General features: G+C 38.8%; 1 protein-coding gene across 2 annotated transcripts; it reads left to right on the forward strand.

Moving 5' to 3' along the window:
* Positions 1 to 14,162: 14,162 nt before the first annotated feature.
* On the forward strand, positions 14,163 to 46,483 carry EMP1 (epithelial membrane protein 1). Of its 2 annotated transcripts, none has more exons than XM_026697564.2 (5): positions 14,163 to 14,722; positions 34,925 to 35,037; positions 43,137 to 43,242; positions 43,346 to 43,486; positions 44,553 to 46,483. In XM_026697564.2, exons 2-5 carry the CDS (start codon positions 34,960 to 34,962, stop codon positions 44,705 to 44,707), a joined length of 480 nt encoding a protein of 159 aa, XP_026553349.1. In that variant the 5' UTR covers positions 14,163 to 14,722; positions 34,925 to 34,959; the 3' UTR covers positions 44,708 to 46,483. The 2 variants fall into 2 exon arrangements, with proteins under 2 accessions (XP_026553349.1, XP_087790814.1); XM_087934688.1 differs by lacking the exon at positions 14,163 to 14,722 and adding an exon at positions 33,728 to 33,939.
* Positions 46,484 to 72,089: the final 25,606 nt, after the last annotated feature.

A 72,089-nucleotide genomic window follows, 5' to 3' on the forward strand; every position in this document is an offset into this window, starting at 1 on the left:
TCACTGTTCAAGCAACTTTGTTTGGAAATTTGCAAAAATCTAATTCTTTCAAGTTTGCCAGTAAATATCCAGCTTAAGTCAATATGTTCATTGTGGAGTGGACTTTCTGCGTGGGGAAGTCTGCAACTGTTGTGTAATTCCAATGATCAGAATCAATTCCTGGACATTGTCTTTTTTCAATTCCAAGTTCATATCTTTTTCACCAATTCTAGTTGATAAATCTCAGGGTTTTAGGTAAAAACAAAGAACATTCTTTGTGTTCAAAGTCTGCTTGAATGATCTACATTAATTAGCAACATGCAGGACTTTAGACAGGCATTGTCAGGCTTTGACAAGTTAGCACCTAGGATCTTCTGGGCTTACAAAGTGTGATATAGAGCCACCACCATTTATTTGAGCAATACAGCAAAATAAAAACAATTTTCTTTTATTTGTATCTTGCTTGTGAAAAAAAAATGAAATACAGCCCTCCCTCCTCTTACCCAGCAATGAATGACATCAACGATACTGGTCTACTTGTCATGTCTATTTTCAATGAATGAAGAAAGAGTGGTAGAATCAGCATCTTTCTAAAATGCATGTCTTTTTAAATTTTCAAAAGAAATTTTATTTGCTCAGAGTGTAATGGTTGATAAAATGTTAACCCCTTTTTTATATAATGTAGAGATTAGATGTCTAAATTATGAGAAAAATTGATACCCTTGAAGATTCTTTTTAATTATTAAGAAAATATTAGGTATTAAAATAAGAGTTGGGATGACCAATAGTGAAAGGTGAACATTTAGCAGATCAGACTTTAAAAGTGCTTCTTCTAAAAGTAAAGCATTGTAAGTTTTGAATGAATTCCTCCTGAATCTGCAAGTAAACTATTCCATTTTTCTAACTATAGTGGATGATAATTATGGGTTTTGTGTTCAGGTTAGTAAAATAGGTAAATAAATAATAAGTTAGAACTGTGTATCAATTACTTTTAATTAATGTTTTAGAAGTATCTGGGAAAGGGATTAGAATGATATTGTTATTAACAACAGGAAAAGATTATATGTTGTCTCTGAATCTCTTTTTCTTGCATGGGAAACATTTTAATATTTTTTTTTACCTTCCCGTAGATGAGAATGGGTGGCATTCAGGTATGGATCTGCAGAAAAGCACGTGGCTAATATTTTTAGAGGGCTATATGTGAAATAGTAACAACGACATTCTAGAAAACAGAAGAATGTAGGCTTTTTTGTGCATTCAGGTGACATCTCTTTAAAGTGATAAATTCAGGTACTACGAAGTTGGGCCTTAACATTGCCTATTGCAGTGGTGTCAAACTCACAGCATCACAGCAATGTCACGAGACGTATAAGGACTTTTTCCCCCATCACAAAACTGGGCGTGGGTGTGGCCAGCGCATGATGCATCTGGCCCACAGGCTGCGAGTTTGACAGCCCTGGTCTATAGCATCAGGACTAAGATCCGTGTGAGGGGGCTTAGTTCCTTCAGATATATAGATCGAAGTACTTCACTATCAACAATGGGAGGCTTTATGTGTGACTTTACGTGTGTATTAGAATTGACTATAAAGAAAACTATCTCCTATGAACAGAGCAAGTTCCTTACAGAGTGTTTGGCTGAAAGGAAAGTTCAGTTCCATCCTTTCCTGCGATCTTTACAGATAAAGGGAGCTGGCTCCAACTTTGGCATGGACTTGATGTGCATAAGTTCTTTAGGTCAGCATTTGGTTTTTAATGGTATCCAGACAAGGTGATCTAACAATAGTGAACATCTATAAACCACCTCTGACAGCATGGCCTGAACATCAAACTGCACCCAACATGTAGATGATTTCAGTAGCCAGCATCTTAATTGGAAATACTGTTCCATTGATGACAACACCGAGCTATTGTCCAACTGAGCATCAGCAAAGAAGTCCAACTGATTTTCAATGCCAAAGACAAGGGCACATTTCGATTGGTGGCATGGAACTTCAAAACTAATCCAGACTTGTGCTTTGTCACAGAAGGCCCAAATTTGCAGCCCAACCCTATAAACAGGAAAGTAATGGATATATTCCTGCATAGCTAACACAGTTCTATCTTGCTAGAAGTTAGAATCCAAATTCCCCTAATTTGTTCCACCCCTAGACCCAGATGGAACTGTCAGGGCTGCCATTCAGCTATGTTATGCATCGCCTGCTGCTGACAGCCTGCCATAGCAACCTGTCTGGGTAGGGGAGGGAGCTATGGGGTGAGATAAGAGGGAGGGTTACAATGAGGAATCGAAACTAAGCATTGCACAGTTCTGTGAGAATTGCTGGTCATTCCAAGATCAAACAAAGGAAGGCAGCCAGCTGCAAAGACAGGGACTGTTACCCAAACAATTTGTTAGTCCCTAATTGGACACTTTTTGATAACCAGGGAGGTGGAAGGGAGCAAGGAAAAGTTAACCATATGCTGTGGCTGTTATGTCCTGAGGACTCAAGGAGTTCTCACTCAGGTCCACTCACTTTGTGTGGGCGTTATTCCCCCATTCTCCCATTGGTCGGTTCTCCCCAGCAGCCAGCTATAAAAGCAGGCTGCGGGTCCAACTGGCTGCTGATTGCTGCGAGCCAGTTCCAGGCTTGGCAAGCACGGTCAGCCCTTTATTTGTAAAATAAAGTACTGTTGCACTCATGCTCTGGTTCAGCCTCTCATTGCTCAAACTTAACACTGGCGACGAGGATGGGATGGCTACCAGAAGCACCTTGCAACCGCTGAGTCACTAGCCACCGATCTACAGCCCAGAGAGAGCGATCGGCTGGCGACAGGAAACGCTGATCCGCAGCCAGAGAGAGCGGTCAGCTAGCGAAACGAGCGATCAAAAAGAGCAAACGAGATCCGCAGCCAGAGAAAGCGGTCTGAGTCAAATAGTTAGAAGCGCCTGTAGCCGCTTGTTAGCCTCGCCACGGGGAAAGTGGCGCGCTGCGAGCCGCAGCCGCTCTGCATTTTGCGCGAAATTCAACGGGTGTCATTTGAATTTCGAGCCAGTAGAATCACAGCACAGCTGTAGAGAGTCACTAACGCCCACTTTTTTGGCGCGAATCAAGACACTCCAACGGCTAGCAGCCAACGTGGTAACCCAGAGAGAGAGAAAGAGAGGGTAGCAAAAACCTCTCCAGAGCTGATATCACTAGTAACTCACGAGCGCGTCGTAGTCCCAGAGAGATTTTTCCGCAGGTAGCCCAGCCGTCCAGCACCATGAGTTCCAATCCAGTATTCCCGGCGTTTAAACCAGACGAAGAGAAGTGGGAATCGTATAAGAACCGTTTCAATCATTACATCGATGCGGTCTGCCTGTCGGATGCGGGAGAGCATCGGAAAAATCCTATTCCTAATCTACTGTGGAGCCACCGTTTACGATACCGCTGCAGCACTCGTGGCGCCGAGAGAATTAAAAACGTTCCGTGGTCCGAGTTGCTTGAGATCCTCACAAACCACTACGCTCCCAGGCCTTCACAAATCGCCAGGAGGTTCACGTTCCGAATGAGGAAGCAATCAAGTAAGGAGACCATCAACCAATATATGGCCGCCCTCAGAACAGCAGCCCTGCACTGCGGGTTTGGAACATACCTGGAGGACATGCTCCTCGATCAATTGGTTTGTGGGGTCAAGGATCTCAACCTACAGAGGCGACTGCTAGCTAAAAAGACCTCAACCTCGCGTAAGCGGTAGAGGAGGCCCTAGCAGCCGAGCTAGCAACGAACTCAGCCTCCGAAATTCAGGGCCCAAGCGCCAAGCTAGCAGCGTTCCCAGTCCATTCGAAGAGGTGGAAGCGGAGGAAGGCCACAACGATGAGAACGATGTCCATCGCCTCACCAATGACAGACGGTCGCAGGTAGGGGCCAAACAAGAATACACCGGTCCACCCAAGCACATCACCCTGTGCCTAGCCTGTGGGGATCACATCAAAGGGCCACCTGCAAGTTTAAAGGAGCCGTTTGCAACAACTGCCATAAGAGGGGACACATTGCGAGAGTCTGCCAAGCCCCCAAAGCGCTGCACAAAGACCCCCATCCTCGCACTCGGGACCACAGAGGCAAGTATTAAACTGTCGCACGCACCGCCTTGCCAGGCGTACTTGCCACTCTGTCAGTAAAATTTCTCTCTCCGTTTCCCTAGAAGGTAAACCGTGCCACATGGAGGTTGACACAGGGTCAGCGCTCTCAATAATCTCGTGGAACACCCTCAAGAGACTCCACCCCAGCCTATCTACTACCCGGCTTCAGAGATGCCAGTTCGGTCTGAAGGACTACCAGGGAAGGCCATTCCCGTGATCGGCAGAGGCAAGTTCTTTGTCAGTTTTAGAGCTTTTAAAGGCCACCTACCTCTAGTGGTAGTTAACGGCAATCTACCAACCTTATTGGGGCTCGATTGGTTTCCCCACCTCGGCCTAGGGTTAACAGGAGTCCATGCTGTCTCAACCTCAGACACTGACTCCTTATTCGCTGACTACGCAGATGTGTTCAGCGAGGAGCTGGGGTGTTATAATGGAACCCCATCTCGTTCACCGTTGACCCCCAGGCAGTCCCAATCAGATTAAAACCACGTAGAGTTCCATTTGCTATTCGACCAAAACTAGACGCTGAATTGGATAAACTACTAAAACAAGGGGTCATTGAGCCAACAGATTTCGCCAAGTGGGAGACGCCCATTGTCACACCCCTCAAAAAGATGGTAGCCTGAGAATTTGCTCGGACTACAAGACAACAATCAATAAATATTTACAAGTTAGCGCCTACCCGTGCCCGTCATTCAGCACTTATTGCACACATTCGAACCGGGCAGTATTTTTGCTAAATTGGACATGTCTCAAGCATATCAACAGTTCCCTGTTGATAACCAAACAGCGGAACTTCAGACCATCGTCACTCACAGGGTGCCTTCCGATGCAAGCGTCTCCAATTTGGCGTAGTGTTGCCCGGGTATTTTTCAATCCCTCATGGAGCGGATTTTACAGGGCCTCCTGGTGTAGTACCCTACTTCGACGACATCTTGGTCTCGCCAGGTACAGACCCCAACTCTTCCAGAGAGTGCGAGCAGTGTTAGAGAGGTTCAGACAGCATGGCCTCAAGTTAAAAAAAGAAAAAATGCGCCATTGCCACTAGACAGGGTGGACTTTCTGGGTTATAAAATTGACGCCTCTGGCATTCACCCCTGGAGTCCAAGGTCAGGGCGATCCACGAAGCTCCCACACCGACCTCCAAAACGGAGCTACAAGCTTTCTTGGGACTCCTAAACTTTTATGCATCCTTTTTGCCCCATAAAGCCTCAGTAGCCGAACCCTACACAGATTACTAGACAAAAAGTCACCGTGGCACTGGGGGCACAAAGAAGACCAGGCGTTTAACGCCGTCAAATCACTACTTACGTCAGAGGCAGTGCTCATCCAATTCGACCCCAACCTTCCTTTAGTACTGGCAGCAGACGCATCCCCTTTTGGAATTGGGGCGGTCCTTAGTCACCGACTCGCCAATGGCGCCGAGGCCCCCATCGCTTTTTCTCCAGGACGCTCTCAGCCACGGAGCGAAATTACAGCCAAATAGACAAGGAAGCCCTAGCAGCTGTTGCAGCCGTGAAAAAGTTTCACGAATTCCTTTTTGGCCACTTCTTGAACTGGTCACCGACCATAAGCCCCTCCTGGGCCTACTGGCCGGCGACAAACAGACACCTCAAGTCCTCTCCCCTCGGATGACAAGGTGGACACTTTTCCTAGCGGCCTACTCATACAAACTTATCCACCGCCCGGGCAAAACTCTATCCCACGCTGACGCGCGCTCAGTCGCTGCCCCTTACCCGCTCCGGCTGAAGACCCAGCTCCTGTCAATGCCATTTTTGAAATCACCCAGTTGGACCTGCCCATCACCGCCCTTGACATTGCCGCCAAAACCAAGGCAGACCAAACGCCGCCCAGGTGCTCGACTGGGTGAGGAGGGGTGGCCGGGAGGCAATGTTGATAACAAATTCGCACCCTTTAAGACTCGCATGCAGGAGCTGTCCAGTTTTCAGGGTTGTCTACTGTGGGGCACTGAGTGGTCATCCCGACCTCGCTGCGTACCCGAGTCCTGGAAGCGTTGCCACGAGGGACACCCGGCATTGTGAGAATGAAGGCGTTGGCACGCAGCTACGTGTGGTGGCCGGGTCTAGACGAGGACATTGTCAATTGGGTAAGTTCCTGCAGCATTTGCCAGGAATCCCGTCCTGCTCCCCCATCGCCACCCCTACCAGATGGGAGAGCGCCAGCGCCCTTGGTCTAGAATCCATATCGATCTGGCCGGCCCGTGCATGGAAAGATGTTCCTAGTGGTCGTGGACGCTTATTCCAAGTGGATAGACGTGGCGCAGCTATCCACGACCACCACACTAGCAATCACCAACGTGTTAACGCGCCTGTTCGTTACCCATGGACTACCCGACTCCTTGGTCTCCGATAATGGCCCACAGTTCGCATCAGTAGAATTCAGCCGTTTTGCAGCCAACCTAGGCATTCGCCACATTTTCACAGCCCCATTTCACCCTGCGAGTAATGGGTTGGCTGAAAGGGCCGTCAGGACCACCAAAGAGGCCCTCGCTAGGTTTGGCAGAGATGACTGGCACCACAAACTCTCACGGTTCCTGATGAGCCAGCACTCAACCCCCTGTGCAGTCACCAATAAGTCCCCAGCGGAACTTCTGATGGGCCGGCGCCTGAGGACTGTATTGGATAGACTGCACCCACAATACTGCCCTGACTCTCCCTCGCTTCCACTTCAGGTTAGACATTTTATGTTACAGGAGCCGATATTCGCAAGGAATTTCGCTGGGGACCCACTTTGGATTCCGGGCGAGGTCATCGCCGTCACCGGGCCGAGATCATATAGAGTCAGGCTGGAGGATGGTCGCGTCTGGAGGAGACACATAGACCAACTCAGAAGGCGCCTCAGCAACCTCGCAAACAAGAATCCAGAGTCTCCAGTCGAAGGGGAACCGTCCCATCCGCCACACAGCCACACCGCACCCAGTGACCAGTCTGCGCCAGCGGTCGCTCCGTCAGCCCAAACTCGGACAACAGCGCCCAGAGAGTTGACCAACCAGATCCAACCCACGAGAGTTTGACTCCAGAAACCAACCCGGTGGTTTCCGAGGATGCCCAGTCCAGAGAGAGTGTTGGCGACACTATGCCAGCTCAACCGTCACAGACTGATACCGAACAGTCAGACAATGTTCCCGAGTTGCGCCGCTCCGGGCGCCAACACAAACCCCCATCTACCTCAAGGACTATGCGTGTTCGCATCTGGGGGAAGGGTGTTATGTCCTGAGGACTCAAGGAGTTCTCACTCAGGTCCACTCACTTTGTGTGGGCGTTATTCCCCCATTCCCATTGGTCGGTTCTCCCCAGCAGCCAGCTATAAAAGCAGGCTGCGGGGTCCAACTGGCTGCTGATTGCTGCGAGCCAGTTCCAGGCTTGGCAAGCACGGTCAGCCCTTTATTTGTAAAATAAAGTACTGTTGCACTCATGCTCTGGTTCAGCCTCTCATTGCTCAAACTTAACAGTGGCTGTGAAAACCTGAGATCCAACTTCACTTCTTCTTTTACTTGGCTCAAGTAAAGTATACCTTTGGCTAACCATGGACCTGAGAGTCTTTCTTTTCTAACTGAACAAGTTGAGTCAGCTGACAGAAACTTTCAAAAAAGCCAGATGTCCCAAATTTGCCAAAAATCTTGATAAAACTATATAGTGGATTCCACCAAGTAGTCAGCACTATCATAGATTCAGGAAAGCAATAATCTCTTCAGCAAAAAGACACCTATCTCAAGGATTTAGAAGAAAGTACACCCCAGGATGGAACGAAAAGACTGAAGGACTCTACCAGACCTCCCTACAGAGCGGTGATCTGGCGATCACTGATGATCTCTTATACAGCTTGAATGCAGCTCAACATCAGAAGTGGGAAAAATACACAGAATCACTAAATTTTAGTAAATCTAGCAGAAAAGTTTGGTGCCTATTAAGGAAACTGGATAGAGCTAGACAGCTCACATGACAAACACCCAGTGAAACCCCTGATCAAATAGCCTCTTGAGTCATATCTCTCTTCAAAGTCCAAAAGTAAAAGGACACTTCACTCTCATCAAGAAAGTGCTTTCAGCTTTTCAGCTGAATGCTTTCTGGATACTTTTGTCCCTTCTCTAGAAAGGAAATTGACACTGGCATTGGTAGTCTGAAATGTGGTAAATCACCAGACTTGATGGCATTCATCCAGAATTCCTCCAGAAGTTGCACATGGAATTGAATTGGTAAATTCCTCTCAGATATAGTTTCCAATGGCTGCCTCCCATAAGCATTTAAAAAAAGCTAAAATAAGATCACTTCTAAAATTTGGCAAACCATTAGACAGAATTGTAAGCTACCGCCCAATGGCCCTTTTCAGCTCCTGCTACAAACTCCTGGAAAGATTAATTATAAGCAAGATAGGTCCCATAATAGATGAACATCTACCCGTGAAACAAGCTGGCTTCTGACAAGAGCAGAACTGTGTAGACCACGTGCTAAGTCTAACAGGCTATATCGAAGCAGAAGGAATGTGTAGAGATCCACATTGGGAGGGTGGAGCTCTCGCCTCACAATCAGGAGGCTGTGAGTTCGATGCTAGGTAAAGGTTAATATTTGGAATAGACTCTTATGCTCGAGCGGGGGGTTGGACTAGATGACCTCCAAGGTCCCTTCCAACTCTGTTATTCTATGAAATTCTAGTCCTGAAGTATACAGATAGTCCTTGGCTTCCAACAATTTTTTTAGTGACTGAAGTTACAACAGCACTGAAAAAAAAGAGATTTATGACCATATTTCACATTTACGACCATTGCAACATCCCCATGATCATGTGATCAAAATTCAGAAGCTTGGCAACAGACTCATATCTATGACAATTGCAGTGTCCCAGGGTCATGTGATCACCTTTTGTGAATTTCTGACAAGCAAGTTCAATGGGGAAGCCAGATTCACTTAACAACTGTTACTAACTGAACAACTGCAGTCATTCACTTAATTGTGGCAAGGAAGCATATAAAATGGGGCAAAATCCACTTACAAATTGTTTTGCTTAGCAGTGGAAATGTTGGGTTCAATTGTTTTGTAAATTGAGGACTACCTGTAACTAGGTATTGCATAGGTGCATAGAAAACCCAGGGGCATTACCTCTGAATTGAATCAAATTTGTCATAGAGTAGATGGAGATGTCTGATAGCCCACTAATTTCAAATGATCTACATATATGACTAAATATAAGTTTGATCAGCCAGAGTAATCTGGTGGTTGGCTGACCTAGAAATATGGCAAGAAATTTAATTTGCAATTTAATTAAATTTAACATTTAATTTAATTTATTAATGTAACAACTATTAAATTAAATTTACATTAAATGTTATACATATGCATGTAACTAATAAGCTTGGCTCCCAAGCATGTTTCTATTTATTTTTGTTGCATGCTTAAAGGTGCCTTAGTTACTTCTTTTGCTATTTGTGTACTTTACTGATTCCAATTTCTCTTACCTATTTCCAAGGGTCACAAATAGTAATGTCTGCCCTTTTTGAATATTTAAATTTAGGTTGCATTAACAGAGGGATAGAATCAAGATCATGTGAAGTGTTAATACCACTTAATAATGCCTTGGTAAGACCACACTTGGAATTCTGCATCCAGTTTTGGTCACCATGATGTAAAAAAGATGTTGAGACCCTAGAAAGAGTGCGGAGAAGAGCAACAAAGATGATAAAACATATAAAAAATGGTTGCAGAAACTGGACATGTCTGGTTTAATGAAAAGAAGGACTAGGAGTGACATGATGGCAGTGTTCCAATATCTCAGCCAAAGCGAAATGGGAGTCAAACTATTCTCCAAAGCACCTGAGGGCAGGACAAGAAGCAATGGGTGGAAACTAATCAAGGAGAGGAGCAACCTACAATTAAGGAGAAATTTCCTGACAGAACAATTAATCAGTGGAACAACTTGCCTCCAGAGGTTGTGAATGCTCCAACACTGGAAGTTTGTAAGAAGAGTTTGGATAACCGTTTGTCAGAAGTGGTGTAGGGTTTCCTGCCTAAGCAGGGAGTTGGACTAGAAGACCTCCAAGGTCCCTTCCAACTCTGTTATTCTGTCTCTTTTGTTAATATGGTATGAACAATTGTTTTGCCTCAAAAATGGGTTGTTTTAATAACTTTGAAAATATTTTGAGCATGAAATTGAAACATCTCATTTTGAGCGTGAAGCAAGGGTTTTTCATTTGAAATTCCCCATCCCGAGTGTAAATTAACTATTTTACACTCAAACCGGGGCACTTCAAATTTAAAACAATTCATATTTTAACTGGCAATTCAAGGCACACCCGCCTGTTCTAAAGTCCTTCATGGCATAAGGCATGGTCACCTATCTACAATTATTTCTCTCATCCAGGCAGAGTAGATGCACTCTAGATCCATTCAATTAAATGTTGCCCTAATGTGGGTCTGAAGAACCATGCCCTCTGGAATAGCATGGCTCTGGAGATATGGAGGGTGCCCATTCTTCTGGAGCTGTGGAAGGTTAATTAAGGCTTCTGTCCAAGCCCTGAGCTAACCCAGGATTACAATAGATAAGGCATATGGTTGTTATATATTGGTAGGATTCTGTCCAGCTTGTTGTTCTACTTGTTTTAGTCCAGGCTGTTTGTTTATGTGCATTTTAACTGTTTTGATTGTTTTGCTGTTATTTTTTTAATTTTGTAAACTGCCCAGAGTCTTCTGAGGTGGGTAACCATGCTAATTGAATTAAATCAACTTTTTGAAACCTAGTCAGATTGAATTAAAATAGAAATTGCTATGTGATCAAGGGTAAATTTGATCATGTCACAAGATATAGCCAGGAGATTCTCTAAGCCATGATTCTTTCCATCCATGCCTGATAAATTTTGCTTGGTGGTTTGAGGAGGAGATCCACATGGAGTTGCAGAAACTGCTTAAGAGCTAGTTGTAGACTTAGAAGAGGAACATGTTTTGAAAAAAGAAACTTTTCAGAATCCTATAAAATGTGGACAGTTTGCCAAATATCTCTGTGCAGGCTGACTAGTAACTCTCTCATGGTAGTCCTCAGATAGAAGATCAGTTTCTCCAAAAATAAGACCTAGGGCTTACTTTCGGGGAAACATGATTTCAGGGTGATCAGCCTGCCTGGGTGCACTGCCCCCCAGCATTTGGACAAGAGGTGGAAGCGCACAGGGACCAACAGTATCTGGCAGCAACTGCAGCTCGCCGGTCCCTTGGTCGGCACACTTTGGGGCTGCACAACCTGTGCAGTGCAGGTGAGTTTATTCCCTGTCTAAGCAGCAGATGGAGGCAGAGGCAAGCGATCTGAACGTGACATGTGGGCATGGGAAAGCTGAGAGTTGGTGGGCTAGAGTGGGCAGCCAGCCACAGAAGACTTATCACCGCATGGCGACATTGGCACCAGACGGAGGCAGAGGCAAAAGGCAGAAGGCAGGTGATCTTGACGCACTGTGTGGGATGCAGGCAAGCTGAGAGATGCAAAGACGAGCCTCCCACAGCCACCCACTTACTCCAGGCCACTTATTCTCAGCTTTCCCATGGCTTGCACAGCGTGTCCAGATCTCCTACCATCCGCCCCCTCCTCTGCCTTCGTCTGCTGCCGGTGCCACTGTGCAAAGATAAGCTTCCCATGGCCAGCTGCTCCTCTGGCCCACTGACTCTTGGCTTTCCTGTGGCCTCCCAGATTGCATGCTTCTGCCTGCTGCTTGGACGGGTAATCAACTCACCTGCACTGCATGGGCTGTGGCTGATGCTGGAGACCATCGGACTGCGCACACTCACTGTCTCCTATACTGGCCTTGCCCAACCCTTTCACTGGGGCTTATTTTTGGAGTAGGGCTTATATTAGACATACACATAAAATCAGGCTAGCGCTTATTTTGGGGGGTAGGTCTTATTTTTAGGGAAACAGAGTAGGGTCTGGCAATGTTTTATTTTTGAAGGCAAAGAGGTGAATAGCGATGCAAACATAATGTATAGCATTTTTGCAATTCCTTAAAGCAAATACATCTTTTCCCAACACTAAGGGAAACATGGAGAACAGTTGTATTAACTTGGGAAATAATACAAGGGCTTTAAAAGATTTGTTCTGTTCACACTTTTGCATATTACAAAATACTTTTTTGCCTTCAAATCTGAAATGTTTCACAGTATACTTACAGTACATAAGAATGACATAGATACAATGGTAAACCTACTTTTGGCTTGGAAAGAACGAGTCATTGACTGGGGGATGTAATAACACATTCCACACTACAAAATTGGAACACTCTGTCTCCATCCCCCCAGAGTATCAATGAAGCCTCTTATATGTAGCCCTGCTGGTTTGTGCATGACAAATTCAATTCATCACAATCTTCTGAAGGACATCACATGTTTTTGTAGAATGCCACAGATATCACATGGATGTCTTCAGATCTTGTGCATGCTTTATATACAATGATAAAATAGTACTTCAACTTCCAGTGATCCTTTCCTAAAAGCCTTTGTGTTTCAGTCCTTCAGAACTTCTGTAAACAAGTTGACTGTTTGCAACAGTTCCAAAGCATCACCAGATAGTTATTGAACATCTTCTCTGTTTAGCTGCTATTTCCCCAGTTTTAAAAGTATAGTCAGGAGGACACGACTTTCACACAAAGTACAGAGAGCAGCAGAAAGCAGAGATTTGGTCTTTCTTCAAGACCCTTATTTTCCCATTCCATTTCTATCCTTTTCCAGACCCACGTTTAGTTCAGAACAGTTGCTAAGGGAGGCTGAAAGATGTAGCAAGAGAACAATAAATATCTCTTTTCCTCTCTGCTGTTTTCTGGAAATTATAATTTCCAGACCCTGCTCAGCAAAAGAAGAAAAGCAAGATCTGATGATATGTGATGAAAATGAGGCAAAACATATCATTTTACCATGCATATGTACTCAGCTCTCCCCTTAATTTATGTAACTGTGATGAAATGAAGATATAACGAGCCACACAGCATTCAGGCAAATATATATTGGTGTGACAAACTCTAACTTGAGTGGCCTGTTACCCTGGATGTGAAAAGCACAGCTTGTATTTTCTGCAACTATATTGATTTTCCTACCAAATAGCTTGTATTCATGTAACCATCCTGCCACTTATTGCCTCCTGTATTTTAGAGTTAAATAACGAGGGCAGGTTTCACATAGTGTAAGCACACCTACTTGGTAACTTGGAGAAGAGAATTGAAAAGTTGAACTACTTCAATGGGTGTCTGGGAGAAATTAATCAAATTAAATGAAATTAGTGAAAGGTTTGCATACATTTATCTGTTCAAGCTTTAAACTAACTGTAGGAACAATTAGGAACGGAGAAATTGTTTGGTTTAGTGGTTAAGATACCAAGCTAGATATCAGGAGACTGTGGTGTTTTAGTCAGTGGTGGGATTCAATTTTTTTTACTACCGGTTCTGTGGGCGTGGCTTGGTGGGCGTGGCATGGAAAGGAAACTGTAAAATCTCCAGTCAGAGGTGGCATTTGACGGTTCTCCGAACTACTTAAAATTTCTGCTACTGGTTCTCCAGAACTGGTCAGAACCTGCTGAATATCACCTCTGCTTTTGTGGCAGGCTGTTCTTAGCAGCTTTATTGCTTATACCCTGGTACTCAGTTTTTTGGGTGACTGGTATAACTTGATCCTGTCTGATTTCTCTAAGGAGATCATCTAGCATTTGTAAGTATTCTCCCTCTGGGCAAGTTTTATGACTGGGTGTAAATAGCAAATGAAAATGCAGCAGTGATAGTAAAAAGAAATAGCTTGCTCCTGGAGGTGGATTCTTGAAACATCTTGCCTAAGGTTCCAAATCTGGAGCTGCTAGGGAATGATTATGCCCGTGGTTTGCCCATGGCCAGACACCAGTCCACCAAATTCACACTTTAAATGAGCCAATGCCTTCTGAAATTGAAGATATTAGCTGGCGTCACAGTGTTTTCACAGAACTCCATGATGGACACACCCTGAAATTGGAGAACTTGACATTCCAATAAACCATTCACCACATTCCATTCCCCCCGCTCCACTGCTGTTTTTTTTTATTTTATGAATGACCAACATTCTCCACTCTGTGGCCAAAGATGAGTGGTGTTGGAGCATGACTCATGAGACTATCACCACCCTCTGTACCCAGCAGTTGTGTACTGGATCTTGTTGGCATTTTTGCAACGTTTTTATCTGTTAGTGTTTGTTTATCTATTATCATTGGCAACGAGAATTCTTTTTATTCTTAAGCAGACATAGCTTGAATCTTTGTTCCCTCTTTTATTACTCATCAGGCTGGAAGTCTCCCGTTTTTATACAGTCTTCTCTCACTGCTGCTTTTGTTGCACTGAGTCATGAAGAAAGAGACTTTGCAATTGCCGGTTCCCACCCAGCAGCTTCTGGCTCCGATCCAAGAAAACAGGGTGGGGTGGATTATTATTTTTTCATTCTCCCTGTAAAGAGACTCTGATTCATTGAAACTTCTCAAACACAGTCAAAGGACACCACCCAACTGAATATCCCAATACAACAGCTGGGATAACTTATAACCCCACCAGCTGGGGCACTCCCTCCAGTGCATCTCTGGTTTTCAAGGCAGTAGGAGGACAAGCAGAAGACGCTCTTATCACAGAAGTTCTTTAGCTAAGGTAAGTCTGCTTTTCCACAACTCTGACTGCCAATTTCTTCTCTGTCTTTGTGAGATCCCATTTTTGCATTGAGCTAGGAGCAGATTGACTTTCCTCTCATCCACATGCACGGTTAGGGTTTCCAGTGGATTTTAAGTTTTGATTGTTCATGCACGTACTTCAGCAGCTCCACTCCTCTAGCAGGCATCCCAGACAAAAGAAAAAGCAGTTGCAGAGGCTGCTGTTCCTTGCCAAAATTAAAGCCCGCATATGGAGGAGGGAGAGTCTAAGGTGTTAAGTGTGGCAGAGAGCTCAGGAGTTGCCACGTTCCTTTATTATGAAACTTTTGCATTTGCAAATTTCCCTTGTGAGGAAAACACAACTTGTAACGAATTTGAGCTGGAGGAAGCAGAAACCGCTACAGTGAAGAGTCCAATGAATTTATTCTGGGAAAGATCCCTTTTCTTTAACACAGAAATAAAGAAGAAAGGGGTTGTGGAATGTAATATGTTTTCCACCGTTACTGTGATTAGATAACTTGACTTTATTAATAGGTCTGCTATGGCATTGGATTTTTTTCTCCCCAGAACCTAGAGCAAAGTAATTTACTCAGAGTAAGAAAATTCCCAGTGTAAGGATGATGTTAAAGATGACTGTCCATAATTTAAGAAATTATAGAAGGTCACAATGGAGGAGATGCACCTAGATTTGTGTGGCTTCACTGATTATGAAAATTTTGGAAAGGGGAACCTATAGACTGATATAATCTTTAACTGCGAGTAATTTTTCTTAATTGCTTTCTCTAGGAATGACTCAGGCCTTAATTGCTTCAGTTTTAGATTAGAAATCTAATGTTCTATGCAGGATGGTTTGGAAAATGTTTGCAAACTTCAGCAAGTTAGAAACACTACTGTCTGTGCACTTTCCAAATCACGTTATAAATGGTCTCAGATCAACTGCACTGGCTTCCAGTTTGTTTCCAGTCTTAAATTAAGGAAGTGCTAGATCTAATCTATAAAGACATAAAATATGACTGAAAAGTAGAATATCTGGACTTTCTCCCAGTTGAAACTTTCTCCTAATTGGCACTCATCATCAGAAATCCCATCAGTGGATTACATTTATAGACAGTTGAGACAGGGGCTTCCTTAGAACAACACTCATGCAGTAATACTTTAGAGTAACTTCACCCTTTTTCATTATACTTTATATAGATTTATATTGGTTGTAATGCATTAGTAATATATAATACCTATTACATTTTTACTAATAATGTTCATGGCTGTTACTTTATTATTATGTTATTTGTTTTACTTAGTTTTGTTACTTATTTTCATATATTTCATACCCTTAGCTATACGTTGGGCAGAGAGGCAAGTTATAAATATTATCAAATAAAACATATGTAGTTTAGATGAGTGGTTTAACTTTACAGTTGCATTACAGCTGCATTATTTGAATGTGGATTGTGTCATGTATATATGACGTTTCATAATGTTGATGCTAATATTGCAATTCACTTGAGGCTTTCCTTGCCTAATATCAGTTTTAAAGAACAGTGTCTAATTAATGCTATCCACTGATGAACATGTAGGCAGTTAAGCAATATGAAACTTCTAATCATTCAATAATAGCATAGATCAATAATCTCTGGTGGAGATTAGATGTTACTTTGCAGAGATGTCTTAATAGATACTGCTTTGCATTTTTGCCCTGAAGACAGCCCACATTCCAAGGTGGGATTGAACAAAAAAGCATTTCTAAGGCTACATTGCAGTTTGTTGATAAGATGTTTTTTTCCAAGTTAAGAGGCACAAAGGTCCTCTTAATAATAATATATGTGTGGGTGTATATGAACACGTGGCTTAAAGAAGCTTAGAGATACTCTGTTTGGTGGGAAACAGTTTTCCCTAGGTGTGGCCTGTTTCAGCATGTTTCCAATGAGGTGATTTTTGTTGTTGCTGTGAATATGTAATAAAGTGGATAAAAACACTCCACCTGATTTGGAAGAAGAACTTGTTCATCTCCTCTTATGGCAATGGCATTAGTCCTGTACTGTGATCCGCTTCTGGAGTCCACTCATGTTAAAAAAGGGAAGTTGAAATGGGAGAGTTCCACAATTATGGAGCTCACATTGAAATATGGTTTGCTTCCAGATAAGATAGTGGTGCAGAATCATGGCATAAAAGGCCTCATGAAACTTCTCCAGTGATGACCTACCATCTCCTACCAATTCACAGCATTAGCAGCGGTTTATTGAAAAGACTGGTGTAATATCAACTGCAATAATATTCCATCCATGAAATCTCCATTTTTTCAATGGTTCATTCTGCAGATTGTAGAATGCAAGTCTTTCTGAGAGACTTTTTAGACCTGATCATATACATATGTGAATATGCATTAATGGGCTAAATGGAAAAAAGTTTCTTTTTTCAAGTTAATATGTACAAATTTAGGTTGTCTATATTAATGGGCCATCACGTGAAAATACCTCATTTATTAAAAATGGGACTATTGGCAGGCAAATGGCTGTAGTTTCTGTCCTCCCATCTAATTTCCTGCTCCTTTCCATTTTGCTGCCTATTTTAAAAAGGAATACCAGATGTACTTATTGGCTAAAAAGATTCTCAACAGGCAGGATTTTTTTTAAAAAAAAACCCAAAGTTGGGTCATAAGTTAAGCACTTTATGTTACAGTGTCCAAGATCATTAGTTTGTGTGCTATTCATGAAAGACATGGTGGCCAGTACTTCACATTAATAGAAAGCATGAGATTGAAATAACAGCCATGCCAAAAAGTTTCAGATGACTTAATTTATGTAGTTGTGGGAAGAGAATAATATTCTTGCTCAAGGAAAATCATATGGCACAGGGTGGGACATATGCATGTCCTAGAATGCAGCTAATTAGACACAGCACTGCTGGATCAGGCCACGTGTCCAGCTCATCCAGTATCCAATTTCCAATAGTGGCAAGAATGGAATCGGTACAAGCCAGGCCATAGGCTATCAGCTTTGCTTTTCACTTTTTATCTGGTGTACAGAAGTATAAAAACCCAGGATCAGTTTAACTATCACAGCAAATGGCTACTGATTTGAATGAACAATGTTAGGTGAAGGTGACCTGATATCATTGTGCAATCTCCTATGATGTCCAGGGTTCTTCCCCCAAAGTTACAATTTTGAAGAAAAAAAAAATCCAGGGTAGGTTGCTAGCTCCCGTAGATGCTCAGATGTGATTCTCAAACATTAGCCTTTCTGCTACCCTTTAAGCTTTTCAGTGGCTAATGGAAAAAAAAATGACTACCAATATTTATGGTTAGGGCATGTAGTCCTATGTGGCCTTTAATGTTAGAATAGCTTTACTGTTATTTTAAATGTGTTTTTTAAAAGCAACTTCAAAAGATCAGCTGTAAACTGGGGTATAATATATTCACACACACACATCTTGCTCAGTGTAGATCCATAGATATTCTCCCATTTCCCAGGCTACAGCTGAGTGAAAGTGACTGCCTCAAAGTTATCCACTTACCTTCTGTGCCTAAGGGAAGACTAGAGCTTCCTTGGGTATGGTTATGTTTCATAACTTTCAATGAAAATGCCTTCATTCTACAGTAGTTTGATTTATCTGTTTGTCATTGGTTGACCACACGAAAGGGAGTTGGCAACTGGAGAATAAACTTCCATTTGAACAGGCTACCATTAGAAACCTATTCATGCATTTATATTAATATAATGATAAACATCAAAATATGTAAAACAAATGAAAAAAATTCTAAGCTCACTTTGAGGGCTCCAGGAAGATATACCATAAATGCAAAAGGTGATTAAGTGGACAGGAGTCTGAGTAGAAAAATAATACTGTTCCAAATAATTACTCTTATATGAGAAGGGCTTGGGCTTAGATTAATATGCTTAGTAAACCAATCAGCTCAAGTCTTTGGCAGGATAGATACCCTAATTCTTCTCAGAACATGGAATCATCTGGTCACAGTCCTCTCGTAAGAGAAAATGTTGTGTTACAAAGCTTGGTTGAAATAGTTTATAACTTGGAGGACTTATATTTTTCTGTATCGATCTGTACCCTAGGAACCATAATGGTGGCAGACTTTATACTTCTGAATCTGTATCTTCAGCCTCTGGAGCATTGACAGCTATTTGGGTTCCTTTTTCCAAGAACCAACTATTTGTTTATTGAACAGAAATTTAATTTAGTCCAGCATATGTGAATATGATAAGCCAATGGTGGCTTCTGGCCTTCTTAAAGCAAAGGGGTCCCTGTAGAACCCAAAGGCAATCTCAGTACACCTTCAGAATCCCTCTAAAACTCACTATCAAATTGCAATTCTTTAGATGACTGAAGTAGAAAATGATCACTTACACAACAAGCAATTATGATCTCTGCATTTTAGTAAGTTAATGTTAATTTATTTCAATTTAATGAAATCAAGTGTCATACTTGCATTGGTTCTGCCAGGTTCTTTGCCTTGGCTTTGCCCACTTTTTTGTGTCTAGTCTTCACTGTGCCTTTTTAAAAATCTTTGGTTTTCAATATGTAGCATACTGCTGAGTCAAAGAATTAGATTCAAATGTTTGAGACTATTAGTTTGCTTTCTAGACAGGAAAGACAGAGCAGAAATTGTCTTCTGCCATCAGTAACAAAGCAAAAGCACACATGAGAATTCTCAAAATTATCTTTAAGGAAGGAGCTGTGTCTTTCCTATTCTACTTGCAGAGGAGAAGGGAGTCTGGAGAGCTGCTCCCTTCCACTCCTGTATTTGCACAATACAGAAAATCTTAGTTGAAGTGTGTTTTATTTTTGCATGTTTTGCTTTGTTTTTAGTAGATTGTTCAAAACCTAGAGCAAAAGCGGAAAGGACAGAGATGTTCAGTCTCCTCCTAAACAGGATCCTCTGTTGAGACTAAGCCACATCGTGTTCACTGTCTCAAGATCCAATGAGTATGCTGAAACTTTCCATCTAATATAACATAAAGCTTTTATTCAATCTCAAATGGGATAAATAATCCTTCTTTTAAGTGTTGAGCAGTGAGAACTCTTTTCTCATAATGATTCTGGAGAGGTTTTTAAAACTCAAAGAAGGCAGAGCTGAATTTTCACGAAGAGATTTGGGTAAAAGGTTAAAAAGAATTTTAAAATAAACAATGTAGCTTTACAGATTAGACCACCATAACTAGATAACTACCAGTAGGCTGCAAAATGATGAGGGAAATGCCAATGAGTTTCCTACAATTTAGTTATTGTCTTGATTGATTCTTACAGCCACATGATAGCCACGTAGTTCAGCATTCCCATTTTGCAAACCACTATACCTCAACTATACTTTTTAAAATTTTCTGTCAGGGGTTAACCCGGTGATGGGATTCAATTTTTTTTTTTACTACTGGTTCTGTCGGTGTGGCTTGGTGGGCATGGCAGGGGAAGGATACTGCAAAATCCCCATTCTCTCCCCACCCCACTAACCTGTTTTCTAGCTCCTTTCTCCTGGCTGATATTTGAGGGACCAAAGCCAAGATCATCCACATTCCTAAGACTTATATTGCTTAAGTAGAAAATAGCATGATGTGGCCATGCGGTGTCCTAGTTCATAGCTACATTTGTGGATGCTTTGGATCTTGCATTCTCAGATGACCTCCTTGTTCTCCTTTCCACATCCTTATTGTAATATACTTAGGGATTCTCCAGGGTGTTTACATGAATTATAGGTAGGCACACCTTTCGATAAAAGAGACCAGAGAGAAGAAACATTTTTTCCATATTAGAAACACAGGAGCAGTCTGAGAAGAGTTGCCAATGAAAGGTTGCATTTTGAGATAAGAAGTCCAACTAGAAGGGAGGTGGAATTATGGTAAAAGAGTAGAAGCAAAACGAAGACAAGAAAAATAATTATTTGCACAAGGAGCAAAATTTTACTTTTTATAATAAAAGTTGATACATATTGATACTTATATCTACAAGAGCTAATTTTGACCTCTTTAACATTTCCTTATACATCCAAACCAGCCTCTTCATCTTACATGTAATTCCCTCTTTTCAGTATACATTTAGGGTAAAATAAAGATTTCAAGTTTGTGTTGAAAATGGTAGTGGGTGGTATGATTTTTCTGGATAAATTAGGACATTGTTTTATTATTTTAGACCAGGATCTAGCAAGGTTTTTCCAGTTCTGTTTTCTGGACTGCCATTTTTACACTTTTTACACTAACCTCTACTACCCACCTCTTTCCAGCAAAGATACAAAATGTATACCTGGAAAATATACTGTGGTGCCTTTCTGCAGGTGATGCTGATTAGACAGGGAAAAGTAGCATTCAGCAACCCTGTTTTAAGCATTTTAATGCCATGTTTGCTCTTGCAAAAAGCACTTGAAGTGCTTTCAGCCTTTTGACTGTGCCTTTAAAATTGATTGATATTCAGCAATTAGCAATAGTTTTCCTGACATGAGGAGAAATATTGCCACTTGCTATTTATTGCAGAGCAACTCATTAAATCAAGCACAACTGTTGGCAGTGAAGACTTCAAGAAAACTAAGCCAGAGTGTGTATTGGGAAGGGGGAAGAGGTGGTGGGTTAATTGGTAAATAATTCCTCTGCTTTTTTCTCTCATGCTATATACATATACAGTGCCTAAGCCAAATTCTTGACCGTATATAATATATAAGAGTATATTAATGGGAAATTATTTTTTGTATGACTAATAAAGGTGAGATTGGGCCAACCCTGATGGCTTTCCAGAAGATCCTCAATTTTGTGATTGTTAGTTTGGATTTTGATTGCATATGTTATTCAGAATCACCTGCTAGTGAGATGGGCAGACATAAATTCAATCAATAAATTCAATAAATATAGTCCACAGAACTCATCTATCTGTATTTGATCAAGCTACTAAAAAGTTAGTAGATCTCAGTGGTTGGTCATATGTGGCATTTTAATAAACCACCAGGTAATTCCTTACAACCTTTGAAAATCTATTTATATTTTTATGTGTTTTTTCCACATCGGCATGCATGAGAAAAAAAGTTTTCAGATGACAAATATGCATATTTTATTTCACTTCCAGAGGTAGAATGAGTCCTGTACCTGTAGATACTTGTATGAGGATTAAAGCCAAAAATCACATTGCCTGTTTCAGCATGAACTTTATTATAGCTCTAAGAGATTACACACTTTAGAGTTCTAAGTAGAACCAACCTTATTATCCTAACATCCTGAAAACAATCATAAGGAGAATTTGAAGCAGGACAAAAACATTCCCTCTGAGAAGCACCAATGGCTCTGGATCTACCCAGCAGTAAATTGCTTTGCTTTATTCACATTATTCAGCACTCACTGCAACAACCTTGCTAGTTAATCTAATCGTTGTATTACACGTGTTGGGACTGGAGCTGAGAGTGGCTTGCCTAGGGCTACCCAGGTGAATGTATGGTTACAGTCAATTGTGAAAACAAGACTGCTGGATCAAATAAATGTTCTCTCCTCCATTGAAGCAATTTCATCCTTGCTTACTTTCCCATTTCTTCAACAAAAAAATGCTGTGATTATTTTTTTTATTAAATTGTAGAAGAGATACCTCTGGATAGAAATACAGGATATAACATAAAAAAATAGCTACCTTCCATAGGTAGTTGTCTATGTTGTTCATTTAGCAATATGTAACAAATGCATATAGATGTCTTTCATTCACGTCCCACATTTAATATTTCCAATTTAGGAAAATATATGTTAATGTAGTTGAAAGAAGGCCTTGAAAAAGTCCAATCCCTGTTTATTTTGCTTAAACAAAACCTGCAGGGTTCAGGGGTGAATTTTAGACAGTCTGACCACTGTCAATATTTTTCTAAGCTCCTTCGCCATTAATATCCTAAGCTTCTTAAAAACATGCAATGAGACAGAAGCATTGACCTAATGCATTTTTAAGAGAAGTTGTATAATAATTCCACTTGTGTTCTATTTCCTCATTTTTGGAGTGATGTTTGAAAGACCTGCCCTCATTATAGAACACGTATTGAATTAGTACAACCAGTATCCACTTCCTAGTTTCTTTATTTATATATGCTGTGTTTGGATAATAACAACAATAACAACAACAATATAATCACCATAAGAAATACTGCATGCTGTCAGGCATCAACCCATTTCCAAATACTCCCACACAGGAGAGGACAACTATAACACCAGACCCAGAAAAGCCACCGAAAAAGCTGGATCTTGATTGGTTTTGAAAGCCCTAAAAGTTGGGACTAATTTGACTTCAGGGGAATGCTGTTCCAGAAAAAGAGGGCAGCTCTTGATATGGTCTGACCCCATGTAGCCCCTGAAAAAGCCTGGAGCCTCATGCCTCCATCAAATGATATGCCCTATGGGCTGGAACCTAGAAGACCCCATGTCTTCCAGATCTTAACCAATGAGCAATTGGGAGTAAGGCTTGTTCTGGTCTGGAGCAAGAATGGGAAGCAATATTCCTATAGATGTAGTTGAACTTCAACTACCAAAAGCTCAAGGAAACATGAAAAAAATAGAATTTACACAAGGGCCACAATTTCCCAATTCCTTACGTAGCATGTGAGGCAGCTATTTGTTATCAGAGTTGCCATAAGTTTCCACATACTACAAAATAATATATTAGTTCATAGCCTGGATTTTCAGTGGTGCACATAAACCATAATGGGACACAAATGCAAAGTCATACAAATGAGAAATTGTTAGGAACACAATGTTGTTACTTAGAGAGAAGCTCACCTGTCCTTTTCAAAGGAATACTTAATCAGCAGTACCAAATGTGTAAATAATTCCCAAGTTCATTTTTGCAATTCTGAGGGGCCTCTGTATAATTGCTAAAAGCTGACACCATAGTTTCTTATTTGTTTATTTATTTATTTATTTATTTATTTATTTATACATACATACATACATACATACACACACACAGAGAGAGACACACACAGAGACACACACACACACACAGAGGGAGAGGGAGGGAAGGAGAGAGGGAGAGAGAGAGAGAGAATCCTCATGTGTGATACTATTTATTCACTTTGTGGTTCTAAGTGGCTCCTTCCCATATTAAATGTGACTTGTTCACCAAAGATTTGCACACCCATCGGATAAAAAGTTATGTCTCTCACAATAAAGTGTACCACTCTTTTCTAAGTATCAGACCTGTTCCATATCAGTACATTAAAGTCCAGCACTATAATTTATCTTTCATCTTTTTCTGCTCTGATATTCCTTCCTTCCTTCCTTCCTTCCTAACTTCTTTTCTAACTTCCTTCTTTCCTCCCTCCCTCCCTCTCTCCCTCCCTCCAAGAAAGTTTCAAGAGCTCAAAAAACTTAGGCTATATGTAAATTAGAAGTAAAACAGAATTCAGTAACAGCTTTTGCAAAAAGCACTGGATGTGAATGATGCACCAATTTAATTATGTCCCGATTTATAAAACTTCTATCATTTGTTTATTTTTGTATAGCCATCCATCTCAATCCAGACTCATTTTATGCTATGAAAAGGGGGAGGAAAGATCTCTGGGTGGCTTTCATCCATGATAGCCCCCTTTCTTGTTCCTGCTTCTTGTTCCCTCATTCCTGCACGTCTGGAGTAAAAGTGGGTGGGACCAAAGAGATACAGTATTTTCCTCCCTGGTTGCTCTTGGCTACCTTCCAGCTTCAGGCAACTGCCTGCATCTCTCCCTTCTATAGATTCTTGCATGACTTAATGCTCGACGGTTGTCACTTTCTGAGCAAATGTCAGCTGTATTTATTACTCTTCAGAAGAGTCATCCATTCTCCAAATGAATCACAACCACCAGGAAAGCAAGATGATGCTCATGTTTTCCATTCCTCTAACCACGCAAGTAAAAGCAGTTATTCTTGCCAGAATGCTTTTCTGAGTATTGACTGATGCTGTCCAGGCTTGCTCGCTGAGGGTTTCCACTGCTCAGGTGGTTCATGGGCTTTCCTTCATCAAAACCTCTCCTAAAAAACTAGCCAACACATGCTTAGTTGGCTCAGTGGCATATCCTATTACCATATTGTTCATCATGCACATGTTTGTGTACTTCTGAGCAGTTAGTATATCCTCAGATTATTATATATAAACAATATATATATTTAACGGTTCTTATTTACTGGTTCATAAATAAAATGTCCTAAAAGTTGTATGCACAATATGGACATCCACTTTCCTTTTGCCTTTCCTTTTAAAATATTGAACTTGCTGCATCAGGATGAAGTGTCAAATCAGAAGGTACAAGTTCTTGTAGTAGCCCATCTGTAGCTTTTCAGATGGAAACAAGAGGATCAGATCTGGCCAGAACCTGTTGGAATGATGATTTGACTTCATGGTCTTCTGCTTTTGGATTAACACATCCCCACAATTTAGCAAGTTGCAGAAATGGGAATAGAATGGAAGATTTTTTAAATGAATGACTGAATTGCATAAAATGTTCGTTTTAGAATCATCAATGATTTCCCCATCATATATTCTAGACTGAATTCATGATTTATTTGTGGGTGACTGATAAAACTGGTCAGTTACTTCGCATACAAGGAAGAATAGAATGTGATTAATATGCTGGTCAGATGTTTTATTTGCAATTATTTTTATGTTGCCTATTCAGTCTTTATTGTATTCAATCAGGCTACATGACCATCTAGCCTAGTATTCTTCCTTCTTATTAGTAGCATTCCAGGGTTAGAGATAGAGAAGTTCTCTCCTCTCGTCTGCTGTCTGTCCTTCTGTTCCTGGAGATCTCAGCATGTGGAATCTCCTGCATGCACATCAGGTTCTAATGCTAATCTGTCACTCTGCTATACTATACTCCTCCATGGTTCAGGAGAATATGCTAACATGAATATAATTTCCTCCAAAATAAAGTAAATATAACAATCCCTTAATTATAGTGTTGAGTTGCTGGAATCCACTTTAATGAGCAGGTAGTATATGTACAAACGTTATTTTGTCAGAAACAACAAAAAATGGCATACTCCAACCTCTTTCCTTTCTTTTCAGGGAGATGGTTGGCCTTGTATGACTTAAATGAGCCCAGACTCCCAAATACAGTTAGCCTGATTCCAATTAGCTAAATGGCATATTTTATTTAGGGCGTCACTCAGCACTTTATGTATCACAAATCTTACCATTCTTTTGCTTTTGATTCATCACTTTAATTTCCAAATGTCCTAGTACTTTATTTGCTCTGTTACTCATCCTGTTGACCAAGAGCTAACTTTTGACCAGTGAATCACATTTGTGAGGGAGGCGGAAGCCAGGGGAAGGGGCTTCCTGATAAGAAGTACTGTTACCATCATCTTTACTATGAAATATAAGATTGTAGAGGATTGTAGTTCGTGTGCAACATAAAACTTTCACTTCTCCTTCTCTGCCAAATCCTGGCTTGTCAACAATAAATCTTCCTTCTTCCCTCCCTCCTTTCCCTTCCCTTCTCTTTCTTCCTCCCTCCCTCCTTTCCTCTCTTCCTCCTTCTTTTTACTGCCATGGCTCTTTTCCTTACCACTACTTATTTCTATTTATGTATTATGAGTGTAAAGGGGCATTTACAATGGCATATCAAGGGCTGACAATAAGGAATGTTGCTGAAGATGAGGAGGACATCATGTAGAGAGTAAGTGGCAGGTGTGGAACTGGGTTATTGCTGCTACAAACCTAGTGGTGCTCCTGGGGCCTCACAATATGATTTGGCAAGTGAAGGCACTTCTGAATAAAGGCACTCCAGGTATCAAATAGGCTAGAAGATGCCACCAGATATTCAGAAAACTACCCACAAGCAGAAGGATGAGTGAATTACAAGAGGAACGACCTTGCATGTAACAGCTTTTGGGTGGTTTGCTTCATCCAGGTTAGTACCTTTCCTTCCATCACTGTGTGAATAAAGAATTTCCACTTTGCTTCTTCTCACAATGCAAGAGAATTAGGAAATTTTGGGAGCATGTCCTTGGACGTCTTATCCATCAGAAAATGAATAACTAGCTTTAGTCATTTATTGCTGTAAATCAATGAGGGTGTTCCTTGCCAGCCCCTATTTATATTTCACTTTGTATGTGTTTGTTGATAGGTGCGGTTAGTGGGAAGGATGATGAAGAATACTTTAAAATAAAGCACTGGATTACAGTCCTTTCCTCTAATTTTTGTAAGAGTTTTCCTATGCCCCCGGAAGCTTATAATTTATTGTTTATTAAATGTATATGTTACCTGTCTCACTGTCCTGAGTGATACTGGGCAGCTTACAATAACCTTAGAGGTATTGTTGAAAATAAGTATGATACCAGAAAATGGGACGTTGCTTTGTAGACTCCTGTTCAATTTTGAAGCTAAAAGAAAATATATGTATATGTATGTCTGATGGATATTGGGAAAAAAAAGATTCCCTAGGAATTACTCCTTACTCCATGGTTTCTATTGATCAGAAGTACTGTAGACTAGTGAAGGCACTTCTGTCTGAAGGGTGAAAAGTATTTTGTTCCCAGGGAAGCTAATTTCCCATCCACCCGCTTCCTCCCACTGAATGAGACAGCTCTTACGCACATATAATTATACCTCTAAGAGGAATCCCTGCCTATTAGCAACTGCCACAATGATGGCTGTTTTGAACTTTGCAAACATTACGATACCTTCTGCACCTATGCATCTTCCAAAGTTTTATGAATACCTCAGCTATCTTGAAGGCTTTCCTTGCTACCAGAAAGGCAGGGATGACTTTTGTCCTTTCTGTGGAAACAACTTTTCCCCTCTTGCCCTGCAATTATTTTTTCCAGCCATGGTCTATGACAATCTTCAGGCCCGACATCTTGCATATCATGAAATACTAATGTGGCAGGGCAACATCTGCTCATTTGATACCACAAGTGAGAGACAAGGTTTTCTCTTATTATTATTATTTTGTCTCTTAAGAGGCATGGAAACCTTGGGTGAAAGAAGCAAGTAGCGCTAGACAAGTTATCGTATGTATTGCGGGCATTAAAAAAAAATCCTGCCTCAGTGGACTTAAACTTTATCACGCTTTTGTTAGATTAAATTCCATCCTCATCTTTTCATATTTGCCATCAAAATACAAATTATATCTATCATTTAATAAATGATTGTCTTTCTTGTGGGTAAGGAGATTTTGAAAACATGTTAAGGAAAAAAAATCCATTTCTATAAAATTAAAACTGTCATACAGCTCACAGAGTGGGTTGGGAAGGAATAGTGGAATGGAGGGCACTCACATAAATATCTGAAGAACTGCTGCATCTTTTCATTACTTTAGTAAAGCATTTTTCAGACTTGGCAACTTTATATTGTGTGAACTTCAAGTCCCAGAATTCTCTAGACACCATGCTGGGAATTGAAGTCCACACATCTTAAAGTTGCCAAGTTTAAAAACACTGTTTTAATAGCAATAGTGGGTGTGTAATCAGCAAAGGTATATGATCTTAGTGGAGGAATTTCAAATTGGCCATCAAAGGGTGAACTCATTAGGATAGCAAAACTTTCCATCACAAACTTATACCAAAGAAACGTACACTAAAGAAATATAGTTAAATGCAGAAATGGAAACACTTCAGAATTATGGAATCTGCTTTGTACTGGAGCCTCAAAATCTATCAAACCATAGCTTGGTACAAACAACATATGCTTAACATTAAAAGAATTCTGAGTCCAAAAAACTGTTTTGAATACCAGAATTTACTGGAGCTTGCAGCAAATTCCAGTGTTTATTATCCCAAGCTTTATTCATGTCAGCAGTAAAATTTAAGGCATGAAGCAGATTGGTTGGTTTCTGCTATTGTTAAGCAACTGGGAGAATGATATCCTTATGGAGCGATTGCAGATCACATCTATTGATAAATTCTGATCTAAATTCTGTTCATAACTGGTTTAGTAGCTATGCAAATCAAAAAATGATTACACATCTCTTTTCTGTACTAGAGAATATAATTTATTCTTTTTTTCTTCAGTCTACCCTTTCGATATGAAAAGGGAAAATGCAAAACTTTCTAGGATTTCAGAAACCTTGCATTTCCAAGTGTTCCCTAAAGCATGTTATCAAACCCTCTTTATGGGAAATAAACAGACGTAAGTAAATATTGTATAGGATAAATGTATAGTTCATCTTGAAATATGAAAGTTTAAATTGGTGATTCCTGAAGTTTAAAAAAATTAATCAACAGATTACTAAGGGCATAGCAATTCCATTAGCCTCATACTCCTGATATCTTCCTTTGATGAAGTGCAGCAAGTGGCTACTCAGAACTGGACCTTCTCAATGGTAGCCAACTGCCTTTGGAATAATCTTTCCAATGAGGTATTCCTATTGCCTCTTGATTCTCTCTTCTGTATCAGATATACCAGAAGTGATAGGATAGAAATGTTTTCCAATAAATAAAGACAAACTAGATAAGGGGTCTCCAACTTTGGCCACTTTAAGACTTGTGGACTTCAACTCCCAGAATTCTGCCTTAAGTCCATAAGTCTTAAAGTAGCCAAGGTTGGAGACCCCTGAACTAGACAGTTACAACAAAGTTTTGCATCATAGGGACAAATAACAGACAAAATGTAAAGGTGTTCCCCGTCATATATTCCCTTTTCTGGGGTTAGGGTCTAATCAAGAGTTCTCTGTGAATACATGTAGTAATAGTTGTTAGCAATGTTTCTTAGAAAAAAAATGCCAACACTGCTCATGAATTTGTTTTTACAGAATCAATCTTTGTGGTTTGTGATACTGAATATAATGTTCTCTAGAAAATAAGCTACATTAAACTTGTCATTCCATTATTAAATATAGAACTTCCACTACTAATATCACTGTTGAAATTCACAGAATAGGAGTGGATTTAAGCCATAATTACTGACTAGAACTACCAATTAAGTAAATCAACAACTTCCTTGCCCTGAAGAATTATCATTTTGGGATAAGTACCTCTTGGTTGGATGGCTTTGGGCTTCTGGGTGTTTATAAGAGGAATAGCTTTACCTGAAGTTATTAAATGAAAATGCATGTTTATGATGCCATCTTCTGTTATCATTGTAACCCTCCCATTTATTGCATTGTATCGGAGAAAAGAAAGATAATAGAGCTGTAAAGCTGTAAGCAATAGCAGGAAAATAGAGGTTGGAAGTAGTGTTAGTATTCAACATGCAAAGAAAGAGATTTAGGGAAAAAAAGTTTTGAGAATATATTCACAGAAGAAATCTAACTCATATCTGGATTACAGCACAAAATATGTGTTGCAGGAACTGGGCTTGGCTAGTCTAGTAAAGAGAAGGACCATGGGAGACATGATAGCAGTCTTCCAATATTTGAGGGGCTGCCACAGGGAAGAAGGGGTCAAGCTATTTTCTAAAGCCCCTGTAGGCCAGACAAGGAACAATGGATGGAAACTCTACAAGGAGAGATTTAACCTGGAAATAAGGAGAAACTTTCTGACAGTGAGAGCAATCAACCAATGGAACAGCTTGCCCTCAGAAGTTGTGAGAATGTCATCACTTGAGACTTTCAAGGAGAGATTGGACTGCCATTTGTCAGAAATGGTGTAGGGTCTCCCACTTGGGCGGGGGGCGGGGGCGGTTTGGACTAGGTGACCTACAAGTTGCTTTACAACTCTGATTATCTGTTATCTGTCTCTTGTTTCTATCATTTTGAGTGTTCTGTTTGGTGAAGGAGAGCTAGAGAAGAAATGATAAAATTGGATAGAGTTAGTAAAAATGGGTGAAATATATCATCTTGTTCCAAAACAGATCAAGTAAAGTTTAAAAACTGTTCTCTCATGCATGCAGGCCTGCAATTAGATGAAGAAAAGAAAATGGGGATGGTAGAATAAATGAGTAACACATGTGATTCTATAAATTTCTATGATTAAGGTTTCCATGACATTTTAGTTAAAGGAAATCTGCATTATAATATATTTTATCATCACAGCTATTCTGTTTCTAACTTTCTGATCACAGGCACAATGCCTGCTGGCAGCAAAAATGGCACTAATACAGTTTTCTTCTCCACTTATTAAAGTTGCTTTCTTAACCATCTGTGTCTAGGAATAAACCCTACTGGAAATAATAGAACTAATTTCTGAGTAATGCATAAAGCTGCATAGCTAGCAAATCGGAATGGATATCAGCATTTATTTGTCACTTTGAGTGACTTTCAGTAGAAACCTAACATCAAGAAATAAGTTTGGTCCATCTAGCCTAACATTCTCTACCATCACTGGTGGTAGTTCTCCATGGTTTCATATAAGAATTTTTCCTAGCCCTGCTAGAAGATAGCAGGAATTGTATTTGTAACCCTTGGTAAGCAAAACAAGTTGTCTACCTCTGAATAGATCACAGGAATTTCTGACTCCCTATTTTTAGAGAAATAGAAGTAACTAGTCTTTAGTTCTACTTGTTGAGTTACGAAAAAGATAAGAACAGCTAATATTTGTTTCTTAAGATTGTGCATTTATTTTAAATCTCTGTCATGAATTATGGCACAGTTATTGTCTGTCCCTTTGCCGCAATGATACTCACCTATAAAGTGTTAGCATTAATTCATTTCCATGATCATGTAGTTTCACTTGCCTGTTTTGTATTCATGTTATCAAAAACAATCAAGATAGATATTTGTACTTTCCTGATCATTTTTCTCACAGTGTGTAGCTCATGAGATCCAGTTGCAAATTTGCTCTACCCCTAAAGTGATTATTTTGCAAGTGTCTCCACAGCCCCAGCCTCTTATTTGCAGCTGTTTTTAGTCTGAGGGCAATGCTGCATAACAGCCTAAACTGCTAATCTGTCATGCCACTCCCAGCTGTTTCTTAAGACAAATTCTTCTAACTGCTCCTTATTTAATTGCAATCCTATAAAATAACATTGAGCTTATTTCATTCTAGGGATAATATGATAATATATCTGGTTATTCTCTATTTTTTGGTGTGACAGAGATGTGAGGTAGACCAAAAGTTACGTATTGTCAGAGATGAAAAAAGTGCTAATATAGTATCTTGGGAACAGGAAGCATATGTATAGCTAACCCCTTATTTTTTAAAAAAATCCATGAGACCAGAGATTCCAACACTGTCATGCAGGATTTAGCATTTGCTTCTATATTGCTGCAGAATCGCAGATGATTAAGATGTTGAGCTTTTTCCACTTCCTAACAAAAACATACTGCTGCACCATTAAGAAATCCCACAGATAATCACTAGTTGTTCAGTCAGGAAAGAATGGGAACATGAATCAACTTAATTACAAATAAATGACAGCTTTCTTCAGAAATGTACTGAGACAGACTTATACAATTAAAAAGAATTGGGTGGGTCTCACATTACAAAGCCTGGATTGTTCTTGTGCAGAAAACTCCACAGTAACATCATTGATCCCTCTTCTCCAACAACAGGTCTTCTTAAATGTCACTGTATCCAGTCTGATAGTAGCCTAGCATGTTGCTTTTGCAGATGCCAGCCATATTCTTGTACAATAAGATTTCCATCTGGAAATAACCAATGCAGGCTGTATGTGGGAAGACTGCCTGCTAGAGTGGTCGCATACTCACAGATAAGTAGTGTCTCCTAATGCAGTAGCAAGGATAGTAATAGGCACTTCTTTAAAACCAGGATCATGTTGCAACTACTATGCACTGGCTGCCAGTTTGTTGCCTTTGTTGCCTCAGGTTGTTATGATATATGAAACCAATTTCTGTTTCACCTTGAGTCTTTCTGAAGAACAAATGGAGAAGGCTGAGTCTGGAACAAGAATGAAACTGGTCATCAGTTCTGTGGAATACTTTGCCTTATGAAGTCCAAATTATTTTTTTCTTTAGGTATAATACCACCTCTGACTAGAGATTTTACAGTATCCTTCCTGCCACGCCCACCAAGCCATGCCCACAGAACCGGTAGTAAAAAAAAATGAATCCCATCACTGATATACATATGAAAACATTGCCTTCACAAATGGAATTCATTGGATTAAGGGCGGTAGTGGTAGTGGGAAGAGAATCCTGCTTCCATAATAATGCCATTTATTCTAATGTTGCAATATCATGCCAGATTTCCTATCTTCCTTGATGTTTGTTTTGACTTCACCCACTATTCTGTGGGATGTGATCCCAAGCACAATACATTGCTAACTATGATGTTGAGAGTTTCATAATGAGATAAATATACTTTCATTATATTTATATACTATAAAAGTCCATCAACAAATGCCAACAGCCCAACCCACGGTTGACATTAATTCTCACTAAGCCTACAATGGCTGGGTTTTTTTGGAAGATTGGATCATTACTGAAATGAAAGATGGTACCTGTCTGATGAGCATTGTTTTGCTCAGAGCAAAACCATATATCTTTTCTTATTCCTATTTTAGGTACAGAGATACAAAAGCATAATATGAACTTAGATAGAAAATGAAGTATTTAGATGGGATAAACAGAATCCAAATCACATCAGAGTGTGCAACCTTTTTTCTGGCAAGACTGCCCTGGGTCTTTGAACAGTGTGCTTGGAACTGCATTGCAAAAAATTGTGGTTGAAATCAGGGCAAAACATAATTTTAATTGGAATTTATATTTAATTAAAATCAAGTAGCGTTAATATATAATTTAATTTATTTCTTTTTATTTGCATGGCTCCCTCTCTTAAGCAACTCTTAAGCAATGATATGATAATTTGTAATGCAAAACTTACTAGGTCATACAGAAAATATTTCCCTTACTAGTCATACAGAAAATATTTCCCTTTTGTCATTTTAACAGTTGCAATTTGGAAAAACTTTTAAAGTCTTTTGGTACTATTCTCAAGACATTCAAAAGGCACGTGTGACTTGGGCTTCATGCAACTCTGCTTAACATTAGCCATCTAATATTGATAGACCTTATATCATGCATAAACCAATATTTTTTGCTTGCAAATTATTTGGTATGCTTGTGTATCATAGATTACTGAACCTACATATGTGGATTGGCAGGTAATTGTCTCTATAGTGGGGATCAGAGCTTTTAAACTGAGTAAGCAATAACTTATTTGCTTTCTCCAAAGACCCTGGAATTATAGCATGTGCCTGGAATAAAGAACTAGACCAGGAGAAAATCCCCAACCATTAAAGAGGAGAGAAAAGCCTTTGTTGAGTTTGCAGGATACTAATAAAAATAAATGCATGTGGAGGAGCCCCTTCCAGGATTCTTCCAAGTTTGTTTGTTTGCTTCTTTATTTATAAAATTTATAGGCTGCCCCACCTTACCTCAAGGTAAGAGTACTGCTTGTGGTATTTTTCCTTGATTATGCCTGTGCTACCTTGGTTGCCAGGATGCCAGTGTGCTGGCTGGGGAATTCTGGGAGATGAAATCCTAATGTTGCCAAGCTTAATTTAGAGGGAGCAAGGCAGAGCAAAAGTTGGCAAATGCAAAGCCAATGAAGCAGGGCAAAGTTGGAAAACTGGGTGAGAAATGAAATTAGAAAAGGTCTCATGGGGACAGGTTTTCCATCTCTGCTTTAAATGAAGGCTGGGATAAAATGTAAATAGTAAAGAAATAGGATTTAAATTAAAATAAATGTAATATTAAAATAAATGTAAATAAATGTTATTTATTTATTCAGGCTCCTTTTTCAAATATGTATTAATTTTACTCAGTGTTTCACTAACATCTCAAAATAATTAAACTAAAGATTTGCTAGTACAGGTAGTCCTTGACTTACAACAGTTCATTTAATGACTATTCAAAGTTACAGTGACATTGAAAAATGTGACTTATGACCGTTTTTCACAGTTACGACCTTTGCAGCATCCCCATGATCATGTGATCAAAATTCAGATGCTTGGCAACTGGTTCATATGTATGACCGTTGCTCTGTGCAAGGTCATGCAATCACCTTTTGCGACCTTCTGAGAAGCAAAGTCCATAGGGATGGCAGATTCACTTAACAACCGGGTTATTAACTGATCAGCTGCAGGGATTCACTTAACAACAGTGGCAAGAAAGGTTGTAAAATGTGGCAACGCTCACTTAACGAATGTCTCATTTAACAACAGACATTTTGGGCTCAATCGTGGTCATAAGTCGATGGTGGTTGTAAGTCGACCCTGTGTTTGCAGATCCAACTTACTGCATTTTGTCACTGATCAGATTTTTAAAAATACGTCCTTTGTTGCCTGCATAGAACTAATATTGAACCGCGCTCTTACATTCAGTGCTTGCTTTTTAGATTAACCTAGATCTGTTTCTCTCCCAAAGATTTCTCTGCATCTGAGATCGTTCCTGAAGCCAAGATGTTGGTACTACTGGCTGGAATTTTTGTGGTTCATATTGCCACTGTCGTCATGCTCTTTGTCTCCACTATTGCTAACGTAAGTAGCAAAACCTTCTCAACATTTCTGTTCTGCAGTAGCAGCCATAAGCTGTTGGATCTCCTCAACTTGGTTCAAAGCCTTGCAGTCAGAGGCTTTTCTGTGCTTGGGGACATCTGATAGTTATGGGCACCATGGTAATGACAGGGTGAAAGTATAAAGGGTGGATGATCAAGAATTTTCAATCCTGCTTCTATTTCTATGGGGCAGGGTAGAGAAAAGGAGCACAACAATTTTGAAAAAAGACAAATGTGTGAGTCTTGCTGGAAGTTTTGCACATAGTTTATATATACCTGGCTATAAAGCAATAAAAATCCTATTACTACAATAAGGCAGAACTAGAGATCTTGTTGATCTATGTGATCTAAGCTGCCAGTCCCTTCATTTTCAGACTGAGTCCAGTACATTTTCCTAAATGCAGGATTATTTAATAATGTTAGACTTCAATTTCTCCTTTCCTCCTGCCTAAGAATCTGGGACTTACACTGATTTCAGACATCACACTAAACTATGGATCTTTTAACTACATTTTATTAAATAAACAACAGTTGACTAGTTTGCACTATACTAAGCCTTTAACCATAGTATGCAAACTAAAATGTGATCACACGAGGAGCGTTAAGGCAAGACCCAATAAATCACATTACAGTTTTGGGTGTTGTGTGGACCAAATAGAATTGACTGTATTTAGAGAGTGGCAGGCATGAGGAAGACAGGTCACTACATTCTTGATTTACACATCCTTAAAAGCCAATTCATCAACCATATACTTATGGTGAAGTACTTTCCAAAAACAAATTACCTCCAGAAAAAAAGCAACAGAAAACTCCTCTGGTTTATTTATGTGGGTTAAGGTTTCTAAATCTGGTTGTTGAAAATTACAAAAGAAGTAACGCCCTAAGGCTTGGCGTATTCCCCATGTATTAACTAAAACAAAGCAGCAATTCAAAACAGCCTAAAGGTGTGAAATAGAGATCATTCCATTCTCTTATCCTGATCCTGAAAACACCTGGACCCATCCCACTCAGAAACAAGTTGAGTGAGTTAGGACATACTAATTATAAGATCCTTTGCTCTCTCACCTGCCAGACAGTCTGTTGTATAATTACAAGGTCTTTCCCAGCTTGTCTGTTTGGGAATCATCAAACATTCTCATGAACTCTTTGGCAAAACCAAACTCAATGGGGAGAGAGGGACATCATTTGGCAGGATTCTTGGTTTATATGACAAATCTAGCTTGGTTCCTTCCTGTCCATGCCGAAACACTGTGTCCTCTCTCAATTTCAAGATTACATATTTTTGGAACTTGACAAATACAGAGCAGCAGAAACAAAAGCACAATAACACCTAGGAACAAAGGATGAATTTTGCACATTTCTGTATTGTCATATCTAAAACTAAATTTATAAATGTGGTTGAATTAATGCAAAAGAAAAATATAAATCAGTATTGAGAATGTTCCTTTAAATAGCTAGCTATATATTTCACTCTGTTGTTTTCCAGATGTGTTGAGCACTGAAATCATTAAAACAGGTTCTAGGACTAGTATACGAACATTAGCACTGAGTGGAGTGTGCTAGTATCTCTTTTTATCTATTCAAAAACATAGAACTAAGCCACAGGTGACAAACTTGCTGCATCACGTTGCTGTCACATGATGTTTCACAATGTTTTCCCCATTCCCAGAGCTGGGGTGGGTGTGGCTTGTGTGTGACGCATCCGGCTCGCAGGCCACCAGTTTGACACTCCTGACACTAAGTGGATAATCCCAATAATAGCTGAAAACAGATTTAATTCTTCCTCTCAAAGCTTTAACTTTTATTTCACCATTTCCTATCAAACTGTGACAAGCAGAGTAGCACCATTCATTTCCAATATTATTACAGAAATGTCTTTTCTGCATTAAAAAAATCAGTAACAAAAGCAACAATATGGTAAATTAACTCATTTCGATTAACTGAATTCTTTTAAAATCTTCAGTTTATGACTGATTAGGTCTGCTTGCATTCACGTACACTGTTAATACTATACCGTATAATGAATCTGTGTAACTATTTTTCTTTTGCTGTACCAATTTTACTTGCCCTCTGTGATAATTAAAAACCAATAGTTTAATAGATAATTAAAAACCAATAAGCTTTCACTTGCTGGTTAAATTAGCACTTCATGGAATCTGAATTGCTGCATCTTGCACTGAGCAAGAGGTTAAACTAAATGACCTTTGATGTGCTTTCCAACTCTATAATTTTGTGATTCTATGACTGGGAATTACCTGTGACTGAACAAGATTCAAAGTTCAGGAATGTTGGCTGGGAATTCTGGAGTCCACATATCTTAAAGTTGCCATGGTTGAAAAAAATGGGTCTGACCATTTTGCAAGACCCCACATAAAGCAATCTTCTTCTAAATTTGTTCCTTCCACTCTTCCAAAATGTTGAGCTTGAAAACCTTGTTCCTAAAGCATCAAATAAATCAACCAAGAATCAGAAGAGAAGGAAGTCTAATGTCAGTATTGGATCATCACACACAGCTTTCTTCTATTTTTTTCCCCAATAATTAAATACACCATTCTAAAAAATAGATAAAACTAGGCATTTATTTATGCACTGAATAAATTAAGCACAACCATGGCCCCACCCTGTAAATTTCAAAAGGATTTTTTTTCATTCTGTGCAAAAAAAGATAGGCTCCCTACCACACCCTTGGTCAGGAAGCGAAGAATTTCTCAAAAGTAGTCTTGAGATAATGCACCCATTAAATTCCGTAGTACTTGACATTTTGGGCCACATTGTAGAAATTCCTGTGACAAAATTTGCATGCATTTTAAGATTTGTTTAATTTGTTATTATGATTGACAAAACCTCTGAGGATTTTACCTAGCTGGCTAATGAAATGTCTGCAAAGTAAAAATTTTTTAAAAAACATACACACATAAACATACAAACATCCAAGTTCAAGGGAACACCAAGGCCTCTACAAATGTCAAAAATGCCATAATGTCATAGATATGCAATAGGCAATAAAGACCTGCTAGTATGTAATTTGATCACAAAATAGCCTTTTCTAACATTGCTTGAAGAATTGAAACTACTTAGTTTAGTATTTAGATGCAGTTTACTAAAAACAAAGTTCACATGGACACACATACACACACACACCCACACACACATGGACAGGCACAGATACACAAATCAGAAAGAGCCTATAGCACTTTTCAAATTAACACATTTTATTTACAAGGCATAGGACCTTTGGGAACTATAGCTCAGTATTTGATGCTGTAGCTAGTGAAGTCTTATGTCTAAAATGTAATAAAATGTGTTAGTTGGAAAGTGATCCCAAAGTTGTTCTGATTTTTGTCTACCATAGACTAGCATGGCTCTTCTCTTACAACAGATATAAAAAATTAACTTAGCACAAGCTAGAAGCGTTTCCAATGTTTATGATTGCACTTGGTGACTGTGTGAATAGGTTTTGAAGTCCAATGTTTTTTTCTAATTGAGCAGGAATTGCTTTGTTAATTCTTTTTCTCTTTTTCTTTTTCTCTCCCTCCCTCCTCTCTCCCTCACTTTCCCTTCCCTCCCTCCTTCCCTCTCCCTCTCTCTTACATTAAAAACCTTTCATGTTTAACTTGGTTGATACTTCAAAAGAACCAGGGTTAAAAGTGAAGCAATCTGGCCTTATTTGGTTCCCTTCTGATCTGCTAAAATTTCCACAATCCAAAGTCTATGCAGCTGGTAATGTGGCTTGAAGCCCAGTGATGATCAGGTTGGAAAGATAAATTTAAGATGGTTTTAGTTTTGCTAACATCAATCATAAACAAATAATCAAATACGAAAGAATACCCCAATTATTGTTATTCCTTTTATAGACTACTATGAATATTTCAGTAAAGTTAATGTATGGTTGATTTGATATTGTTAGAGACATTAGCTCTAAACTACATAACTTGTTATGTTCTCTTAATTAAACTAATCTCAATAAGCTCACAATAAGGACAACCTTCAGGAGATAAGCAAATAAGAGGGAACAGTTTTTTCCCCAATTATTTATTTTATGATGATTCAATAGCATGGTTGAGCAATTCTGGGGGTAGTGGGGAAGTACTTGTGGCTTTTAAAAAAACTTCTGGTAAAAGATTCAAAATTCCAGATACTTTTTCCACCATTTCCTTTGGAAAAGAAAACAGTGTACTAAAAAATCAGCTGTGGACTGATTTTCAATGACCCACACCCAATGTTGTATGAATAAGTATACTTATTAGGAAATAAGCCTCCTTGGATTTCACAGCATTGATTCTGGACGACTAGCTGATGAACAGTAGATGAGAATTAAGCAGGAAGACAGTGGAATGACCTACTCATTGTTGCTTTGGCCATACATATTTACATATCAACTGGCTCTTTTGCTTTAGTTTATGATGACATCTGCTGGATACTTCTATCTGAAGCAGCCTACTTATTTTATACACACTCATACACACCCATGGCACACAAGCCAACATTGAACAAAAACAGGAAAGATATTCAGAAGCCAAAAAACTCAGGAAACCATAATAAATTCTTTGTTTTCTCAGCACTCTGTTCTTCCAGTATTTGGCATCTATCCTCCCTCATCAAAAATCCATGAGAATAGAATAGAGAGAGATACTTAGGAATATCTTTGTCATATGCAATCCAGATTCTCATGACTCTCATTTGAATATGGAAAATAGCAAATATGCAGTTAAATTTCTCTCCCCAAGGATATTCTCCAAACTATGTCATGAAGTAAGCAGCCAGAACAAAAATACTCTGTCCTTTACTCTGCTGCGATATGTTTTCTCTGTCAGATTCTCTCAGACCAAATGGCCCCCTATCAGCTGTGTGGGAATCATTGAAGTATTCAACCTAATTACTTTTTTGTATAAATAATGTATAGATTTTTTTAAAGCTCAGGAACCAGAGGTGGTATTCAGCAGGTTCTGACCAGTTCTGGAGAACTGGTAGTGGAAATTTTGAGTAGTTTGGAGAACTGGCAAATGCCACCTCTGACTGGAGATTTTACAGTATCCTTCCCCTGCCACGCCCACCAAGCCACACCCACAGAACTGGTAGTAAAAAAATTTGAATCCCACCACTGTCAGGAACACTCAGTTACATTCATCTCGATGGGTTTTACAAGGAATAAAACCCAAGGAACCATTTTCATGTTGTAAGTTATAAGAATTCACTGCTGTTCCTCTCCTATACCCTTTCATAAAGTAATACTAAGATCTGTATCTTAGACTAGGTTCTGAAAAATTGATGCCCATATATTCCATTAATCTTGTTTTTAAAATTGCTTTATGTTTATATATATATATATGATACCTGAAATCCTAAGAATTGGGCAGCCTCCAAAATTATAAGAAAATTATATCAAGAAATAAACAACTGTATTTTCATTTGTTGCAATGGCCCTCCTCTAAATAAATCTGCTCTAAATGGATCTCTATTTTGTGCACTATAACCTTGAAGCATAGAAAATATATTTCTAGCCTAAGGGGTCCATATATAAATGAAATTATAGCTAACGTATCAGATTACATTTAAAATATCTTTAAGATACAAATGCATCAAAAAACAAATAAGCCGTTCAGCTCAAGATAAAATCCAGTTGGACTACAATATTTATGACATCAGAAGTATGACCCTTTCTGCCACATTCTGCAGGCATCTAGCACCTAATGATTCCTAAATGATACTTGTTAATAAATTATTTTCACTTTTTAAAATCTGGGAATGTGGCTGCATTGTAATGGAGAATTCTCAAAATGATAAGGAAGCCACTTCATGGAGCAGCCAGTCTGGCTTCTGGTATTAACACAATGGGAACAGTTCAGCTGTGGTGGTGGTGGGGCAGTCAAAACAGGCAACGAAGGGGCAAAGTTTCATGTGATTTGCAGTACATTTTTTTGTGAATTTGACCCGCTCTCCTGTCTATGCCCATGAATGGAAGTGATTCAGCCTTCTTTATGAATTATAAATATGTTGTGTTATAAACACGAGTAAATGCAGCAAGCATTAAGATATATTATTGCAAGATATGAAGAGGCAAACTTTTTTTAAAAAAAAATCAGCATCAGTAGTTAAAGTAGACTTTTCTGAATTGACCATCTTTTATGTCATTCACTTCATGACTTCCTGAATTTGCTGTTCTATATTTCACTGAATTGGTAATCTTAGTTATTAGATTCCAGTTCTTCAACAAAAAGTCAAGGGGCCATCAGCGACTGTTTTATCCTAACATCCAGTACAAATCTAAACCTGAGAATCTCTATTTTCTTTTTTGAAAAAGATAATCCTACATTTCTGACTTGCTGAGGAAGTACTGTAGATCCAAACCCTGTGAACAAAAGGCTGAGGAGTATGTGAACAAATAAGCTAGCTCTCCTGAAATAATCTCTAGGAAGGGATCGCACCTAGTGGAACAGTAATAGTTTTCATGCAGTAGGCTATGTATTTGGGTCCTAATTTAAAAGGATCAGATCAAGATGATGTAAGAGGTTTCAGCTTCAAGCCATTGAGACTTATTGTCAGAACAGAAAATACTGAACACTTGGTGAAGAAATAGGTCAACTAGTACAAGGCAGTTCTTTATACCAGGCATACAAGGACAAACACTATCAGTTGGAGCAACGATCACCATGTCATACAGTTTTCAAAAGAATGTGTATATGATTGTATTAAGGTGTTGAAAGTCAAAGCTAATTCATTTTCATTACCTAGGACAAAGCAGTAAATATGTCTTCCTATCAGAAGCCAGGAGCTCAAGAGAGATAAATGTGATAATAGCTATCCCTTTAAATTCTTCAAGAGAGATGTAGATATTTTAGGAAGGCATAGCTATTGGTGACTAGTAGCCTGAGTGGCTGTAAACTATCTCCAGAATAAATTCAGCATACTGTACTTTAGACATTAGCCTCTGGGAAACAACAATGAAAAGAGCTGTCTCATAAATTTCTCAGATGAAACAGACATGACACTGTGTGATACAGTGCTGGAGTAAATAGCCCTTTGGTGTAATCCAGCTGGCAGTTCTTAGGTTCGAATGTTCTCATTTTATACCTACTGAGTTTTCTTCCCCCAGTTTCTCTATCTTAGATCATAATTGGTTTCAAACATTTCCAAATTTGCTACAACAACAGCAATCTCAATACCACTTTGCAAGTAGTTTGAACATAACAAGTTTTTTAAAATAAATATTTTATCAATAGCTATTTCACTCATTGGAAAACAATCTGCTTTCCTCCCCTTCCCCATGAATAAGGGAAACTCAAAATGAATTTTCTAGATGAGCTTCCAATTAGGATTAGCTAATTGTAGTATTTCCTGAGCAACAATAACTATTGAATGAAGGCAAATACTTTGCAATGAACAAGGACATACATTCAATTTAGCAGCAGCTAAGATTGTTGGCCATGCTGGTATAAAGATAGCTAGGGAAATAATTGAAACATTGGAAATGGACCCCTTGTCAGTCAACAGGAGTACTGATCTACCACAACTTATCAGGTACTTAGGAGCCAAGGTCTTGGCAATACAAGGAAACAATAATCAATAGCCATCCATCAACACACCAGTCAACCAATAGGAAGGCACCACATAAATATGATGCATAGAATAGCCCAAGACACACATTATAGTATAGAGAAGTTCCCTGAGGATGGGCTCCAGCATGAAAACTTGGAAGACTAGTCCTTTGGTCCAAATAACCAACCTAGACTGGATTTTGCAACAACTACATCCCTAAATTAATGTTATATTTCATATCAGTAATTGCCTTCCATTTTGGCAAACTCTTTTTTCTAAGTTTATATTATCTTAAACATATCAAAATTATCATATCAAAACATATCAATGTATATTCTATAACTGAAAAAATACTCTAGTATCAGTTATATCTCAGCATAATCCAAAATGTCTTTGGTACAAAAACATCACCCTTTCTGGAAAACCTAGTAATTATTGAATGACAATTTTGCAAAAGTTCAGCTAAACTGGCTTCCAGTTTTAGCTTGATGTCAGTTCCTGAAGGGAAGTAATCCAAATATGAAAGTTTCTCCTGCTTTATTTTAGGTCTGGATTGTAACCACCATTTCTGGCAAAACAAACTCCTCAGGGCTCTGGAAGCAATGTTCAGAAAGCAATTGCGTTGACCTTTCTGTTCCAAATGATGACTTGGGTAATATACTGTTTATTTTCATCTATGGATATTGCCGTATTGATATATTGTTATACATTGAACTCCTGCATTCCTTTATCTCTTTCTTGCCTTGTGTCTTTAGCTGCCCTCAAGGCTGTGCAGGCCTTCATGATCCTGGCCATCATCTTTTCCTTCATCTCTTTGGTCATGTTTGTGGTACAACTCTTCACCATGGAGAAGGGGAAACGCTTCTACATCACTGGATCCATTATGCTGATTTGCTGTAAGGAAAACCATTGTCTATAGTAGCAAACTGGAAATTAGTCCAAAATACTGGAGAAGGGTGGTATATCCTGGCCGCCATCTTATAAATGTAAACATAACAAAATAACAGAGTTGGAAGAGACCTTGGAGGTCTTTTAGTCCAACCTCCTGCTCAAGTAGGAACCCTATCTAATACGATAATACTATTATCTATTACTTCATAATTTTATTGGATGCAAGAGGCACATAGTTCATTGCTTAAACAATAAAATATTTATCAGAAATAAGAAAATAGAAACCAAAGCTTAAACGTGAAGTGTTCTTTCTTTGATAGCTGTTAAGGTACCATGGAAAATTCCACATGGAGGGTATTTTATAATTGTGAAAGGCTACTGATGGTTACCTTCTCGTGGTTACCTTCTAACTTGGACAAGGGGCCCCAGTGTTAAAAATGAAAAAAAAAAATCACTGTATGTGGAAAGAGATACTGTTTTCAATGACAGGCTACAGAAACAGTTACATTACTATAGATATCAGGGGCCTACTACAGAGAAGAAAGTATAATAATTCCAAGGCATTCAGATAGTCTTTGTCTATATAAGAGACTATAGAAGTATTCTATATTGAGCCTAAAACAATCTATTTTAGACCAACTCAAGTTTACGAAGTAGCATATGCAGGCATTGGAGTTTTCAATAACTTCTTATCAGGCATGGTGATAAGGAAGGGAAAAAAGACAGAAAAATGGGCAAGGGAAAATAATGTGTTCAGTGTTCAGGATATCAGTTATGTGTGGAATTACTGCAGACATGCAACTGAGTCCTATCATTATTAATGTTAGGTTTTGAATTTTGAATTACCTGATAAGGTAATCATAAATCATATGCCTCAAACAAAATATATTTTTATTTTATAATAACAAAGCAGTTGGATTTTTTTTCAACATTCAAATAAGGGGAGTTAATCTTTTTCTTTCCAGTTCTTTTCATTGTGAAATCTACAATTGTTTGGATAAAGAATTAAAGTGTCTTCCCAATTTTACTTTATTTTATTATTTATTTGTTTGGTTGCTTTTGTTTTCACAGGGCTGTTTATTTTGATTGCTGCCTCGATCTATACGGCCCGATTTTCTCACTATTACAAAGACGGTCACCACGGATATTCCTTTATACTTGCCTGGATCTGCTTTTGCTTTAGCTTCATTATTGGGATCCTGTATCTTGTACTCAGGAAAAAATGAGAGTTGTCAGGGTAAAATAGAGAGGGAAGATTAGAAATTGGGGGACTTGTGGGAGGGTTGTGAACTCACTTTGCTATGAGACGTTTGCCAGAAATAATGAATACACTATTCACCCAATATGCTGAAACACAGAAAACTCCACAAGAGAGAATTGCTGTAGACTTCTCCTATTATTAATTTAAGACCATGAAGATGGTTGAAGAATCTTCAGCTTAGAGAGGTGATATCTCTCAGACTCCATTCAAAGGCTTCAATGTTCTCCTTCACTGACAGCCGAAAAGGCAGAAATAAATAAGTTGTTCAATTTCCTTCTTGATCCTTCAGCAGCATGACATAACACCCATGAACACCACCCACCCATTTCTAGTAATCCAAGAAGATATCATGAAGTGAGACACTAGAAGTATCAACCCTCCTTCCAAATTAAACAGTGTTAGAGCTGGGCACATTATAAAATAAAACGAGGTGCTTGCCTCATTCATCTGATGCTAAAGGATAGCAATGAAGTCCTGGGTGACAGAACTGTAATTACTTCTCAAACTAACCAGCATCTCAAACTAACAGCAACTAACTGTTCCATAACCAGTTCCATTTATCACTGTGCCTATTTCCAAATTTGGAATGGGAGACATGTTACTCCATTGTGCATCTCTTTTTGTTTTCATACAAAAACTCCTTGGAATTAAAGATACGAAATGTGAAAAATCAACCTGTTTTAATATTATCTAAATTGTACCCTTTAAATTTAATGCTTTAAAATATTTAATTTCCACTCTTTATTGTCATGTAAAGAAATTGTGCTGCTGTTGTTGAACAAGATAGAAGGCAGAGGCCATTGAGGAATGAAACAGAGGTGAATGGTAAAGGAAGATGGAATAGGGTGGAGAAAGGCAAACTATTTTCTAATTATAAAGCATGTCATTAAGATATGCAACTTTCTAGAAAAACTTGATGTGTCCATTTTACACAACTACACTATGAAGATAGAACTGTTGGGTCCATAAAGTTTGTGTTCTTCAAGCTGTCAATCCTTGAGGCATTCAGCTCTGGCTCATGTGATCTCATCTCCCAGCATCAAATTAGATAAATCATTTTCTCATTTCATTGAATATAATGGGGGTGGAACATTGTTAAAGTGGGGCTTTCAATATTAGAACTTGCATTTAAACTATAATATATAATCTATGATGGGGGCAGACCTTAATATTGCATTGGTCAAGAAAGAAATTATTTGTACTATAAAACAGGGTTCCTTAGTCAGAATTTTGTGATAATAGAAACGACACTTCTGATTTGTGTGTGTGTGCCCATCTTAACTCTCCCCCCTCCATGTTTTTATTGCATATAGTTCATCTCCCAAGGGATAAGATCGGCTAATTAAATTTTGCAAAGAGAGGGCCAAGCAGAAAATTGCTATATTAAAGTGGAAAGACTTCCTATTACATCATAGTTACCATTTGTCTTCCTACCACATAGATCAGTTCAAAATAACAAAAATATGCTTTGGAAGTTGCTAATACTCTCTCTGCTTTGTTGTACTTGAGTGATATGAAAAGTAAGGAGGGGTTCGGGGTTGCAAGTTTAGTATAAACAGTATTCTCTTTCTCGCTTTCTTCATTATACTGTTCTACATGTATTTGCTAGATTGTTCTGTCATACTTGCCATTTCTCAACATTTATTTTATGTGTAGCCATTGTAAATATTTTGATACAAGTGTCCCTAGAAATAGGGATATATAAAATAAAGTAAAATAAAATAAAATTCCATTTCTCAGACACGTGAGTCTTATTGATTTTCCCGCAGCATATATCAATACCACTTCTTCCCCTGAAGGAAAAATGAGGACAATCTAGTATTTTCAGGATAACCAGCTTGGCAGAGGCTGAGGTAGAATTGCTGCTATGCACCTAAAGTGGTGATGCACAGGTTATTTCTGGAGCCCAGCTTTATGTAAAGGCATTCATATTGAACTATTTATGGAACAGGGTACCCGGTACCAGTTGAGATCTCACAAAGGATCATTGCCACCGCTTTTTGGTGAGCAGATCTTGGATAGAAAACACCATCATGCTTCTAGCTAGGTTTTGCATGGTAATAGCATGGTCATCTCTTTCCTCTACTATCATGGTGGGGTGATGTTTTATTGCCTATTGATGGAACAATTGAGAAGGCGGCCTCCAATAAAGAGTTCAGGTTGTGCTGAACCAACTGCAATAAATACCTTACCAGAAACATTTTTGAAACTGTGTCAAAAGTTAGCTGCTTGATATGAGAGTAGAGAGTGACCAACTAATTTGCCTTTTTGAATGGAATCATTCTAGAAAGCTAGGAGTGTTGACACAGCTGGTTAGCAAACTTGTCTTCTTCATTACTGACATCAGTGAGATGCCAAATGGGAATCATTGGAAAAGTTTGGGCCCTTCTGGACAGATAACAATGATTATGACCTCCTCACCACATTCTGCCCAATTTAGCAGAATCAGTTGAAGCAGGCTGCTACACAGGTATAATGCCACAGAGACAGACACTCAGAGAAAAAGTTGTCATCTTATGCAACGGAGAGCCAGCTGTTGTAGCCTTGCCATCACCTATTGTACATATACATGTACAATACATGTACATGTTTGGCTAGTGACAATTGGGCTAGTACACACCTTCTTGGAATTTTTGAATAAAGCTTGCTTTCACAAGGAACTTTAAAATAAAGCTTGATTTAAATAGGTCAATAACATTTAAGGCATTCAGAGTGCTGAGTGGAAATTTGAGTTAAATTGGGACAGTGAGCACAGAATGTAAGATTCTATTAGTTGGTATAAGGGTAAAGTTAAAGAGTAGATCACACAAATACAAGGGTGTTTGCAGGGAGTGAGGGAAAAGAAAATCAAGATGACAAGAGAAATCAAAGCTTTGCCTGTTTCTTTTAGACATGTGTTTCACATAAGACGTAGACGGAGCTTTGATCACATTATGTCAGTTGCTTTTTTTAGTTTTTTGACCATACCCTAAGGTCACACTTGGATAGATTGAAGGATTTTAATGGTTTATGGATTTGATGAAAAGGTAGAAACACACACAAAATGAACCAATCACAAGAAGCCAGAGCAACAGAATGGCCTCTCTTCTCTTTTTCTTATAAAATAGAATGAGCAGGAAAGCAAGAAAATCATTGGTAGACACTGAGAAAAAAAATATGTTCAAAGAGCAGAAAAGCAAAGGAACATTCTTCTCCCAAACTTTTTTTTAACAAGGAGAATTTATGGAAATGATAAGGCTGAATAACTGTTTATTCATGCCAATGACAGAGAGACCATAATACCATTCACCGCTTATCATTACCCAGCATTTTAAATAAGAGGAAAATAGAAAAGCAAATATTCTGTAGCAACCTGGAAGCAGGACAAAAGTTCTTTGTGACTATCATGTTTCATTCATTTCACTTAAGTCAGTCCAATTGTGGGACAAGTCAATCAAATCTTCATTAAATCAAATCATTTTCTTGTGTATTTCCATAAAGCAATACTATTCTCTTAATTTCTTATATTAATTTGCAACCATAGCAACTAATTCCTCTGTTACATAATAAATATTCCCTCAAATCTGTATTGTGTGATATGGAAACCTGAAGGTTTCTAGGTTACATGGATATGAGGACAACATGGAAATGCACTCTGGCTAGATGCTAAAAGCACTGAAGGAGGAAAACAAATCTGCTGAAATCAATTTTATATATTTAAAGTGAATAAACATATTTAATCAACTTAGAGATGTGTAAAATTATTTTCCATTGGCTGGATAGAATTCTTGTTAGTTAGAAACTTAAGGTTCATTATTCTGCCACACAATGGATTTGCTGTGGAAGAGCATGGCTCTTTAGCGCTGTATAAAGAAAAACAGATCTGCAAATGTAATTCCTGTTACTTTTCTTACTTCAAAGCGGGGAAGACTCTGCAGAATTTTTGATAACCTATTTTCCTAAGCATTTCTAAAGCAGGATTTTGTTTTTCCTTGTCTGCATACCTTTCATGTGCAACCTATAATAGAAAAATGCATTTGTTGTACTTAGTTCTTTATTTTTCACACTTTTCTTAGTAACTCCTCCAGAGGCAGTATTCAGCAGGTTCTGACCAGTTCTGGAGAACCGGTAGTGGAAATTTTGAGTAGTTTGGAGAACTGGCAAATACCACCTCTGCTGGAGATTTTACAGTATCCTTTCCCTGCCACGTCCACCAAGCCACGCCCACAGAACTGGTAGTAAAAAAAAATTGAATCCCACCACTCCTCCTAATATATGCATGTTTGAGTGTTTTAGAATCACAAACTGTAACATAAAATATTGAAGTTCGGGAGTGCATATAAATTCTAAATCTTACTGTATTCCTGGCTGGTGTGGAATTAATTCTAATGGATCGGGTCAAATCTCAATTCACACTAGAACCTATATTATTGCATCACGTAAAATGTGCCTTAGGTCTACAGCTAGTATCTAGTGCAGATTTACTAGATGAAAATAATTTCAAATTATTTAATTGCTTATATGTGACTAACTGTAGACAATGACATGACGTTTTCATGATGACTTTAACCTTTGGAACATTTGGTTAAATTCCTGGTAATCCATTACAGAAGGAAAGGGAGAAAAACTTGTGTGTATATGTGTATATACCTGAACATGTTATGAGAAAATCTAGAGGACGGGATCTATCAATAGAATATTAAATATGACTGAAAGTAAAAAACAGAGGACTAAAGGCTTTGCTGTATGTTGTGTGGTAAGTGAGATGGCTGTAAAAGATTTCAGTTGCTTAAAAAAACATGTTTAAAATTTCAGTTGTTTAAAAACGGGGCATATGATTCCTTCCTTTCCTGGCCTCTATATCATGCCAAGAAGTTCCAAGGCATACTAACAACTCTCACAAAATTCATTTATGATATAGTATTTTTGGAGGTAGCATTGAACAGTGAAGCAGCTCTGCTGCTATGACCATTAGCAATTGTTTGTTTTACAGTATCTCCCCTGTATTATCAAAATATCTTTGATAGAGTGAATTGGACTGGAGAGTTATGCACAAAAGTGCAATGCAAAAAGAAAAAAAAATGCTAGATTAAAAATCTAAAAATCTTGTCAGCAAATAGTAATGCTATATTTTTCTCACTGAGAAGCGGAATAATTGGCAGCCTCCTAGAATATAAGAATCTGATTGTCCTGCTTCAGACTGTTTATGGAGGTAATAAATAGTCAAATGCTCTTTCAGTAAATTATTTCCAGAACATTCAAAGCATACATGGCAAGGAGAAATCCACACTCTAATCTTTTCTCTGACAGAACCCATCAAGAGCTTCATCTTACTGTTGTCACTATGGGGGTTGGGGTGGGGGTTATTGATTTTTGTATTGGAGTTGTATCCTTGAAGACCACCCAGAATCACTGACAATGAGTTAGTCAGCCATACAAATTTCTAAATAAATAAATAAAATTAATTGAATTTAATTATATTTAAATTTACTTTTCCCCCAGCCTCTCCCTACATTTTGCATGAGAATATCTGGTTAAGCATTTTCCATCTTGATTAGACATCCTAGTTCTAAGTATATTTATTATACTGCAGTGGAATGTGATTTCAAGAGCACCTATTTAAGATCAGAGCTTTGGCTCCTAGAGCATCAAAATACTTTTGGTTTTTTAACTTTAAATTGAAACAGATACACTGAAGATCTAATAATTTCTGAAGTCTTATTTCCATGTCAATGTTTTTTTTCTTTATGCTCTGGGCATAAACATATGTCAGGACATGTGTTCTGTTGATTTTAAGCAATGCTACCAGAAATCAGGTGAAGGTTAGCAGCAGATTTCCCCTGCTCAGTTATGTTTGGGCTTAATTTGACCAGTTAAAGTCAATGGATTATATATTGACTGCAAACTATAGAAGCCAGCATGCTGTATTCCCAACTACCCTGTCATGCCCTGCATGACAAATGCTTTGCTAATGATCTTGATAAGTACCAAACTTATGTGGTTTGATGGACTTGAAATGATACTAATTTGTGTTGATCTTACATATTCCTACAAGAATAAACAAAGGAAACTTCAGATCATTCTTCATTCTGTTACAATACATAGTACAATATGTTCCAATGCAAGTACTTTAGGCAACGTAGAACTATATGATAAAGGTAGATATTCAATTAAGAATACACTTTGGCTGGATTAAGCAAGGTATAGCTCTTTCGAATACTTCAAAAGAACAACAATTTTTATAAACCTAGGAGCCCAAACTATGTATCTATGTATGAATAAATATTTTTAATTTATTGACCAGTGAATTAAAAACAAAAACACATTAAAAATAAAAATAAAGTAAAAGCAAAGAAAGAAAAATATTACAATTTGGTGGTGAGTTTATCAGTAAATAATAAAACATCTGCATAATTTTGTAGGCAGTATAATAAAATTCAGCTAAGTAGAAGGAGACAAGACCAAAGTATCAATACTCCCCTAATATGTCTATGAGTAGAAATTTCCCACAATTTACATACTGGAATATTTGTGCTATGAAAATTCATATATAACATTATTCTATATTCTATATTCTATTTTATTCTAGTTAATTGGTTATCCATAATCATAGTGACCAGACAGGGACATGCAGATCCAACATCTAAGGCCAAATGTTAACTCCAAACAAAAGTTAAGACGAAGAAAGTAGCCTAGTGGTTAAAATGTCAGAATCTTAACTAACACACTGAACATCAAAATCTTAAGTGTCAAATGGGTGATCTTGTCCTACCATCAACCCCATTTACTTTGCAGAACTATTGTAAAGGTAAAAGCGGGGGGAGAAAAACATGTGTATTATTCTATTAATTTCTTGGAGGTAAGGTACATTTAATATGCACTGGTACCTCAGTACTTGTTCTAAACTGGTTCTGGGAGGCACGTTGAGTACTAAAAATGACAAATGCCAAATAAACCACATGACTTACCACACAACCCTTTGTTTTGGCTAGAAAGTACTTCCTGTCTATCCCTTTTTCTATGTCAGCGATTTTCCCAGCATGTCTGACTTCCTGTCCATCCCCTGTGGTCATCCCCCTCTTCCTATCGCAGCCTGTTGAATACCAAATAAATGAGTACCAGGACAACATTTTCATATTAAAATGTGTTGAGTACCAAATTCAACAAGTTTTGAAGCAGTCAAATACTGAGGTGCCATTGTGTGTTATAAACAAAGGCATTCTTTCTTTTTTAGAGAAATTGGTCCCTCCTTTTTCTTTTCCACTGGTCCTGTCTCTTTTCTAATTCTTGGCTAAAGCAAGTGGGCAAGGAATCCAGAACCAAAGTGTCACTTTGCTCCTTGTTTGTTTGTTTCCAAAGCACCAGAGATCAAGACAAGAAACAATGGATGGAAACTAATCAAGGAGAGAAGCAACTTGGAATTAAGGAGAAACTTCCTAACAATAAAAACAATTAATCAGTGGAACAGTTTGCCTTCAGAAATCGTGGGTGCTTCATTACTGAAAGCTTTTAAAAAGAGACTGGATAGTCACATGTCTGAAATGGTATAGGGCCATGATGGTAAACCTATGGCATGAGTGCCACAGGTGGCACGCAGAGCCATTTGTGCCAGCACACGAGCTGCAGGCAAACTTACCTCACTGAGTATGCACACGCCTCACAGCTGATTTTTGGCTGGTTTGAGGCCTTTTCTGGCCTCCCAGAGGCTTGAAAAAAGCCTCTGCAGGCCGAATAGGCCTGTTTCATCACTTCCTGTAATACTGGAAGTGACAAAACGGGCCTATTATTCATCCTGAAAAGCCTTGCAGAGGCTTTTTTCAAGCCTCTGGGAGGCCAGAAAAGGCCTCAAACCAGCTGAAAATCAGCTGTGAGGTGCAGTGCAGGTAAGGGGGGTGGCAAGGGGGGATAAATTGTGCACGCGTGTGCAGAGGGTATGGGAGAGGTGTGCATTGCCTTCTGGGTGCTGGCATGCAACCGCACATGCGCAAGTGCGCACACAATTTTTGGCATAGGAGCCCAAAAGGTTAGCCACCACTGGTATAGGGTCTCCTGCTTGAGCAAGGGCTGGACTAGAAGACCTTGAAGGTTCCTTCCAGCTCTATTCTGATTAATTTCAGACAAGTGACTTTCCATTCTCTTCTTAAAAATGTCCAATGTTGTAACACCCATAACTTCTAGAGGCAAGTCATTCCATTGATTAATTGCTCTAACTGTCAGGAAATTTCTCCTTAGTTCTAGGTTGGTTCTTTCACTGATTAGTTTCCATCTTTGCTTCTTGTACTGCTTTGAGTGGTTTTGGAGAATAAGTTGACCACCACCGCTTTGTGGCAGCCCTTTAGATTTTAAAACACTGTTATCATGTCACCCCTCGTCCTTCTTTTCATTAAACTAGACATACCCAAACATTTGGACATCATTTTGAAATATTCACTATTTCTTTATGCTCAATTTGCTACTGAATAAAAGTAATTATAGAATTAATCTTATTGCTCCATTGGAATCTAAACTAAAATGCAGAACTCATGGTCACTTGCAACTGTTCAGAAACTCCAGTTCAGTTCCCCCAGATTATGTTGCCAAAGTTCCATAGCACAAAAGTAGTTTTTCTCTCCCAACCTACTCAGTGCAATCAGTATTCTTTTGCTTTTCACTTTCTACTACATGTTCCATCTTTGTCACATTTTGTTGCTGTCTTTCCAGCCTTCCCTCTTCTGCAGCATATTGACCTTTCACACGTCTAGTTATTTTTGCTGTTTACTTGAAAGCCATTCCTGCATATAGAATGTGGGCCCTGATCTGACCTGTTGCTCAGTTAATAATTGTAATGTTCAACCCAATAGACATTGAGAACTGCTGTGATTGTAAAGAAATCCTATTCCAAAAGGTTTTGGAAAAGAAAGAATATATGAAAAATGGGGTGATCTTTTAATGCAGTTAGGGGGTAAAAATGGTAAATACTTTGGAAAATCGAATACCAAGGAACTAATTGTGCGGGCTTTTATCTGAGGGAAAGCAATCTTTATTTTCTATTTGTCCTTTTCTCACAGCTTCTCAATTAACAGCACTGATTAGAATTGATTTGAACATCCTCAATATGATATTTGGGATGCACACCAAACCACTGAATTACTTTCCCTACATATCTCTAAAGGCAAGACGGTCATGTTCTAAGACACCACCCATTGAATTGGCCTAGGCCCAAGTTTTCTTCCTATATACCCACTGACTGGAACCATGAATTCGGGAAAATGTTGAATCATCCACCATCAGTCCTCGCAGGCTATTCAGGAAAATACAGTTTTGAATAGTATCGAATGTCACAAAGAAATTCGGCAAACTAAGTCATGCTTTCCTTATCTAAAAATTACCTCTAATCAGGTCATAAGCATAATCAACAGGATTCCTGCCTCATATACACATCTGAACCTTAATTTTAAAACATCCAAATAATTAGCTTCTTCAGAACCCTTTGGAGTTGTTGGTCTACCAGTCTTCTCAGCAACTTTCCCTAGAAAGGGAAGTTTGGCTTGGAGACTTGGTAGTGTTAATTGTTCAGTGTAACTGGGTGTAAAGCCAGCTGTTCCTCAAGGTCAATAAAATCCCCCCTCCTGCAATGAAGCATTCACAATAGCCCAGATCCAGCCTCATGTTTCACTCTTGGCTGCATATACCTACCTAGTGGGGCAGAAGTCTCCCCGGATAACCTTGAAGAGATTACCTTTAGAACCCTATTGGACTCTGTCCAACCACCTTCTAATTTTGAGAGAATATCAATTTTATCTAAAAATGTTCACTAATATCTCAGAGAGAGAGAGAGAGTCCCGGTAACAGCTCTTCTGGCATGTCCTTCTCTAAAAGGCTCCAGGTTTGTTTAAAAAAACAGCCACTAGATGGCAGTCCAAGGATGCAATAAGTAATTCTGCTCTCAGAGAGCTGGGATGGTTAAGGGACCTCTCATGCCTGTGCACCCAATTCTCTTATTCCTCAGGGCCTTCCCCGGAGGTTTTCCCCTCTATTAAAGCTACTGATGGAAGGAGGATGATCACTTTCTTCCTCCTAAGTAAACACAAATACAGACGGATTTCTTAGGAGAAAAGACGCTAGTGGCAGTATTACATTGACAATATTGCCCAGCAGTGGTGGAAAGATTGTGAGTGGGGCTTTGATAGGTCCTTGTGAGATTCATCAGAACATTATCCATCATGACCCACATATGCATCTGCACTATCCCATTGGAAGGCTATTTAAAAAGAAGCCAGCTCAGCAACAAGGTCAAAGCAGTCAAATCCAATTAAAGCATTGTTGTACCACCCTTGCCGTACTTATATGAGACTTTTGACATCACATGGATATCTAAAAGAGATGGAGCCTGTGGCATGACACATCTGTCATCATTTTGGTGGAAGCAGCTGGAGCCGCAGATGTTCTTGGGTTAACTGTTGTAATCTGCTGACCTGGTTGCGTGCTACTATAATAGAGTTTCCAGAGACTTTTCACAAAAGTCTTGACTTTGTATTTTTACTTTTAAAGCTGGTCAAAAGCAGTAAGGTTTAACATTACAGGCAAAATCCAAAAGACTCTCCAAAAGACTCCAATAATTTTCCTCTCACATTCACTTCTGCAGCACCTCAATTTCCTACCATGCAGGTGTTGATTTCAAAATCTCTTCTCTGTTATTTGCTACCTCTAAAGTTATCTGAATGGATATGATTTATCTTCACATCTCTATATCAGTGGATTATCATCATCTCTGGGGAGTTTAAATGATCTGTCAGATCTTTATTATCATGTGACAGATTAAGAATTGAAGTTGAGAGATTAAAGATTTGCAAGACTTTATTCCAATAAAGGGGATCAGCCACTTCTAAACCTTGATGCGATAGATTATATTTCTATCAGCCATTATGCAAGAATTAGTAGTGCTGGAATGTGGGAATTCAGTATAACTAGAATGTGGTAAATCAGTCTAACTACTTCAGTCTAGAAGTATATAAAGTTGCAGAGAGTCATAAAATCAAAGAGAAACATCATATCTTTGAAACCCTCTTTTGGAATAAGTGTTTATTTAAAATATCCAGGTTTTTGTACCTTGGACTACTGTCTAAAATATGGTGGTATACCTGTTAGAGGCATCCTCTAGGCAAAAGATGTACAATCTTGAAAATGAATGAATGAACCCCTTAACATGAAAATGGGACAGGTAAACAGGCTGCAGTAAACAGGAGGAACAAACTGTGAAACAGTCTCAGGGAGTTCCAGAATCTGTTAAATTGTCCAGATGTTGGCATGGCTAAATGGTTGAATGAAAGTGGATTCTTGTTTCAGTTTTCAGTTTCTAAGTAATTCATAGAATCAAAGGCCTGGAAAAAGTTTTGTATGCTAAATAACACAGATATGTACTCTGTCTCTCCCTCCCTCCCTCCCCCCTCCCCCTCCCCCCTCTAAGAAATACAACATTCTAAACCTAGCTTTTGTTTTGAATATCTCATTGGACTCAACCTCAGTTTCATTTAAAAAGCTACTTTTGGTTATCTTAAACCGTTTTTTGGTAAATGTTTTATTTCTAGCATTCTTTTAAAACTGAGAGAAAAGTGACTCTTGTGAATTGAATAAAAGTCATGTATAAATTAGCAATAGATTCCAATTTATCTTCTCCCTATCATCTATTGACTATTATGTCCACAATGAAAAGCCACAAAGTGAGAATTTAAGAAGTTCCGGCAAAAATACACTCATCAGCTCCTGAGGCAATCATTATAATTTCTACATACCTGTTTAGTTTATTTAAAGGAAACATTGTCAGCAGGAATTTATCCCACCCCAGTATCAAGACCGGGGGTGTCAAACCCGCGTCATCATGGCAATGTCACATGACATATCAAGACTTTCCCCCCCTTTGCTAAACCGGGCGGGGGCATGGCCAGCATGTGACGCATCCGTCCCAGGGGTTGTGAGTTTGACACCCTGATCAAGACTGTTTTCCATCTAAGATATGTTGGCTGGATATCAGATTATTTGGGCTGGGATCTGTAACACTATCAAAACTGCACTAAGCATGCTTAGGAGACATCAGTGAGATAAGCTCTGTTTAGAAGCCTGCATGAATTTGTACATGAGCAATATTTCTTTTATTATCATTATTTTTACTGATAACATTTTTCTGCTTTTCATTGATGAACAGTTCTGGCCATATGTAAGTGGGAAACTGGAATTGTATTTCATTAGCATTTTAAAGCTAAAAGACTATTTTCTCAGGAACTATTTGTCTTATACAAAAGGAAGGCAAAAATGAAGAGTTAAGTGGGAAGCTTGTATTGTACAAAGCTAGATAATTTAAACAGCCTCCAAATTTGCCTTTCCAAAGCATACATTAATTACTTCTAACCCTATCTGTCTTAAATAATAATCTGTTCCACAAATGATAGACTAATTCCTAATTAAGATATGCTAATGAGACTGACCACATATCACTCAAAACTTGAGTCTGATAAAAAATTCTTGCTGTTCCCCGGTTATCTTACTTTTCCACTCCAAAACTTTGCACTAGATTTCTCTCCCTCTAGTTTGATAGCACCATGATGTATTCACTAATGATTAATTTATGCTAATGGCCTTTCATCTCTGCAGATGTCAGCATTGAAGAGCTCACACACAATATCCTTCAAATTCTTATTGCACCGTGTTACTTAAAGGAACAACACATCTTTCCCTCTCACCCCATCTGGGTTTATGAAGGAAATTTTCCATGTCTTCCCATATTTTCAGTTAATTTTACAAATTTTAATATTATGAATTGCATGTCCTTTGTTCCTCTGACTCCTGTATATCAGATTTGTTCCAGTCTGGAATGCTTCAGAATTTCTTGCATTGAGGTACTAGGTCCTCATTACCAGTTCCAACATTTCTGGAGAACAACTGCTTAATTAAGTTGCCCATTTCATTAAATAAAGTGGGCTTAACTATCAGTTTAAAAAATGGAACAGAAAAAATTAAGTTTGATCACTTGATAAAAAGAAACTTCTTTTATCACTATCATTACAGGTAGTCCACAACATATGACCATAATGAGCCCAAAATTTATGTTGTTAAGTGAAAAATTTGTTAAGTGAATTTGTACCATTTTATGACTTTTCTTGCCACATTTGTTAAGTGAATTACTGCAGGCCATACAGGGAATAATGGGTAGAAACTGAACAAGGAGAGATTCAACCTGGAAATAAGGAGAAACTTTCTGACAGTGAGAACAATCAACCAATGGGACAGCTTGCCCTCGGAAGTTGTGGGAGCACCATCACTTGAGACTTTCAAGAAGAGATTGGACTGCCATTTGTCAGAAATGGTGTAGGGTCTCCTGCTTAGGCAGGGGGTTGGACTAGATGACCTACAAGGTCCCTTCCAACTCTGATTATCTGTTATCTGTTATCTGATTTTTTACATCATGGTGATCAAAACTATATGCAGTATCTCAGGTGTGGTCTTATCAAAGTTAAATTAGTAACCTGATTTTTAAGCGAATCTGGATTATCCATTGACTTTGTTGTCCGAAGTTCGCAAAATAACTCCTGAATACTGCAACCGTCAAAAAAAAAATGAGTCAGTTGTCAAACATCTGAATGTAAATCATGTGATTTAGGGATGCTGCAATGGTTTCAAGTGTGAAAAATGATAATAAATCACTATTTTCAGTGCTGTTGTAAGTTTGAACAGTCACTAAATGAACTAAGTCAGGATCTACCTGTACTGTGCCATAGTCCTTTAAGTTGTACTGTATTACACTATTGGTATCTCAGCAAAGAAAAGGTTTATGTGAATCAAAGACAGGATATCAGTTCTGCCAATGACTGAAGTTATTCTATTATAAATCATGAAGAGCCACCCAAATCTTCAGAAAAAAAAATGATTTCAGTAGAAAGTATTTGGTCTCCTAAAATTCCAGGAGGAACACATGTAATAAGAGACGGAGGAGAAGTGGAAGAAAGTGGGAATGTCTGTGGAAATTCTCAGTCATCCAGATTATGGTTGTCCAAATGCATTTGCTTTTTCTCAGAAGGCAACTGGGCTTTCTTAGTTTTTCCTATGAAAATGTTTTGTTTTTCATCCAAGAAGCTTCTTCAGTTTAGAGACAGTGGGGGAGAAAGTGATCCTGGAAGGTAATTATCCATGCATGATATAAAAAAATTTATAGACTTCTGTAAAGCCTTTGATTCAGTGGTACACGACAAACTACTCCTAAAATTAAAATCTTGTGGTATCTCTGGACACCTGCATAACTGGATAGAAGCATTCCTGTCAAACAGACAACAAATGGTCAAAATTGGGAGCATCCTATCAAATTCTGTACCTGTCAACAGTGGTGTCTCCCAAGGCAGTGTTCTAGGACCAACTCTTTTCATACTCTACATAAATGACCTCTGTGATCATATTAAGAGCAACTGCATTCTCTTCACTGATGATGTAAAGCTATTAAACACCAAAGACAACATTGCTACCCTTCAAAAAAGATCTTGACTATGTATCAGAATGGTCAAACAAATGGCAACTTCAAATCTCAACAAATAAATGCTCTGTCCTACACATTGGCAAAAAAAATCAGAAAATAAAATACAGGCTGAATAGTCAAGACCTTGTTGATGATCCAGACTCTGTCAAGGATGTTGGAGTATTCATCTCTAATGATCGAAGTGCTAGAGCCCATTGTAAATACATAGCCACAAAGGCATTAAGAGTTGTTAACCGAATCTTATGTAGCTTTTTCTCTGGTGATATTACACTACTAACTAGAGCATACAAAACATTTGCTAGACAAATACTCGAATATAACTCATCAGTCTGGAACCTACATTACGTATCTGATATTAACACAGTTGAGAAAGTCCAAAAATATTTCACAAGAAGAGTTCTCCACTCCTCTACTCATTGCAGAATACCTTATGCCACCAGCCTTGAAATTCTAGACCTAGAAAACCTAGAACTATACCGCCTTCGGTCCGATCTAAGTATAGTATATAAAATTATACATTGCAATGTCCTACAAGTCAATGAATACTTCAGCTTCAACCACAACAATACAAGAGCACACAGTAGATACAAACTCAAGGTAAACTGCATCAAACTTGATTGCAGGAAATACAACTTCAGCAACAGAGTGGTCAATGTCTGGAATACTTTACCTGACTCTGTGGTTTCTTCCCCAAACCCTAAAAACTTTATTCTTAGACTGTCTACTATTGACTTCACCCCTTTCCTAAGAGGTCGGTGCACAAGTGCACCAACGTGCCTACCACCCCTGTCCTATTGTTTCTTTTTTTTCTTATTTGTATCCATTTTATGTATTCATAACCATATTTATACTTATACCTGTTATCTAATAATCACTTGACAAAATAAATAAATCAAATTACAAATGTCATTTTGACATCATCAGTAGTGTAGCTCTTGATTCAAAAAATTTCTAGCTTCTCCAAAACACATATCTTTTCCCCCTTAATCCTCTGAATCTGATTCCTTTTTGAATCACAAGAACAGAATAAAACATTTCACAATTCCAATAGAAAATATATATATATAGTTCAGGGTTGAACTGTGGAGTTCTTGGTCCCCTCTGAACTTGGTTGTTTGCTTGCAGATGTTTTATTACCTGACTATGTAATATCAGTGCTATTGTGAGTTATATACAGTCACTTGCTCAGCCAGTGTTAATAGGTATGTGTGGTTTTCTCCTTGGTAGTTCATTTATTATGGCATTGTTTTCTGTTTAATTATTTCTCAGTTGTTAATCCCTGATTATCTGCTCTGCAGATTCCTGGCAGGAATATGTTCTGGTCTTTTCATTTACGTCTTAGTTTTTTATTGTCTCTTTTGAATGGTATGTAAATGTGGTTTACCTCTATGTGCCTACTGATCGCTGATTTGTCTGAATGGCAGTGTTCCAGGAATTTTGTACATTTTTGCGTTTAGTTTTATCTAGGATGCTACCTGCAGCTGGGATGTCCTGACTTATAGCAATAGTAATAACACTTAGACTTATATATCACTTCATAGTGCTTTGCAACCAGTGGTGGGATTAAGGTTTTTTTTTTATTATAGGTTCTGTGGGTGTGGCTTGGCGGGCATGGCAGGGGAAGGATACTGTAAAATCTCCAGTCAGAGGTGTATTTGCCAGTTTTCTGAACTACTCAAAATTTCCACTACCGGTTCTCCAAAACTGGTCAGAACCTGCTGAATACCAATTCTGTTTGCAACCCTCTCTAAGTGGTTTACAGAGTCAGCATATTGTACCCATCAATTTGGGTCATCGTTTTACTGATTGTGATGACCCAGGGTGTGACACAAAGGTGACACAGTCTGATAATCAGTAGGAGTCCCTTTATTAGCTCCAACGTTGCCCCCAATGTCCTGGTTACCTTCTGGGTGGAGAAAAACTCTCCCAGGAACAGCTTTTAGTTGCAGAGAATCAAGTCCAAAACATGGTCAACAAAAACTGTAGCTATAAGTCCAATCAAGGCAAAATGAGGTAATTAGTTCAGCAGGACAGGAGCAAGAAGAAGGCACAGCAATAACTCAATACGGTTGGGAAGATGGCAGGAACACAGATAACCAAAGTCAACACAAGATAAACTCATGTTTGCACCCAGCAGCTGCCACACTCAGCAAGCATCTCTTTTAAATTTTCATTCCCAGGTGTGGCTAATGAAGGGAATCAGGACCCTTTCCTCCCCCATAAACCACGTAACCCATGTTCTCTTCTCCATTCCTTCCTGAACAGGGAGTGGGCCTGGGTCTTCCTCTGAATTCCCTCTCCCTTGTTCTATCTCTCCCCTGCTCCTCCCAGCTGGACTTTGCCCTTCCCCAATTTCTTCCACAGCCAACGGAGCCACACTCCCACTCCCTGTCATCTGTTCATCTTTCTCTTCAGAGTCAGACTCCAATAGGAGCATGATACTGATCTCAGAAGGATGGAAGGCTGAGTCAACCAGTCAGGATCGAACTGCCAGCAGCCAGCAGAAGTAGCCTGCAAATATTGCACTCTAACCACTGAGCCACCATGGCTCTTAATCCATAATTAAGAAATCACTTAATATCTTTTCCAAGTTGTAGCAAACAAATGAACAATATATATGCAGGGCAAAGGATTCTTAAATGAATTTCAAATTTCAAACAATATTTATCACTCTCTTTCTTCTGTAATGCAAGAAAATGAATAATACCATCATTCAAGTCCTGGTCATTTCATGCTTTTACTACTGCAATGCATTCTACATGGGGCTACCTTGAAAAGAATTCAGAAGCTTCAATTATGCTTATTTAGTGACAAAATCATATATTTACCCAATTTAAATAGATATCTTCTTCTGGCTTCCTCCTTTCAAAGTTCAAAGCCACTTTCAGCTATCAAAAAAAATTTTCTTCACTTTCGCTGGTCACCACTTTTATTACCTCTCTTAAAAATTTCTTAAGATTTTAATTCCGGAGAACCTTATGTTTAGATGTTATGCCTGATTAGCCCAATTTTCATGCTCTCCTCTTCTTCACCGCTCCTGCACAATCTTTGTCCTGGTTAGCTCTTCCTCTTCAGGGTGGCCATATTTGACCACCACTGCAGCCGTCTTCAGAGGGGAGTATGCCTAGCCAAGGAGGGGAGATGCATCTCCCCTTGACCCAGCTGGCAGTCTCCCCCTTCTTCACCACCCCTACAAGATGGTTCTGCCCCCAAAAACAGATGATTGGGGCCTGCTGATGGGAGAGCATGGATCGAAGCCATGGATGATCGTGGTCTCTGGTCCATCAGCGAGGAGGACACTACTGGAAGTCAGGTCCAGGTTTCTTGAGGAACCATCTCACCTCACTGGGACTGGCCTGCCCTACTCACACCAACAGAGGAGGTATGCTGCAGTCTGCATTGGTCAAGGAATTCCTGCTGGTGTGGTCCAGGAGAAGGTCCTTCTTTGCCATGGCTTCTACCTTTTGGAACATCTTACTACTGAGTGAGGTTGGCTCCTATTATTCTGTTCTTCTTTGGGAACCTTAAATCCTGGCTCTACCAGATGGCTTGGGGCCCTAACAGGGAAGCTTCACACTGGAGGTGGTTGTTGAATTAAGAAGTAATCCCATCTTCCCCCTCTGCATCTTATTCCTTCCCTTCCCATCTTTTAACTGTAATTTTATCTTGATTGGGTTACTATTTTTGTTCTTTTAACAATCTATTATCTTGGAGACTCTAATAGATATTCTTACTCCTATAACTTTGCTTCATATAAGTTTTTTTGTCCCAGGAATTTTTTCTCAACTCTGCTCTATTCTTACATTAGAGATTTGATAGAGAAAGTTGTTCTTGGTGGTCTGAAAAGAGAAATGCAGGAGTTGAGATTCTCCTTCCCTTTACTATCTCAACTCTGAAAAATCCCAGTAGGATATTCACCCTGCATAATCTGCTCAGAAGCTGCTTTCTGTTCAGTCAGATTATGTGATGACTGGGATGTGGCACAAAGGCACACAGTCAGATAATTAATAAGAGTCCCTTTATTATCTCCAACTTTGCTCACAGTGTCCAGGTTACCTTCTTGCTGGAGAAAAACTCTCCCTGGAATAGCCTTTGACTGCAGAAAATTCAGTCTAAAACAAGGTAAATACAAACTGTAACTTAAAGTCCAAACAAGCCAAACTGAAGTAATTAGTTTGGCAAGGCAGGAGCAAGAATTTCAGACTTGAAAGCATAGCAAAACTCACACAATTGGGAAGACGCCAGGAATAGAGATAAGCCACAATACAAAATAAAGTCACGTTTGCTCCCAACAGCCTGCCGCACACAGCTTGCCTTTTTTATAAACTGTGTCCTGAAGTTAATAAAAGGAATCAGGGCCCTTTCCTCCCCTGTAAGCCATGCAACCCACGTTGCTCTCTTCTCCGTTCCTTCCTGTGTACCCTAGGATGAAGAGGGGGTGAGTCTGGGTCTTCCTCTGAATTCCCTCTCCCTTGTTCTACCCCTCCCCTGCTCTGCCCAGGCAGACTTTGCCCCTCCCCAGTTTCCTCCACAGCCAATGGAGCCACACTCCCACTTCCTGTCAGCTGTTCAGCTTCCTCCTCGGATCTAGGCTCCAACAGGGGCATGACAGATTATTTGTTTATTTAATAAATATACATGTTTCTGATTGGCAGATATTTTTCAGGTTGCCTACAGCTTTTTTATCTGATTGTACTGGGAACTCAGTGTAACAACTTCGGTGTTCAGTGTATTTCTCTAATCCTGAATTCCAATCAGGAAGTGGTGCTATTGTTCTTCCAAAAAAGGGTCTACCTCAGATTATAAATACAGCAGGATATTTTATCTGTTTCAACATAAGCTATGCTCATGAATGTCTAATCAATGTTATCAATAATAATGTCTAGGAAAAAAATGAAATAAAATATATAGTACAATAATTGCTTAAATAGACTAACAAATTTGAGTTGAATTGGGTTGAACCTTATCCCTGGACTCTTCCTAATTAACTTCCTGGACACTTTTATGTAGCTGTCTTGGCAACATATGGAAATGTTTCGTCACTTCAAGTGTTTGGGGACATTTTTTCCTACTTCCTAATCTAGTCTATAGCTCTGAAATTTCCTGGTGGTCTTTGATTCAAATACAAACCAGATTTATGAGTTCTTCCCTTTAAGCAACATATATTTTATTTAATAATAATGTATATTATTATGACAGTCCCAAATTAAGATCTGGATACTTCAATTATAAAACAACAGTGTGAGAAGCACACTATTAAGCCAGAGGTGGTATTCAGCAGGTTCTGACCAGTTCTGGAGAACTGGTAGCAGAAATTTTGAGTAGTTTGGAGAACCAGCAAACACCACCTCTGTCTGGAGATTTTACAGTATCCTTCCCCTGCCACGCCCACCAAGCCATGCCCACAGAACTGGTAATAAAAAAAATTGAATCCCACCACTGTTAAACACATGTACTATACTCTCTTGTATAAGGAAATATTATTCTTGTATTATTCATACAGATTTATCTGACTAAAATGTTACCTGAATCCTATCCTTCAGAGACATTAAAATAAAAGAGAAAGCTGTTACTGTCCAGAGTCCCATTTGATTTTATTTCCTATTTATCACCATTTTTAAAGGGATTATGGTCAATGGCAAAATAATTTTGTGAGAATAAAATTTCTCCAATACATTCAAACAAAGTTATCATAGCAAGAGTTTACAAGCATTTAAATTCTATATATTTATTTGTTATTATTATCTTATACTAATCAAGGAAGTTAATAGTGAGATAGATCTATCAATAATGTATGGATGAATCCTATATTGAGATTTGGTTTTCAGATTCATTTTAATTTCCTAACAAAACAGTGGTAAAAGTGTGTGTGTGTGTGTGTGTGTGTGTGTGTGTGTGTGTGTGTCAGGAAAGGAGATTAAACAACCTATGACAAATTTGGAGGGTGCAAAAAATTCAATGGAGCTGTTTTCAAAATGAAAAATGATCATTTTGAGGATTTAGGTCTGGTTTGATCTAAAAGCCTGCAGTTAAAAACTGTATTTTTAATCAAAATCTGTTAATTGTATGTTTTCTTTATGGTTGCAATCTCATAGTGATGTATAAAAAGTTTGGTAGGTTAGACACCACTGATGAGATTAATGCTTGAACAGAAACACAGGATTTGAAAATAGACCATAGTGAACTGCATAGCACAGTAAAACATCAGCCCACGAAATAATTCACTACATTTTGTATTATATCATAAACTGTTTTATGGTAACTTTTATATCGATAAGATAAAGTTAAAAGTAAAGGTTCCCCTTGCACATATGTGCTATTCATTTCTGGCTCTAGGGAGCGGTGCTCATCTCCATTACAAAGCTGAAGAGCCAGCACTGTAGGAAGATGTCTCTGTGGTCATGTGGCCGTCATGACTAAACACTGAAGGTGCACGGAGGTCCCTATTTTTCTACTTACATTTTTACAAGCTTTCAAACTGCTAGGTTTGAAAGGTTAGAAGCTGGGACAAGTAACGAGAGCTCACTCCATTATGTGGTGCTAGGGATATGAACCGCTGAACTGACAACCTTTCTGATCGACAAGCTCAGCTCTTTAGCCACTGAGCCACCACGTCCCTTTGCCTTATAACAATAGATGTTCTATAAATTTTGCTGAATTTCAATTCAATGGAAGTCACGGGGCCCAGTTTTAGGCCCATTTGGTAAGTTAGTCCATTTGAGGAATCTTGGTTCAAGGTATTTTGCCCTATTATGCACCATTTCACCCAGTTAAAGGTTACAGGAATTAGAATTTTAGTAGTATATAGATATTGCATTGAAAAAATCCAATTAAAAATGCTAAAAAAGAAGAGTTATTAAAAGAAGGGAAAATAATAGAAGGGACTGGATAAACTATTAATCCTGCTTACTTCTGGAAAATATACATTAATCCAAATATAAAAGATTAGTATATGGAGGAAAAATGAAATGAAACAAGAACAAATAAAATGCAACATGAAGGGGGAACAGCATAATTATATTCTGAAATAATGTTTTCTAAGGAGCAGTTTGAAGGTTATTCTTTAGAAGCTGAATTAAGCAAGTTAAAATAACAATTTTTCATTTGTCTGCTCCATTTTGGTCTTTGATTCTCCTGAAAATGATGAATCCTTTGTATTTAAACAAGAATGGATATGCTATTTTGGAAAGAAAAAAGAATGTTGCTGGTGATGAGTTACAGAGATTAAATATCTTTAGGCCATTTACTAAAGCATCACAATGGAAGGCTTCAGAAAATCAGAAGTAGCAGCCTTAAGTTATCTGGCAAAACGATTGCCTCTGGGTTTAAAGTCTTCTTCCTTGGAGAGTGGCCAGAAATTAGACATTTTCTACACATGAAAATTATTTAAATTAACATTTATTGCCTTTGAAGTGGCCCTTTACAAACATAATGACTTTTGTCCTTAAGTAAGGTATACTTCCAGCTTCTTGTGATCACATGGAACTCAAGCTCTTTGAATTTAGATTTGAGACTATATTGGCTAACTGGGGATGGGGATAGATGTGAATTCATAAAGATTTTAAGACAAGTTAGGAAATTAAATCAGGTTGCTTAACTAATCATTAAAAAGCAATTTTCTTTACCCACTGTTTACTAGTCCAAAGATTTATTAGCCTTCTTCTGAATAAAACAACTTACTTGCCAATATAATTATCAGCACATTAATGCCAAAACCAGAGCTTTGTAATGGTAATGATTTGCTGTAATTTTACAGAATTCTTTTAAACTGACATTAGTTGATTATATCTAATTTTTAATTAAATTCCCCAAATGGCAATTCTTCAATTTTACTTTCCTAAATTGGAAATCTCTGAATGTTATCCCACACACCTATAGGTATAATCATAATTATTTTTGGCAATGCTCAAATGAAGCATTCATCTTATTTCATAATCATAACCTCTAAGAGGTTAGTCATGATATAAATCAGGCTTCTATACTCTAATTGAGCTTTCCTTTCTGCCATAAAGAACATTTCCTTTAGAAGCCCAGAATAAACAGGACACTCACAAATACCTATTTTCTAAACTATTATTGCTTCATTTAGATGACAGTTTGGTAACACCCAGAGGTGGTATTCAGCCGGTTCGTACCAGTTCTGGTGACCCAGTGGCAAGAATTTGGCATGGGTTACAGAACCGGTAGCAACTTCTGGCTGGCCATGCCCCTGAACTGGTTCCCGGTTGCCCGAGTAGTCATCACTTGCTTGCTTGCCCCACCTGCCATCTCGCTGCTCCTTTGCCCCACTCGTCCTCTGGCCACTCGCTTGTGCCGCCCACCCAATGCTCAGCCCGCCCATCCTAAACCCACCCTATAAAAATGTGCCGCCACGTGGTCTTATCTCTTATGCATGGTAGTCTGCTCTGATTTGAGACTACTCTAATCTACTCTTCCCAACGGACTTCCTACAGGACCTGCCTACAGGACCAGGTAAGCACTGAGCCCCCGGCGCCCGGCCCCTGCCCTGGGCTGAACCCCTGGCATTCCTTCCTGCCGCCCAGCCTTGCCCTGAGCTTCCGTCAGCCTCTGCCAGCCACGGCCTCAATCCACGGCCTGGCATAGCTCCCCAAGCCGCAGCGGGTCCCTTGCGGCCGCTCGCCCCTGCCGCCGGGCTTCCAAAAGCCTGTGGAGCTCCTTGCTGGCTGCGGCCTCATTCTGTGGCCTCATTCTGCGGCCTGCCGTAGCTCCTCAAGCCACCGTGGGTACCTTGTGGGCTGGCCGCTACCCATGCGGCTGCCCGCCTCCACCGCTGGGCTTCCAAAATCCCATGGACCTCCTTGCTACTGCCTGGCCTCACTCTGGGCCTCTGGAGGCCATGGCCTCCAGCCTGGGGCCTCGAGTAGCTGACCAAGGTGTCATGATGGCTTGCGCCGCATTGCCAAAGTCACCTGAGCCTCGTCCCGAGCTTCCCAGCTGCCACGATCGCCCTCCCCCCTCACAGGCTTCTAAAAGCCCTCGGGGTTCCTTGCTGGCCAGGCTGATGCCCATAGGCTCCAGCCTAGCCAGACTTGTTAAACTAATCCACCTCCCTCCCCCTCCAGCCTCCAGCAAGCAGCACTTACCTCCTTCAGATGCCTTTTGCTTGTGCTGCATCCAGCTCATCATTGATGCCTGCCTGCTTTTTTCAATTGGGAAAGTAAGTGGCTTTTTTTTCTTATTTAAATCAGGGCAGGGGTCTTCAAGTTCAGTAAGTTTTAAGACTTGTGGACTTCAATTCCCAGAATTCCTAAGCTAACATGACTGGAGGAGGAATTCTGGGAGTTGAAGTCCACAAGTTTTAAAGCTGTCAAGTTTGCAGTCCCCTGATTTAAAAAAACAGTGTTAATTTTTTTCCTAAAAAATGTCATATAAAATTTGAGAAATTTTAGCTGCTTTTCTATTTTTAGAAAGCAGCTGCTTTGTGAGGTTGTCATTGTGCGTGTATGGAAGTTTTTTTAAGTTGTGTGAAATGTTATGTGCCTATAAATTAAAGCTATATTTTTAGATTTTTCCAGCTGTATCTGTTTTGTGTGTGTGTATGTGTAGTTTTCAGTTGTGTAGGGAGTGTATTTTCAGTTGTGTAGTTTTGTGGGTCTGCTGCCAATCCAGATGACTGGAAATATGGAAATGACTGGAAATAAGTCATGAAAATATGGGCAAGTTTGATGTGAACAGTGGTCAGGCTATTAAATAAGAGTTGACTCTTGTTAGATAGCAACTAGTGGTTAAATTAACAGGATGTAATAATAACTCAGCTTCATTCTAAGGCCATTAAGAGAACACAAGTATCTGTTAATTTGGAAAGGCAAGGAAAATGGCTAAAGTTTCAGTCTAGACAACAAATTTATATAGTTTGAACTTCTTTGCACTTCAGTAAGCAAACTGTAAGTTGTGTAAAATATTTTATTCTTTTCTGCAGTAAGGATTCTATTCTAGTCCAGTCATATCTGGGTATCTTCTGCCAAGAGAAATCAATTGCTGAATAAAGGGAATAATGTTTGGTGTGCTACGATTTTCTGCTGAATCCTAGTGTAAACTCATAATAACCAATCCTGTTTTAAAATAAAATAAAATAAAATAAATGTGAATCTTTAAGAGGACATTCTATTTTAAATGTTCATTGTTCTAAATTCTTGTGTATCAAATTTAAGTTAGTTAAGGTATTTTGCTTATTGATGTTTGAGCACTCTGCTCAACAAAAAGCAAACAAAAGGTTTAAATGTATGTGCAAATGCACAGTTTTGTACAGTTTAACCTATTTTGCATTACTGTCTTTTCTGATATGTATTTCTTCCATTAAGCTTGCATATCATAATGTATGGTACTCTTATGATAATTCCACAATTTCTATTGCCTGAATGTATTTCCTTTTCCCAATGGAGCACCACTAGATGGAGCTCAAGAACATGTTGAATAATTCCTGTATTTGTATAATGATTAAACCTGTTGGATCCTGGTGATGACTCTTTGCGCAGTACTATTTTAAATTATTACTGCCAACAGTGTATCAAGTACATCTATGTGGATACACACATACTAATGTAAACAATAGCCAGGCTTTTTTCTTTAATTTGGATTATATTTCTAAGGGGATTAACAGACTATGCTCAATTCCACATCAAGGCTCCACCGCATAGACTAACATAATGCCATCCAGACAAATTTCAGACTGTTGACAAAAGAAGCATAAAATCATCCCACAAAATGGCTGGCATTTCCAATGCATTCTAGGGATAGAGCATTTTCTTCCTGACTCATCTGCTTTGGCTAAACCTGGGCTAGTTTGTCTACTTTCCTTTTATTTCTTTTCTATGCGATAATAGCATTTTGTGCAATGGACATGGTAAAAAATTAACTTGGAAAATGGACACAGAAGCAAAAAAGAGGTAATTCCGATAATAAGGAGTTCATTTCTATCTCATCCATTATTTTCTAATGACAGTATTGCAAGCATTCATGTTCTGTGTTTCGTTTGATGTGCTGGAACTAATTCAGATCACTTTACTTTCCCTGCAGTCTCCTGAAAACAGATCTGGAACTTCCTAGGGGAAACTCCATCTGCTTCCAGTTCTGGATTGTGTCATATCATAATTATTCCTAAGCATGCCTCATTTAGTACCAGATATGTACCAGACTGAAAAAAGATTCGCTGGTGTAAGCAAACATCTTGGACTGCTGGAACATTCAGGCAAGCGGAGTGAATGTGTGAACTGGACCTTAACATAGATGCTATTACATGTTGGCAGACAATTGTGCAAGAATGGAGTATCATGACTAAGTATACAGGAAAACAGTCAAATATAAGCACCTGACTAATGAAAACAAAACTATTTATTTAGTTATTTGGCTTGGAGGCCAAACAGCTTTCTAGAGAAAGTTATACTCCTTGGGCTATTTGAGTGCCACAAAATTATATGCTTATTTAGCCACACTCAGGAAGTTAATAGCACGAACTGTGTTTATTAAACAGGTTGGTGCGGCTTCCATGGTAAATACTTATGGTTATGGTTCTGTCCCAATGCCTGGAGAATATGTCTTATTTGTCAACAATACTGAACAAATCAGGCCATGGTTATTAAACACCAAAAATATTTGCCATGCTATCTTACTGCCTTTTCACGAATGATTAGAAACTGTATGGAAGAACATTTGAAATAGAAGTGCAACACCATCTGAAGTAGAATCCTTGCTCTACAATGTCCATATATACAGTCAAGATGTTCAATGGACTAGACAATTGTGACACTCTTATCTTTTACAAGGGAAAAACAGTGAATACTTAAAGAATCAAGATGCCCTATGGAAATAATATCAAGAGTTTGAGTGAAGAAAATCAGCACAAATACTTGGGCATCCTTCAAAGTGACAATATCAGGCACGTGAAAGTTAAGAAGGAAGTTAGTAGTGAATACATCAGAAGAGTGAAGAAAATTTAAAAGTCTAAGCTCAGTAGTGGACATACTATCAAGTCCATTAACACCTAGGTAATTCTAGTCATTAACATTCAGCTGCAACAATAGACTGGGATCGAGCTAAAGAAGAAGCCATGAATTGGAAGAGCAGAAAAATAATGACAATGAATCATGCCCTTCTTTCATGCAGCAACTTTGCCAAGGAGTATAGATGGGCACGGAACATTGTAAGTATACTAGATAGTTGAAGAAGAAGAAAAATGGCATAGAAAGTATATCTGAAGAAAAAAGAAGAAGCACAAAATATAGTGTATCACAAAGGCTTATAGAATACCAAAGAGATCAAATTGGCTTGTAAGAAAGACCGAATGAAGAATAGGCAAAGTATTACCCGGAAAGTACATAAAAAACTAGCTGGCAAAGCAGAGAACAGCAAGACCTGGTAATGACTGAGAGCTGAAAAGTTGAAGAAAGAAACCTGGGGGCTACGCAAGACCATCCCTTATAACCTTGCAGAGTGCATGGCTATATAAATGTTCTAAACAAACAAACAACAATATATGCATTATAAAGCCAGAATTAAGGGGCAACAGGGGCAAAATGCTTTCTCTGCAAAGAAGCTGAAGAAACAATGGTCCACCTTGTTAACTGCTGCAAGAAGGTCCAGACTGATTACAAACAACAGCATGACAAAGTAACAACAATGCTGTATTAAAATATTTGCAAGAATTGCTACTTGTCTGTAAGCAGGACCTTGTAGGACCACAAAACAGACAAAGTAATAAAAAAATCATGCAGGTGTGGTGAGCAGAATAGAAATTTGATAGGTACATAAATAAATAAAATAAAAACAAAGAAGCTAAAATTCTCTGGAACTTTAGCATTCAAATAGACAAGAATCTGCTATACAATACCCCACCATTAACAATTGTTGA

This window comes from Pseudonaja textilis, chromosome 5 (assembly GCF_049901715.1).
Source record: "Pseudonaja textilis isolate UNSWEBS1 chromosome 5, rPseTex1.2, whole genome shotgun sequence".
Lineage (NCBI taxonomy): Eukaryota > Metazoa > Chordata > Lepidosauria > Squamata > Elapidae > Pseudonaja > Pseudonaja textilis.

Excerpts from the sequence above, each read along its gene's own strand:
- EMP1 (XM_087934688.1), top strand. The coding sequence starts at position 33,846 with ATGCATGTGGAGGAGCCCCTTCCAGGATTCTTCCAAGTTTGTTTGTTT. Across the intron at positions 33,940-34,924 it reads CTGCCCCACCTTACCTCAAG|ATTTCTCTGCATCTGAGATC; the intron begins GTAAGAGTACTG and ends TCTCTCCCAAAG. Across the intron at positions 43,243-43,345 it reads TGTTCCAAATGATGACTTGG|CTGCCCTCAAGGCTGTGCAG; the intron begins GTAATATACTGT and ends TTGTGTCTTTAG.